Raw genomic sequence first — 72,089 nt, forward strand, 5'->3', positions numbered from 1 at the left:
ATAAAACGATGAATATTATATTAATTGAGCATAAAATGCTATTACAGAGGTTCGGGACGTGTAATAACGTTACAAGTACTGTAAGAAGGTAGAAGATAGGAATCAAGTGTCCCTTGTTAGGACAAAGGGAGGGGTTTTTATATGCTACAAACCTCTAACCGCTCCCCCTAAACTGGGGGAAGGTTGGATCTGGCGCTTTGACCGCGTCCTAGCTCAGGACCGGGTCCAAAGTGTGGCCCGGGGTACGCGGGAGGAGTCGCAACTGCCACCGCACGACTCGGACAACGCGGGCACCCCGTCCCGGCCGAGCCGACCCCAAAGGGTGGCCGACCGCGCGTATGCCGACCCGGGGTGCGCCGGCCAACCCCAGGTGCGTCGGCCGACCCCGTGGTGGCCGGGCCTACGTAGGCCGACCCCGGGGTGTCGAGCCCATGTTGGTCGACCCCGGGGTGGTTCGTCACTCCGTGTGCACAGTAGTCAGGGACCCTATGATAGTAGCCGGAGACCCCGTGATAGTAGCCGGGGACCCCGTGGTAATAGTTGAGAACCCCGGGGAGGTAGACCCCTCCATGGTCTGTCCGGCCGCGTGCGTAGTCCACTTGGTGTCGGGTGTGATCCGCTCCAGGTCCGCTTCGTAATTATTCCATCAATGAATATTCATGCTATTTCTGCATTCTCTTTGGTGTAATCGTTGATATATATCTAGTCAACAAAATGAACAAAATAAGTCAAAGCAAAATCCCTAAGCACATCCACCTTCCAAGTTCCAATTACTTCAAATCGCATCGTACACAACAATTTGATCAAAGCAAAAATATTTGTAGAGCTTCAAATTGCACAAAGTTATTCCAAGTAAATTTCAATGGATTCAAAGGTATTATATAGGTGGTGAGAGCAACGATAGGTCATATTACTTTTACTATGATGATATGTTAATATTTATTTACGGAATGTGCTCGATCTTTATTTGAATTTATAGTATGAGTTTAGACGGTGAAGTATGATAATATATAATTAAATCTAATTTGAAAAAATATATTGAAGTAATCTTTACTTATCATGTCTAATCTGTCATCTAATTGAATTTGAACATTGCTTTTGCATAAAAATATCTAAAAATATTATAATTATCGTCTTTCACAAGCCTGAATTATAACACAATTAAATTCAAACTATACATCAATTTGTAGCTCAAGTCAGAACATAAACAACAAGATGAACAAGTTGCATGTGTGAAGATGAGCAACTGTAGAAGGATCTTTTCCTCTATAAGGCATATTGCCAAATACACCTATTTATAGGTGTCTAAAGTTTTTTATTTTATTTTATTTTATTTTATTATATTTTTTGAGGGAATCTAAAGTGTTAGTTAAGATGTCAACCAACATGGATAAGTTACAAATTTGAATTTGAATTTCATTTAAGGATAAGTTTTACCCTTAATGTTCAATCGACATGGAGTTATCCTTTTGTCTAAAATCTGTGAAATTGTACATACTACAAGTTGTCAAATTTGGAGAAATTATTTGCTAATTCTGGATAGACTTAGAGCGTGTTTGTAATAAAATATTTGGTATGAAATAGGTTTTGGTGAAAATATTTTAAATATTTGGTAGTAGAGTGGAATTGGAATGATTACCAATATGATTGTTTAGTTATGTATGACCCTATAATTATAAATGTTTTAAAATACAAAACAAAAAAAAAACAAAAAAAAAACAAAAAAAAAAAAATCAAGACAATTGATCATAATATAATAACATCCAAAGCATAAATATGAAAAAAAAAAAAATCTAAAAGCACTAATCTTGTGTAGTGGCCAATGGGGAGGCGATGAAATGAGTAGAGATAAGGCACAATTAAATAAATGATACCTTATTTAAATTTTTTTGATTACAGAAAGAGGGTTAAAACCCAAGATACCTTATTTAAATTAGGTAATGAGTTTTGCATCTTTTTTTTTTTTTATAATTATAGAGGTAATCAAATCCTCACTCAAAATAATAATAATAATAATAAAAGTAATCAAATCCTATACATGTGTTTTAAAAAAATTTCCCACCAAACAATGTTTATGACTTTCATTATCATTTCTTGTGTCACCCCATGAACCAAATACACCTTAATTTCTAATTTCATGTCCAAATTAGACTAATCACGGACTAAATATTTGGTTAATCAAAGACTAATCACATGTACGTACATATGTTTATATATATACATTTTTTTAACCAGAAAATATAAACTTTAGTATTTCTTTACTCTAATATTTCGTCGGTAAAACATTTATCAATTTATTCAGCAAAATTAACTCACATGTAATTTTGTGAGTCCAAATGATAAACTAATTACCAAGTCTTGGATTAATAGATGAAAGTGAAAATATGTCTTTAACTTTGAAGAATACAGATACATTAAAAGAACATACTTAAAGTCTTGAAAAAATTATCAGGTTCATTTACAGTAAAATCTAACCAAAACAAATTAAAATACTTGTCCACGATCTACAAGACTCTAGAGCTATAACTTGGGAGCGTGGTTAAGTAGAAGAGACTTATTTATCTTTAACCAAAGGTTAAGGGTTCGAGCCTTGACTTTGGGTATGGAGAAGCCTTAAATCTCCAAACTAGATATGCCTACAATTCAGTCATACTTTTGATAATAATAAAAAAAATACTTTTACTTTAAAATATAAAAGTATTACACTTGTCGTATTATGTTTTCCCTTATAAGTAACACTAGTTCTTTTACGCGCTTTGTGCGAATGGAATAATGCCCAATGATTATTTTTAAATAAGTATTTCAAAGTATATCAATGCAATATTATATCGGAGATTATCATTCATAGGTAAATAAATATTTAATTTATTTATTTAAATTGGTAATTTAAAGTATATAAATGCAAGATAATATATGAGAGATTGATTATATTGTCACTAAAATAAATATTTACAACTTTGTAATAATGCTAGTCTAAATACTTAGTATAAAAACGGGTGGTCTAAATAAATACCACTTTTGGTTTAAATTTCTCTCATTCTTCTTAATTCTCTTTTGGGTAGCATTGTCATTGTCTTCATCTTCAGTACATGAACAATATAGTGAATATAATAATAAATTAATAAATTTGAAGGTAATGAATCTTTGAATTATAGAAAATAAAGACAATATAACTAATGAAATTATATCTCTATTTAAATTTTTTATAATGAATAATTTTTTAAATAAAGGCATTATAGACATCTAATTCTAAATTAATTAAATGCATATGTATTATTTTTTGTTGTACATACTAATTTATTTAATTTAATAAGAGTAATAAATTGGCGTACATACTTTTCATCAACAATAATGAAATCATTGATTTTTTTAAAAAATTTACATTCGTTGTTGAGACAAATTGTTTTGAGAGTTTGTCAATGACAATTGTTACAATTACTGTAAGTAGAGAATGATAATAAATATTTCAAAATATATAGTTACAATAGATATTGTTATAATGATTTAGTAAAAATTAACTTACAAATTTCTTTTCAAGTTTTTATGCTTTGATAAAATTCTGATGTGTAAACTTGTTCAATTGGAGCCCGTGGATGTCAACATTGTCAATTCTTTGGAAAATTGTCCTACCGTTTTAGAGTCCAGGTGTAATTATATTTATGATCAACAACTTAGTAGCTAGTTAGGTCGCACAAGTTTGACAATGATGTAAGAATAATTTTGTCTGATAAAAAAATAATAGTATAATATTTGTAACGTAATAACAACTGTAACATTATAAAAATACATACAAAAAATTTAATACTATAACGACCTAAATCATACTAATAATGCAAAAGTATAATTGAAAAATTAAGTTTTGTTCTGATCTAAATAATCAAAAGAAGATTAATTAAACGAAAAAAAAAAAAAAAAAAAAAAAAAAAAAAAAAACTTAAACCTAAAAATCAAATGCATAAAAATCAAATGATTTTTAAATTTCTTGATTTATACTCTTTGATGCTTAAGTTTGAATGTTATGTGTTTAGTCGGACTAAATATTTGACCAAAGTTTATGTTAAATTTTATATTATATATATTTTTAATACATTTCAACATATTTGTAGTATATGTTTAACAATTATTCCAACTCTAACTGTGATGGGGTTCGAACCTAAGACATTTCTTATAAAAGTTAATGAGTAAGTTAAAAATAATAAATAGTTAACGTAATAATCCGTTACTAAGGTTTATACTAATGGAATTTAGGTTATTTAAGGGAAGAAAATAATATAATAGAGGGTAGATAAGGAAAAATGATTAAAAAAAATGCTAAAATCAAAATAATATGAACCAATCATTTTAAGAAACAATAGTACCGACATTTTTTTGTTCCAGTTAAGGGCCTAACATTATTGGCTCTTATTAGAATTGTATGTATATGTATATATATATATATATATATATATATATATATATATATATATATATATATATGTGTGTGTGTGTGTGTGTGTGTGTGTGTGTGTGTGTGTGTGTGTGTGTGTGTGTGTGTGTGTGTGTGTGTGTGTGTGTGTGTGTGCGCGTGCAAATGTAATACTTATACTAACAAATGTAATACTAAATCAGGAATAAAATATTTGTTACTTATAAGAGAAAACATAATAGATACTCTAATATTTTGATGTAAAAGTATTATTTTTTTTATCAAAAGTATTATATTTTTTCCTTTTAAGTAATATTACACTTATAAAGGAAAATGTAATACTTTTACATCAAAATTTAAAAATATTACATTTTTCTATATAAGTAATAAATATTTTAATCCTTATTTAGTATAATAGATAATGATTTCTGAGACAGTCTCGCACAAATTTTTGCTTCAAGAGTCAATACAATAATAGAGGAGGTTGAATAGTAGATCAACCATGTGATAGGCTGCTATTAACTCTCATTTTCAAATAACGAAATTACGAATAAAAGTTAAGTTGATACCGTATGTACCATATATGGCACTTACGTTGTTTGCTTGCCTTCCTTTAATTTGTTGAATTTCGTTTTCTTTTTAAAGTTAATAATTCCAAAGAGCTATTGCATGCTTCAATCAATAACCAATAATGGACTAATGGTGATTTGAAGTAAATGGTCCACACTCGAAGAATTGGCAAATTATGTTGAAGCTACCCGTGATCAGCTTAATATGGCGTAATAAACAATAAAATAAAATATATAATTATAAAAATAATTAAAAATGATACATATAATAAGTCCACATATAATATATATTTTATAATAATTCGGGGGTATTTGGTTGAAGTTATACAATATAACCAAGGGAATGTGACATTTCTAAGTTTACATTTTCATTTTTGGTTCATGTTATCTTACTTTCCAAAGGGAATGTAACATCTCCAAAGGAATACAACATACCATCCACATAGGATTTTGAAGGGAATGTGATTCCCTTACATTTCTTAGATTATCCAAGATTACCATGTATATTTAAACATTTTGCCCTTTTAATTCTAATTATTATATTCCAAAAATCTAACTCCAATGTAGTTTCAATCTACCATATATTGTCCAAAACTCAACTATCAAGCTATGAGTTGCAAGCTAAAAAACAACGCATCCTTCTTTCCCACCTCATCAATAAGAGCTCCATTCAAAGTTGCCTTCCACCGATCACGGGTGGGCATTCACATTCACATTATATATAGGGAAATCACACTTTTGGTCCCTCAATTAGTGCCCCATATGCAATGTGATCCTCACTTTCCAATTTGAACTGAATTGCTCCCTCAATTATTTCATTGTTTGTCAATTTAGTCCTTCTGTGAGTTAATTCGTTTAACACCGTTCACAGAAGGGCTAAATTGACTAACGGTGGAATAATTGAGGGACCAATTATGTCAAATTGAAAAGTGAGGATCACATTACATATGGGGCACTAATTGAGGGACCAAAAATGCGTTTTCCCCCTTTTTATTATTATTATTATTATTATAAAGAAAGGGAGGAATACCTACATATACAAGTTATTACATTAGATGTCACCATAATCGCCTCCAATGGACCACAAGATCCTTGCTAGATCACTAGGATATTGACAACCACAAAAAGCCTAGCTATTCACTTTGTATTTTCCTAACAATTATTTCTCAACAGTTATCAGCCATGGCGAGTGACAGTACTACACTTGGCATCGTGATTAGCCTTCGAACACATTATTCCATACTTGGAGCTAGCTAAGCTCTTAATTAGCTCAGAGAGGCAACAAGATTTCCTTTGTGTCCACTCCCAGAAATCCAGCGCCTCCCCAAATTACACCCACACCTCGTTCGAATAAGAGAATAATCCCTGTGGTTCATGTTCAGTTGAGTTACCATGATTTACATCCTCCCAAATGTTCTGTCGGGTCGGAATGTGGGGGGCCCTTAGGATTGGGGTTCAACCTTTTGGAAGAATAAGAGAATAATCCATCAATACATCGCGTATTTCTTTTCGGTGTATTTATTCTATTTTAATCGAATGGTCTGAATAGAAATTGTTTGTTAGTGTAACTGACATATGTTTCGGTAAGATGTCGCAATATAATTAACGTGTAAAAAAAAAAAGTGGCACTCATACTTTTTCGTCTAAAAAGGAGGCAAATTATATATATCGTGCACCGCGGTGCATAATCGATTATGCACTAGCTTCAAAACGATATCGTTTTGTTTAATGAAAAGAAATGACACTCGTTTCGTGTCGTTCCGCAAAATACGTTAGGCATTGTCGGTGTAGATACACTGTAATGTCAATTTAGGTACACTGTAAGCTAATAATTACACAGATATTATTATACTTGACTAATAATTATTATGGTAATGAAGCTAATCATTACCATAATAATAGTACAATTAGAATTATATAATAATAAGTGTATAGCTAAAAGGAAATTTATATTATTATTATTATTACTAGTATTTGCCCCCGTGCGATGCACGGAATGAATTTGTTAAAATATTTTAAGAATATTTGAATCGATCTATAATTATATAAATTATTATATCGAATATTATATAATGTAATTGATAAATTGAGTTGGATCGATTGTATTTTCTAATGTTATAATTGCTTGAATTCGATCAAATAATTGGCCAAAATTAATAGTCAATGTGTAGATGTACGCATTAAGTGCTGAAACTTTAGATATTTTAAATATCAGTGTTCAGTGAATTATATATGGGGGTCATATTTAATTTTGAGTGAATTATTAATATTCATTACCTTTTCCAATTCGTCTAATTTGTTTTCCATCTTTAAGCAAAATCTTCCTTACACATTCTATACATAATTTTACATCTTTATATATGCGTATTGTAATGAGGTCCTGTAATTTTGAATAAAGATTTGCTACAAAATCAGTCATAATTAATTTCTTTTAAATCATTCATACGTATTGCAAGAACATTTCCATCTTTAACTACACAATTTTTCTTATAAATTGTGAATACTAAACGATTCTATTCAATTTTCCATTTGTAAATATATATATATATATATATATATATATATATATATATATATATATATATATATATCTTTACACAACTATATTTCCAGTAACATATATACAAACATTTTTTAATATTTCTACTAACTTTACATTTTATAAAATATATAATCGAGATTAATATTTTTTCATCTCGGCTAAACTTTTTGTTTTTTGACATACTCGGCTAAACCTTATAATTGCGCAATCCTTATATTCTTAGTATAAAATAACATTTTGTGTAAAAAATTTTAATTTTCATATCGATTAATATTCTTTCCATCTCGGCTAAACCTTATATTTCCATATCGTATTGCAAAACATTTTCCATCTTTAATTACAAAATTTCCTTACAAATTGTGAATACTGAATGATTCTATTTCATTTTCAATTTTTAAATATATATCTTTACATAACTTTATTTCAGTAACATATATATACATATTTTTTTATATATATTTCCAGTAACTTTATATTTTATAAAATATATAACCGAGATTAATATTCTTTCTATATACTAAGTCAGTTTGGAAGTATTTTTCATTTCCAGTCAATTATTAATAGTCATTTCCTATTTCAATTCGCATAAATTTTATGTCATTTTTATTCTCAATCAATTATTTTTTAATACATATTAATTAATTAGTTAATTATTAATAACATTGTTTTTATATTTTCACTAACTTTACATTTTATAAAATATATAATCGATATAAATATTTCTTTCCATCTCGGTTATACGTTGAGATGCAAACTTCATTTTACATTTTTATTAATGCATTTTATATCAGTAATTTTTATATTTTTAGTAATTTATTAATATTCATTTCCTTTTCCAATTGGCCTAGTTTCCATAAAAAAAAATTATATTTTCAGTAATTTATTAATATTCATTTCATTTTTATTTTTTAATCAATTATTAATATTCATTTCATTTTGTGCATTTGAGTCAATTTCAAAAAAAATTTACTTTTCAGTTAATTATTAATAGTCATTTTCTATTTCAATTGGCCTAAATTCTGTGCCGTTTTTATTGTCAGCTAATAATTATTTTTGTAATATTATTTTGTAATATTATTTTGTAATATGCTAAATACTATAATTATATTACCAATTATATTATAAAATACCATACATATTATTACTAATTATGCTATTTTGTTATTACTTAATTAATATTTTTTTGTACATAGTATTACCAATAGAATATTTAATTAATTAACTACAAAAGTTTGAGTGGAAAAAATAAAATAGGAAGATTTTGTTTATAATTAAGGTATAATATTATTAAATCAAAATTATTTAAAATATATATATCCACATTAAGAAAAAGGAGATATAATTTAAAAAATAAATTATTAATTAGATTACTTAATATAATTGTCCTACTAATTGATTCTATGCTACTATGTATAATTCATATATTTGAAGACTTTTTAAATCTAAATACCTATTAATTGTCTTAATAATAATTAAGATTATTTTTAGTCAATCAATATTTAATAGTACTAAAAATATTACTTTGAATTTTTATAAATAAGATATAATATTATTAAACCAAAATAATTAAAAATAATGTGTCCATTACAAAAGATTTTATAATGATAATTTTTATTGTCTAATCGAATTTGTCAATTATTAAACATTATTTATGGTAATTATGCTAAATTTACAACATCAAATAATATCTCAAAATCAACTTAGTACATAAAACTGAAATTACTATACAACATTTTCCTCAAAATAACAAATAATTAATCTTTATTCCTTCTCAACTTGAATTCATCCCGAATTCCTATCCATGTTCACCTGTATAAATAATTTTACACAAAAACAGAATGTAACACAAAAATTAGCATAAGCTAAGTAAGTTCCACTCCACCCCGTAAAATAATGGCTTGGATTTTTTATATTTTCAAAACTCATATAAATTCATACTTTTCCAAAATGCATGTGGAGTTATACATTTTCTTGTATGGAGAATTAATAGTTATTTATGGAGAAGTAACCAGACCTTTTGAAATCCACTTTGAAACTGGACTAAAATCTATGTACACACCCCCTAGAGGATTCGAAGCCAATGGGTAATATATGATCCATAGTCAGGTTATCCTACCTACTACCCTCAAACAATTTGAAAACTGAATCATAACTTATGTGATACTTTCAAAGCCTAATGAGTAGTAAATAGTCCAAGTAAACAGTACTCACTCTTACTGAACACCACACAATATATTATTTTCTCAAAATTTCATTATTTCTCCACAAATAAATATTTTCTCCACAAAAATACAATTTTCTCCAGAACATATAATTTTCTTCAAATACAATTTTCAAAAAAAAAATTTACAATTTCAATTTCTCCAAAATACAATTTTCTCCACATGATTTGTCCAAAATATAATTATAGTCCATAATCCAGTATTAATACAATTTCACAATACTACTATGTATACAACACCAAAAATTTCAAGCCAAGTATTTACATAACGCATGAGTTCGACAAATCGAAACTCATTCTCAATATTTCAAGAACCACCACTCACAATATTACCATTTATCGATAAATGTACCTGTGTTCACATGAATAACATATAGCATATAATATCACATATAATATCAATACATACAATACTCGGAGAAAATAATAATTTTGGTGAACATAAAATCTTACCCTCGAAGGCAAACTTTCTATCAACCTTAATAGCATCCTAACCACCTTGATAAAAAATCTGTGAATCAAATAAATCCAATAATAATAATAACCGAAGCATATTATTCACCATCAATCTCAACAAACTTAGTTTAAACAAAAGAATTTGGAGAGTAGAAACCATTACCTGAAGTAGAGATTAAGTGAATGAGTTTTGCTAGAATTGAAGAAGACGTAGGAATATATTGAAAATCATGAAGAATCGGTAGTGTGAGGGAAGATGAATGAATGCCAAAGTCTATACATTTTTATTTATAGGTGGAAAATAGTAATTCAAAAGGAAAGTATAATAATTTATTTGGCTAGGAGGATTTTATATTTTTATATATATATAGATATAGATTTTTTTTTGAACAATCTTTCATTTTCCTTTTTCATTTTCATTGAATTAAGTATCCTTTTTTATTTTCCAATTTTATTAAATAAACTTCAAAAATATGCATATAAATTTACCTCAAAATATGCATATAAATTTACCTCTTACCATATACATTTACCTCTTACCATTGAATACCCTGTACGAAATATGCATATATAAATATGCAATCTATATTATCTATATTATATATATAATAAATTCGTATATGGTAAATATGCCATCTATATTATCTATCTATATTATATATATAAATTGGATGATGTTACAAAAATGCCCCTAAGTTTTGGGGGGAAAACTTGATTAGGAGGATTTTATTTTTATATATATATATAGATTATTATTATTATTATTATTATTATTATTATTATTATTATTATTATTATTATTATTATTATTATATATTATATAATGTAATAATAAAATAAAAATACAATAATAATGATATTAATAATTAATAATATAATAATAATCAAAATAAAACAATATACAAATAAATTATATTTTAAATATTGAAATATTGTCAATTAAATTGGTAATTTAAAGTATATAAATGTAAGATAATATATGAGAGATTGATTATATTGTCACTAAAATAAATATTTACAACTCTGTAATAATGCTAGTCTAAATACTTAGTCTAAAAACGGGTGGTCTAAATAAATACCACTTTTGGTTTAAATATCTCTCATTCTTCTTAATTCTCTTTTCGGTAGCATTGTCATTGTCTTCATCTTCAGTACATGAACAATATAGTGAATATAATAATAAATTAATAAATTTGAAGGTAATGAATCTTTGAATTATAGAAAATAAAGATAATATTACTAATGAAATTATATCTCTATTTAATTTTTTTATAATGAATAATTTTTTAAATAAAGGCATTATAGACATCTAATTCTAAATTAATTAAATGCATATGTATTATTTTTTGTTGTAGCTACTAATTTATTTCTACTATACTAACAAGAGGCCAAGAGAGTTAGGCCTATAATGGGTAGAAAAAATGGCGGTCAAGTTTTTTAATCAAATGAATGGCTCAGATTGATCAGATTTTAATTTTTTCTTAAGATTTACTAATTTATCCTTAATGAATATGATTATCCGTTAACTTTTCCGTTAAATATTATTTTTTCTGTTAATTTCTGTTAGTTCACCGTTAACTTATTCATTGATTTCAATAAGAAAGGTATTAAGTTTGAAGTTCGAACCTCATCTCAATCAAAGTTGACATATTTAGTACTCTATTTTAGTTTTATTAAATAAAATAATAATAATTTAGTAGTTACAACAAAATATAATACATATGCATTTCGATCTTTAATTTAGAATTATGTATCTACAATGTTTTTATTCAAAAAAAATTATTCATTATCAATAAATTAAATAAGAGAAATAATTTCATTAGTTATATTGTCTTTATTTTTCTCCAATATAAAAATTCTTTACATTCAAATTCATCAATTGATTATATTCGCTACATTGTCCCTACAATGTCTTTATTAAAAAAATATATATATTCATTATCAATAAATTAATTAAGAGAAATAATTTTATTATATTATATTGTCTTTATTTTTCGCCAATGTAAAAATTCTTTACATTCAAATCCATCAATTGATTATATTTACTACATTGTCTATTATCTTTTTTGTGCACTATTTTTTTAATTAAATATCAAAGTTATAATACAAAATAATGTTATATATTTATTTACCAAGTATTTTATTAATACCATGAAAAAATTAAAAAAAAAATATAATTAATAAAGCCAATCATATTAGCTACTTGAGGAATTTGTTGACAAAGAGAGTATTCAAATCACACAACAAATTGAAGTGAGAACTATCTCGTAATGTTCTTGTTTGACAATCAGTAGTTAGCGGTTAGCGTTAGCGGATTATATTAGCTGATTTGACCAGCGAATTATATCAACGGTTGGTAAAAAGATATTTGAAAAAATTAGCTTTTTAGATTAACATGTAAAATGACCTAAGGGTATACATATATTTAATAATAATAATAATAATAATAATAATAATAATAATAATAATAATAATAATAATAATAATAATAATAATAATAATAATAATAATTGTTTTAAAAAATAAAAAAAATTAAAAAATATAATTAAGCCAATCATATTAACTACTTGTGGGATTTATTTACAAAAAGAGTATTCAAATTACACAACAAATTGAAGTGGAAAACTACCTCGCAATGTCCTTGTTTAACAATCAACAATTAGTTCTTCAATATTAGTATATATTTAAAATTTTATGCCGTAATTTTTATTTGCTCTCCCTTTATGTCCCGTATTTGGTTTCAATTATTTATGCATGAACAATTCTAATATAATCCTGCCTTGATATACTTTAAAGTACTTATTAAAAAAAAACATCGGGCATTATCTCAATCGCGCAATGCGCGTAAAAAACTAGTAATTTAATAAGAGTAATAAATTGGCGTACATACTTTTCATCAACAATAATGAAATCATTGATTTTTTTTTTTAAAATTTACATTTGTTGTTGAGACAAATTGTTTTGAGAGTTTGTCAATGACAATTGTTACAATTACTGTTAGTAGAGGATGATAATAAATATTTTAAAATATATAATTACAATAGATATTGTTATAATGATTTAGTAAAAATTAACTTACAAATTTCTTTTCAAGTTTTTATGCTTTGATAAAATTCTGATGTGTAAACTTGTTCAATTGGAGCTCGTGGATGTCAACATTGTCAATTCTTTGGAAAATGGTCCTACCGTTTTAGAGTCCAGGTGTAATTGTATTTATGATCAACAACTTAGTAGCTAGTTAGGTCGCACAAGTTTGACAATGATGTAAGAATAATTTTGTCTGATAAAAAAAATAATAGTATAATATTTGTAACGTAATAACAACTGTACCATTATAAAAATACATACAAAAAATATTAATATCATAACGACCTAAATCATACTAATAATGCAAAAGTATAATTGAAAAATTAAGTTTTGTTCTGATCTAAATAATCAAAAGAAGATTAATTAAACGAAGATAAAAAAAAAAAAAAAAAAAAAACTTAAACCTAAAAATCAAATGCATAAAAATCAAATGATTTTTAAATTTCTTGATTTATACTCTTTGATGCTTAACTTTGAATGTTATGTGTTTAGTCGGACTAACTATTTGACCAAAGTTTATGTTAAATTTTATATTATATATATTTTTAATACATTTTAACATATTTGTAGTATATGTTTAACAATTATTCCAACTCTAACTATTATGGGGTTCGAACCTAAGACCTTTCTTATAAAAATTAATGAGTAAGTTAAAAATAATAAATAGTTAACGGAATATTCCGTTATTAAGGTTTATACTAATGGAATTTAGGTTATTTAAGGGAAGAAAATAATATAATAGAGGGTAGATAAGGAAAAATCATTAAAAAAATGCTAAAATCAAAATAATATGAACCAATCATTTTAAGAAACAATAGTACCGACATTTTTTTGTTCCAGTTAAGGGCCTAACATTATTGGCTCTTATTAAAATTGTATGTATGTATATATATATATATATATATATATATATATATATATATATATATATATATATATATATATATATGTGTGTGTGTGTGTGTGTGTGTGTGTGTGTGTGTGTGTGTGTGTGTGTGTGTGTGTGTGTGTGTGTGTGTGTGTGTGTGTGTGTGTGTGTGTGTGTGTGTGTGTGTGTGTGTGTGTGTGCAAATGTAATACTTATAGTAACAAATGTAATACTAAATTAGGAATAAAATATTTGTTACTTATAAGAGAAAACATAATAGATACTCTAATATTTTGATGTAAAAGTATTATTTTTTTTTATCAAAAGTATTATATTTTTTCCTTATAAGTAATATTACACTTATAAAGGAAAATGTAATACTTTTACATCAAAACTTAAAAATATTACATTTTTCTATATATATAAGTAATAAACATTTTAATCCTAATTTAGTATAACAGATAATGATTTCTGAGACAGTCTCGCACAAATTTTTGCTTCAAGAGTCAACACAAATAAAGGAGGTTGAATAGTAGATCAACCATGTGATAGGCTGCTATTAACTCTCATTTTCAAATAACGAAATTACGAATAAAAGTTAAGTTGACACCGTATGTACCATGGCACTTTCGTTGTTTGCTTGCCTTCCTTTAATTTGTTGAATTTCGTTTTCTTTTTAAAGTTAATAATTCCAAAGAGCTATTGCATGCTTCAATCAATAACCAATAATGGACTAATGGTGATTTGAAGTAAATGGTCCATTGGTCCACAGTACACTCGAAGAATTGGCATATTATTTTGAAGCTACCCGTGATCAGCTTAATATGGCGTAATAAACAATAAAATAAAATATATAATTATAAAAATAATTAAAAATGATACATATAATAAGTCCACATAAAATATATATTTTATAATAATTAGGGGGTATTTGGTTGAAGTTATACAATATAACCAAGGAAATGTGACATTTCTAAGTTTACATTTTTATTTTTGGTTCATGTTATCTTACTTTCCCAAGGGAATGTAACATCTCCAAAGGAATACAACATACCATCCACATAGGATTTTGAAGGGAATGTGATTCCCTTACATTTCTTAGATTATCCAAGATTACCATGTATATTTAAACATTTTGCCCTTTTAATTCTAATTATTATATTCCAAAAATCTAACTCCAATGTAGTTTCAATCTACCATATATTGTCCAAAACTCAACTATCAAGCTATGAGTTGCAAGCTAAAAAACAACGCATCCTTCTTTCCCACCTCATCAATAAGAGCTCCATTCAAAGTTGCCTTCCACCGATCACGGGTGGGCATTCACATTCACATTATATATAGGGAAATCACACTTTTGGTCCCTCAATTAGTGCCCCATATGCAATGTGATCCTCACTTTCCAATTTGAACTGAATTGCTCCCTCAATTATTTCATTGTTTGTCAATTTAGTCCTTCTGTGAGTTAATTCGTTTAACACCGTTCACAGAAGGGCTAAATTGACTAACGGTGGAATAAATGAGGGACCAATTATGTCAAATTGAAAAGTGAGGATCACATTACATATGGGGCACTAATTGAGGGACCAAAAATGCGTTTTCCCCCCTTTTTTTATTATTATTATTATAAAGAAAGGGAGAAATACCTACATATACAAGTTATTACATTAGATGTCACCATAATCGCCTCCAATGGACCATAAGATCCTTGGTAGATCACTAGGATATTGACAAACACAAAAAGCCTAGCTATTCACTTTATATTTTCCTAACAATTATTTCTCAACAGTTATCAGCCATGGCGAGTGACAGTACTACACTTGGCATCGTGATTAGCCTTCGAACACATTATTCCATACTTGGAGCTAGCTAAGCTCTTAATTAGCTCAGAGAGGCAACAAGATTTCCTTTGTGTCCACTCCCAGAAATCCAGCGCCTCCCCAAATTACACCCACACCTCGTTCGAATAAGAGAATAATCCTTGTGGTTCATGTTCAGTTGAGTTACCATGATTTACATCCTCCCAAATGCTCTGTCGGGTCGGAGTGTGGGGGGCCTTTAGGATTGGGGTTCAACCTTTTGGAAGAATAAGAGAATAATCCGTCAATACATCGCGTGTTTCTTTTCGGTGTATTTATTCTATTTTAATCGAATGGTCTGAATGGAAATTGTTTGTTAGTGTAACTGACATATGTTTCGGTAAGATGTCGCAATATAATTAACGTGTAAAAAAACAAAGTGGCACTCATACTTTTTCGTCTAAAAAGGAGGCAAATTATATATATCGTGCACCGCGGTGCATAATCGATTATGCACTAGCTTCAAAACAATATCGTTTTGTTTAATGAAAAGAAATGACATCCGTTTCGCGTCGTTCCGCAAAATACGTTAGGTATTGTTGGTGTAGATACACTGTAATGTCAATTTAGGTACACTGTAAGCTAATAATTACACAGATAATATTATACTTGACTAATAATTATTATGGTAATGAAGCTAATCATTACCATAATAATAGTACAATTACAATTATATAATAATAAGTGTATAGCTAACTTTCAAAAAAAAAAAAAAAGTGTATAGCTAAAAGGAAATTTATATTATTATTATTATTATTATTATTATTATTATTATTATTATTATTATATAATGTAATAATAAAATAAAAATACAATAATAATGATATTAATAATTAATAATATAATAATAATCAAAATAAAACAATATACAAAATAAATTATTTTTAAATATTTTTTAATTTTTCCGTTAATTTAACGGTCGGAGACCAAATGTACCACTTCGTTCATAACTGAGGAACTAAAAATGAATACAGTCATAACTCAAGGACTGAATCAAAACTTGAATATAACTTAGAGACCAAAGATGCAATTTTTTCTCTTAATTCAAATAAGTGAATAATCTGTCAATCGCGTGTTTCTATAATTAACTTTTATTCAATGCATAAGAATAAGTATGTATTTAAGCAAATTTCTAAATATTTATGAATAAACATTTGGTTAATTTTATAATTTCATTTTCTTCATTATTTTCCATATTATCAATTTTAATTAAGGGACTTGTATTTACAAATTAAAAGAATTTAATTTTTAAATTATGACAGATTAAAACCATGCACTTGAAAGTTAAAAATGTGCACTTAAAGGCGAACAAAAATTACATTCAAAGGCAAATTCAATTGATGTAATTTATGGTACCAAAAAGGGGGTTTATTCAACTTAAGTGTTATTAAACCAATCACTCATACAAATCATTTGTAAATCTCACAAATTTCATTAGAAATTTAGTTATATGTTATTGAAAAAAATGCACAATATATAACAAATGCAGCCCAGAAGTTGTGCACTTGAAGGCAAAAGAACATGCACTTGAAGACATAAAATTGTGCACTTGAAGGCAAAAAAAATCTGCACCGAAAGATTAAAAAAAAAAAAAAAGATTCACTTGAATGTTAATTTTTTTTTTTTTTAAATTACACAATAGTAAAACACACATACACTAGCTTGTAGGCATTAAATTGAGCATTTGAAAGTAAAAAAATTGAACAAACTTGAAATAAGAGGCTAAAAATTAGTGAAAAATAATATTATGAAAGTAATTTTGATATGAGAAGGAAAATAAAATGTGAATTTCCTACTTTTACCTCTCAAATTTTAAATAGAGTTATAATAACCAATATGCTGCAAAGCACCAAACGAAGCCAACCTGTCAGCCACCGCCCACCGTGTTTTGTTGCCGATATATAGCCCGGATAGATGTCTTCCAATCTCTGTCCAACCACCATCTTGCCTGCTCAATAATCTGGCATATAGGTCCTCTGCGCATTCCTTCTTCCATAATCCACTGGACCACCATCCTGGAACCCACGTCTCGGAACCCTTTCAGCCACGCCCACTCCAAAGCCTTGACAAGAGCTCTTGCTTCAACAATGGTGGGATCCTCGTTTTTCTCGAGCCATTCACCACTCTAGTTTTTCTCGAGCCATTCCTTATAGTTCCAGGTACTCCATCTGTTGATCCTATGGCTGCCTGCGCTGCAACGTGTCTCCACAACTTCCATATATAGATCCTGAGCAGAAGATGCATGCTTCGTCGCTGATGATACCCCTCCTCGCCATTTCGGCTTTCCCCATGACTCTGTCGTGAAGGGCCGTCCGGAGGAATGCCTTCATTTATAATCCATAATCTCCGCGCACCGGTGGATGTTGACAAAAGAGTGATACTATACACGGTTGGTTTTCTATTATCACCCATTAATGTCTAACTACATAAGCTTGTGCAACAGTACTGTCTAAACTCTTGAATTGGTTAAATTTATCCAAGAGTACAGAATGTCGCGGCTGATCGCCTAGCTTCCATTGGGGCTTATCAAGAGACCAGTTGGAAGAATCATGTTGATCCTCCCCCGGACTGGAAGAAGCTATCTTTGAGGATAGGATGGGTACGGTGTGACCTGCATCCGCAGGGTGACTAGCTTGAGTGGGTGAACACCACTCTGTCTTTCCAGGTAACCCTTTAATCTTTAATGAATGGTTCGTAAGTGTTTCTCATCCTGCAGTTTATGTTCAAAGTTGAATTGTTTGCTTTTGATTTTATAATGTCGTCAACGTGATAACAAGACACGAGCTTCCATTGGGAGGAAGGAGAAAGCTAGTAGAATTACAATTTTATCCCTATTTTTGACAGTCAACGAACAGTCAAATTAACAGATGATTAAATTGTGTAAAAACTGCATAAATGAAGATTTAATTGGATAAGAATGGTAGTCGGGGATCAAAATGGTAATTACACCATAATCGAGAGACATTTTGGTTATTAACTCTTTTAAATATTTATAAAAAATTGAATTTTTGTATATATATTAAAATTGAATATTCAATATACTAAAAATGAACATTTAATTTATTCATTGTCCATTGAAAACAATGTAATTTGATTGAATTTTGAGCAAATTTAGTTGAACCAACACTTTAGGTATCAATACGTGATAACGGGACAAATTATTTTGAGTCATTTAAGCTATGTTTTATATATTGTGCTTTAAATTATCACCACACTTATTTTTGTGAATATTAAGAAGGTTTGAGCTGTAATTTGGCCTTTTGGAAGTGCGATTAATGTCAGCCCACCCATGGTTTTCTCCCTTTCTATTACTGCTGGAATTCTTGCCCTTCACCCTTGCCAAACCACTGCCTTGCTGCTGCCTTCAATTGTATTGGGCAAATACAATTTCCGAGTTAATTTTATTTTTACACAAATTTATAGATCATAGTTCATTTTTAGTCTTTCTTTTAAGAATATTTTCTTTGATCATAATTTTATTGTGGTATAATTATTTTTTATCATTCATTAATAAAATTGTCGAAATATCGTTAAATACAATAATATTTTGATCTTTTTATATAAAGTAGCTGACACGCTATACTTTTATTATTATTATTTTTTTTAAAAAAAATCATAATTAAAGACCTAAATGTATTTGTTTTTTTTTTTTTTGATAGAGTATCAAAAATGATTATGCTACAATAGTACTAAGACCAAAAGTAAATATTAAAAAAAAAGTGGAATAAATACCTATAAATCTAAGACAAAAAAATAAAATTAATTTTTTATTATGTATCAATAAAATCTCTTTTAACCCACTTCTTCTGGTTGCCAAAGGAGTGGACCGTTGGAGCATGCACTATATATATCCGTCCCTCTCATTCCATAAAGAACACGCCGAAATCGACACCCTCCACCAACTTTTCTCTTTTCTCTTTTCTATATAAATTCGTTATTTCATTCTACCCCTCTAACATACAATATCCTTTGAGGAATAAGTATCCAATAGCCTTCTTTCCTTAACCCCTCCTCCAACTTCGTTCTCTCTTTTCTATCATCGTCAACGTAACCATGAACACAGAGCTGAACCATCTCGTCCGGATGGACTTCGAAAACGCCGTCGATGTTCCCGATTCCCACACCTGGGTCTACTCCCCTTGCTTCAACTCTTCTTCCAGCGACGAATCTTTTGTTCCCTTTACCGAACTTGAGGACCCGCAAGTCGTGGAGAAAATATAAACGGCTTGTGAAAATTGGGGTGTCTTTCAGGTTAGCAACCACAGCGTTTCACTGACGCTTCTTGGCGAAATTGAGCATCAAGCTCGCCGGTTCTTCGCATTGCCGAGGGAGCAGAAGATCCTCACTCTGTGCTCGCCGGGAATCCCCGCCCGCCCCGGCTACGGCATCATCCCCACCTCTTGCGTTTATAAGAGTCTGATGTGGATGGAAGGATTCACCGTTTCCGAAACGCCGGTGGAGCAGGCACGCCTGGTTTAGCCTGAAGATTACTCTCCTTTCTGGTATTCATACACCTCTTTTTTTTTTTGAAATACAATAATTCTTTGTAAGATAAGCAAGTTGCAAAAATGGCATCTCGGAGGCGGCTGAGGTTTCACTGGGTTTATGCATGTGCAGAGAGAAGTTAGAGATGTATTAATGGGTTAATGAGTTAATGTAGAGAGAAGTTAGAGATGGAGTTGAAGGGTTGGGTTTATGTGAGAGAAGGCTTGGGGAATTGGGGAGGATGGTAACAGGCTAACAGTGGGCTACTTTGTCTCTTTGAGAACTGGAATTGGGTGGGAATAGTGAGGCGGCATGGGGAAGACAAAGTATTGCATGCATGCTTATTAAATTAAAATAATAATAGTAATAAATCAGCGCTAGGCGTTTTTTCAACCTTGAAGATAAGTTAAATGTTACATACGGAGTATTTGAATTGAATTATATGTTTATCTTTATATGTATTATGAGTATATATACATACTCAACAAGATGCCACGTAATCATTTTTTTATTTTATATTTGTTGAAACGATGATATATACATTATTGCTGCTTTGTTTGTTTCAGCACTGATGTTGACCATTACCAAGAACAACTGATGGGCTTGGCCATAAAGATAACTTCTTTTATATTCAAAGCATTGGGCCTTTCTGAGGAAGATGTGGACTGACTGAAGTCCAAAAGCACAAGTGCGTTCCTCCATTTCAACTCATACCCAAAATGTCCAGACCCAACCCGGGCACTGGGCATGGTTCCACACACTGACTCCTCGCTTATCACGTTGCTATACCAAAGCAACACCAACAGAGGTCTACAAGTCTTTGGGCCCATTCAAAAATGGATTGATGTCAAGCCCATCCCCGATGCACTTGTCGTAAATGTCAGCGACATGATGCAAATATTTTCTAATGGACAATTCAAAAGTGTAAAGCATCGGGTGATAGCCTGATGTTTTACACTTTTGAATTGTCCATTAGAAAATATTTGCATCATGTCGCTGACATTTACGACAAGTGCATCGGGAATGGGCTTGACATCAACCCATTTTTTATTGGGCCTAAAGACTTGTAGACCACTGTTGGTGTTGCTTTGGTATAGCAACGTGATAAGCGAGGAGTCAGTGTGTGGAACCATGCCCAGTGCCTGGGTTGGGTCTGGGCATTTTGGGTATGAGTTGAAATGGAGGAACGCACTTGTGTTTTTGGACTTCAGCCAGTCCACATCTTCCTCAGGAAGACCCAATGCTTTGAATATCAAAGAATTTATCTTTATGGCCAAGCCCATCAATTGTTCTTGGTAATGGTCAACAGCAGTGCTGAAACAAACAAAGCAGCAATAATGTATATATCATCGTTTCAACAAATATAAAATAAAAAAAAAATGATTATGCGGGAGCTTGTTGAGTATGTATATATACTCATAATACATATAAAGATAAACATATAATCCAATTCAAATACTCCGTATGTAACATTTAACTTATCTTCAAGGTTGAAAAAACGCCTAGCGCCGATTTATTATTATTTTTCTTTTAATTTAATAAGCATGCATGCAATACTTTGCCTTCCCCATGCCGCCTCACCATTCCCACCCAATTCCAGTTCTCAAAGAGACAAAGTAGCTCACTGTTAGCCTATTATCATCCTCCCCAATTCCCCAAGCCTTCTCTCACATAAACCCAACCCTTCAACTCCATCTCTAACTTCTCTCTACATTAACTCATTAACCCATTAATACATCTCTAACTTCTCTCTGCACATGCATAAACACAGTGAAAACTCAACTGCCTCCGAGATGCCATTTTTGCAACCTGCTTATCTTACAAAGAATTATTGTATTTCAAAAAAAAAGAAAAAAAAAAAAAAAGAAAAAAGAGGTGTATGAATACTAGAAAGGGGAGTGATCTTCAGGCCAAACCAGGCGTGCCTGCTCCACCGGCGTTTCGAAAACAGTGAATCCTTCCATCCACATCAGATTCTTATAAACGCAAGAGGCGAGGATGATGCCGTAGCTGGGGCGGGCGGGGATTCCCGGCGAACGCAGAGTGAGGATCTTCTGCTCCCTCGGCAATGCGAAGAACCGGTGAGCTTGATGCTCAATTTCGCCAAGAAGCTCCAGTGGAACGCCGTGGTTGCTAACCTGAAACACACCCCAATTTTCACAAGCCGTTTTTATTTTCTCCACGGCTTGCGGGTCATCAAGATCGATAAAGGGAACAACAGATTTGTCGCTGGAAGAAGAGTTGAAGCAGGGGGGGTCGACCCAGGTGTGGGAATCGGGAACATCGACGGCGTTTTCGAAGTCCATCGGGACAAGATGGTTCAGCTCTGTGTTCATGGTTGAAATAATGCCGTGAACCTTAAACTAACCAAACCTGAAACTTCTACTTGATTTTTATACTCATATTAAATTTTGATCGATTAATTTTTTGTTATTTAGTGATAGTGAATAACAAAAAATAAAAGCAGTAATTAAATCAAGTAAATAGAGATTTGTTACGCAGTTCGGAGCACTTCTCCTACGTCTGCGGGGCAACCCACGTCTGCCCAATCCACTATAGATGTTCACCGAGGAGTTTTACAATAGAACAGTACATTAGACTCTCATAGTCTTAGCTACCATACTACAAACAACCTTCCTAACATCCAACCTGGACCGTGACGTGCATGCCTTGATAACCTTCGAACAGTACTTCAACTGAATCAGGCGCAGACCGTAGCTCAGCAGATATCGACTGACTCAGGCGCGGACCGTAGCTCAGCAGAATAATATATTTAATTCAATTTGTTAGCAGTATAATATTCACTTCTCAAAATAATATTAAATCTCAAATTGGCAACTTCCACAATGATCTTCCTTTCCTTTTATAGTGATGAAGCTTCCAATTTCTCAAGGCACATGGTAGGGAATACCCCGACCACATGCCACGTGTTTTAGTCTTGTTTATGCAGGTTACAGGTCGGATATTCTTAGAAGAACCCGGTCGTACCCGACCGGAGAGGCACCCAACCGGCGTCTTCAGTACCCAATTGATAGCCCTTAGGCGAGAGAGTCGAGAAGAGGCACGTGGCAGTGCTAGGCGTTGACAGGCAGGGCTTGCGAGGAGAAGACACATCATCGCTACGTGGGTTACATGCCGGCAGACCGGAATTGTGTCTCCGGCCTAGCGGCTATAAATACCCGCGGTAGCAACAATGTGAGGGACTTTTGGGACGATCGATAGGCTATTCTCAGAGCATCCTGACCGTAGTCAGTCGGCCCTCGAAATAGCCATTGTAGATTGTATTTAGGTCCTTAATCTTGATCAATATGAGAGCTTTACTTGCTTTAGTTGGTCTTGTGTTATTTTATTTACCGCTTACGTGGGAATTAACACTATCATTTTGGAATTTTCAAAAAAAAAAAAAAAAAAAAAAAACACTATCATTTTGGCACCGTCTGTGGGGAACCGTGCAAGTAAGCTATCGTCTGACGAGCACTGGTTCTACTTCTTATCATGTATCCATTCGCATACAACCTCTTCGGCGATGATCAAGCGGATGCGGCAAGCTCATCCGATCATCAGCCAACCCAATATCAAGGTCATACCGTTGACCTCAATCTCAACCTCTCAATACCGCACCCAGCAGTTCAATACCCGGCCGCTCAGCAGCCGATCAACTATATTCAACCGGGATATCCACCATCCGGTCAGCCGCTCCAATACCCCGTGCAATATCCTTACCCGGTCCCGCCTCCCCAATATGGATATTGGCCCGGTCAACTGATGTTTTATACACCACCGGTCGGTTATCCCCCCTATACACCTGCGTACACGGCTCCAGCCGCCGCCCCTCCGACTTACCTGACTACTCAAGTAGAGCCGGAGCATCAGCCCACTTCCCGGGCTCGACGCTCGGCTCGTTCGCGGTTGGGGTCGCAGGGTGCCGAGGCCATGGAGGTACCACGGCAGGCTCAACAGGTACAACCGGAGGTTCAAGCCCAAGCGGAGGACCCCGAAGAAGCTAACCGGGCAGTAGCATTTGAGCGCCTCCGACCAGCAATGCGGCAGCGATTGGGACCGCAGGACCCGAGCCGGCGCTCAATAGATGTACCGATGCAGGAGGCCAGCCAGGAGGCTTCATCCGAGCATAGTGGGTCGAGATCGCATCGTCGACGACGCGCCCGGGAAATGACCCAGGCCCAGACGATCGAGCTTAACGAGACCCGAGGACTGCTCCATGACCTCCAGGCAGAATTCTCTCGGTTTCGAAACGAGCAAGCAGTGAGGCCCCCGGTCGATCAATCAGCCTCGCTATTGAGGACACCCTTCACGGTGGAGATTTTGGCCCAGCTATACCCGCTCGATCTACAAGTCCCGGAGAACAAAGGTTATGATGGCCGTACGGACCCTGAGGTCCATGTCAACGATTACTACGGCAACATGATGATGATGGGCGTGTCAGACGCCTTGATGTGTAGGGCTTTCTACTCCACGCTTTCCGGTCGGGCGACGGAGTGGTTCCAAACGTTGCAGCCGGGTTCTATCGCTGACTTTCCTACCCTGGCAATGAAGTTTGTGCGGAAGTTTATCACTTCCAAGATAGTGAGGAAGCCCTACATGTATTTGGAAAAGGCCAAGCAGCTGGAAGGGGAGAGCTTGTCCGATTTCCTGGTCAAGTGGAAAACCGTGGTCGGGGAAGTTGAACCGATGGATGATGCAACCGCCACTCATATGCTTCATATCTCACTGCGGACCGGTTACCTCTATCAGGATTTCATCCTCCATCCCCCGACCACTTATGAAGAGGCCCTTCGAAGGGTGACGGATTACGCTAATGCCGGAGAAGCGAATGCCGTCAAAAGATCGCAGGAGGTCGGGACTTCATCCCGTAAGCCAGCCGGCCAGCCGGAACATCGGTCGGGTGAGGACCATCCCCGACCCCGCACCAGGCCTGGCGAGTTTACGGCCTTGAACCGATCAGCGGCGGAAGCTATGCAGTACGCTGTACGCCCAGTCTTGCAATCTCATCCGACTCCCTCATCCCGGACAAGACGGACCAGACAAATCTAAGCATTGCGCTTACCACTAGTGTGCTGGGCATGACACAGAAGAGTGCACGCACTTACGGCAGCTATTGGAAGATTTGCTCAGTATTGGGAAGTTGGATAAGTGCGTGGGGAAGAGAGAAGAAACAAAGAAAGTCACTGATCGGAGAGATCACAAACGATCTCATCACCGCTCTGATCGCTCCGATCGTGCTGAACATTCAGATCGGTCGGGTCAGGACCACAGAGATGACCGCCGAGATGACCGCCGGGACCCTGACCCTCCATCCAGCAGCCGACCGGCAGGCAAGCCGACCATCCACGTGATATTTGGTGGATTGGATGATGCTTCCCGACCGAGGGAGAACTGCCCGGTCGCGATCGTAGATTCCCGTGATACCGGGAAAAGACAGAAGATGGAGCCCATAACCTTCTCTTTGGAGGACCAGCCCAACAGCGGTGACCACGGCATGGAAGTCCTCGTGGTCACTATTGACGTCAATGGCACCGATGTTAAGAGGGTTATGGTGGACACCGGGAGCAGTGTCAACGTTCTTTACTTGGACGTGTTTGAGAATTTAAATCTGGACAAGAGTGAGTTGATTCCGGTCGGTGTACCATTGTCTGGATTCACCGAGGCCCTTGTTCGCCCCGAAGGAAAGGTCATGCTCCCGGTCGAGATAGGCACGCCGAAATCAATCAAGACCGAGATGGAATTTGTTGTGGTGAACTTGCATTGCGTCCACAACATCATCTTGGGCCGACCAGCAATAATGAGATGTTTAATCCGCGCGGAAGTGTTATACACGGGCCGTTAATAAACATGATACTGGCACGTCTTCCCGGGTGAACACGATTGTCAAAGAGGCCACCAATGACCGGAAGGAGCAACCCGAACCTTCCGAGGAAATTGAGGAAGTTCCCCTGTCCGATGACCGACCGGACAGGAAGATCAAGATTGGTCGGGCCCTTACCCCCGAGCTACGATCAGAAGTGCTAGTGATTCTTCGCGAATTTGCTGATATCTTCGCGTGGGGGCCCGAGGACATGCCCGGGATCGACCGTATGGTCATATGTCACAAGCTTGCCGTCGATCCCGCAGTCAAGCCGTTCGTTCAGAAGACCCGGCATTTATCCTTCGATCGCCGCGAGTTCGTTAGAGAAGAGGTCAAGAAGATAGCTGCGATCGAGCACATCCGACCGGTGATTTATCCCGAGTGGGTGGCAAATATTGTTCTTGTTCCTAAGCCCCCAGCTTGGAGGATGTGCATAGACTTCACCGACCTCAATAAGGCATGTCCGCTCGACCCATACCCGCTCCCCAGCATCCATCAAATGGTCGACGAGACGGCCGGAGCCGAGTTAATGAGCTTTATGGATGCTTTCAAGGGATATCACCAAATAATGATGCACCATGAAGACGAGAGCAAGACAGCCTTCGTGACCCCGGACGGGCTGTATTGCTACCGAGTGATGCCGTTCGGCCTCCGCAACGCGGGAGCGACCTATAAGAGAATGGTCAATATGCTTTTCGCTGATCTGTTAGGCTGAACGATGGAAGCGTATATTGATGATATGCTGGTCAAGAGTCGGGACCGATCCGACCACACTCGGGACCTCCAGGAATGCTTTCAGATGAGGAGGTACCAGCTGAGATTGAACCCGACCAAGTGTACATTTGCGGTTCAAACCGGGAAGTTCCTCGGCTATATGATGACCAGGAGGGGGATCGAGCCCAACCCGGCCAAGGTCAAAGCAATTCTAGGCATGCAGCCACCTACTATCGTTCGGGAGGTCCAGCAGTTTACCGGTCGGTTGTCCACTTTAAGCCGTTTCCTCTCCAAGTTAGCCGAACGCGCTCTACCATTCTTCAAGGTATTGCGCAAGGTGAACGGATTCGTTTGGGATGACGAGTGCCGAGCGGCTTTCGACGAGCTGAAAGAATATCTTATGTCACCAATTGTGCTGTCGAAGCCAGAGCTCGGAGAAGAGCTAGACGTGTACCTCGCCGTATCCGATCGAGCAGTAAGCGTAGTATTGTGCCGAACTGATCCGGAAGGGGTCCAGCGACCGGTGTACTATTTAAGCCACGCGCTACATGGTCCCGAGCTCCGGTACTCCCGGCTAGAGAAGGTCGTCTACGCCTTGTATATCGCCGCGAAGAAGCTAGCTCCCTACTTTGAAGGTAGAGTCATTCGTGTGCTGACCAATCAGCCGATTGGCCCGGTCCTCCGCACTGCCTCATCGTCCGGTCGCCTAGTCAAGTGGGCGTTAATGCTAACCCAATATGCGATCGAATATCGACCAAGACCGCCATCAAAGGTCAAGCCCTTGCAGATTTCTTGGTCGAGTGCACCGCTCGAGACACCCGACCTCCGGAGGTCGAGGACCCCGAGGCGGAGTGATGGTCGCTGGCAACAGATGGGTCTAGCAGTAAGAAAGGGGCAGGAGGAGGAGTGGTGGTTACAAGCCCGGAGGGATTCAAGGTCTACTTCGCTTTAGTGTATCGGTTCCACCCGACCAATAACGAAGCCGAGTATGATGCCTTTGTCAATGGCTTACAGTGTGCTCGGGACTTGGGGGCTGAGTACATCCGGGCTCAAACAGATTCTGCGCTCGTGGTCGGACAGGTCCTGGGAGATTATGAAGTGAATGGCGAGCAATTACAGGCTTACCGGGACCTCTCAATGGAAAAACTCGCCTTGTTCCGGGGATACACAGTTTGACATGTACCCCGACTGGATAATGCCGATGCGGACATTCTGTCCAAGTTGGCTTAAGACGCGCCGGAACACATGTCAAAGATCGCTCGGATTTTGGTGATCCCGAGGTATAACATCCATCGATTGTCGGTCGTACCTATCCAACCGGTGGAAGACAATTGGATCACCGATCTGATGGAATTCCTCGAGCACGGTCGGCTTCCAGACGACCCTCAGCGTGCTCGGAAGGCTAAGCTCAGAGCTCCCAGGTTTCAAGTCCAAGACGGTCGTCTTTATAGACGGTCGTATGGAGGCCCGCTCATGCGTTGCTTGACCGCATTAGAGGCCGATTTAGTGATGAAGGAATTGCACTCGGGCATCTGCTCGTCGCATCAAGGAGGCCGATCGTTAGCTCGTCGAATCATGTTGATCGGGTATTATTGGCCGTCTCTCCAATTAGATTGTGAGAAGCTTGCGCGGGATTGTGAGACGTGTCAGTTGTTTGCTTGGATGCCCGGACGACCGGCTACCTTTTATCAGCCGGTCACGACTGCAATTCCTTTTGCAAGGTGGGGGGTGGATATTTTGGGACCATTCCCGCAACTGGCCGGTCGGAGAAAGTTTGTCATCGTCGCCATCGATTATTTCTCCAAGTGGATCGAGGCCGAGCCGTTAGCCACAATCACCTCCCAACAATGCGCCCGGTTCCTATGGCGCAATGTCATTTCCCGATTTGGTGTGCCCGTGCATCTCATCAGCGACAACGGCCGCCAATTCGTAAGTCAATATTTCCAGAACTTTCTTGCCACAATCGGAACAACCCACATCCGATCGTCGGTGGCTTATCCACAGGGAAATGGACAAGTAGAAAACGCTAATCGGACAATCTTGGAAGGTCTGAAAAAGAAGTTACACTCGGCTGGTCGTAGTTGGGCTGATGAGTTACCTTATGTCCTGTGGACTTATCGGACGACCCCGAGGGAAGCAACTTTGGAGACACCGTTCGCCCTAGTCTACGGGGCTGAAGCCCAACTCCCGACCGAGGCATGGATCCCGACCGCCAGAGAGCGAACTTACAACGCCGAAGAGAACGAACACTCGATGGTCGTGGATCTCGACGGTGTCGAAGAAAAGAGAGAGCTAGCTGCTCGGCGTATGGCCGAGTACCAGAAGCGGGTAAAGAGTTCGATGGATGTCCGGGTCAACCCTCGGTATTTTCAGGTCGGGGACTACGTCCTCCGCAGACGGGAAGCCAGTCAGCCCTTGGAAGGAGGAAAACTGGCTCAGAACTGGGAAGGGCCGTACGTCATCACCGCTGTTATACGGCCGGGAACCTACCGACTAGAGACGACGACCGGTAGGCAGATCGAGGGCACTTGGAATTCCGAGCACCTCGCTTTGTTTAGGCACTAGCTAGTTTATTGTGATAATTGACGAAGTGGGGGCTCGACTTGCGAGTGGGCCCCGTTCGTCGTATTGTGCTTGTAAATTATTTGCTGTAAATATTTCAAACCGTCTGCAAATGGGAATTCTCAATTAAATACGATCGGTGATTGCTCGACCGTTTACATACGGCGGCCCGATCGGTTTTTTAATTGTCTTACCATGAAGTAGGTTATTCTAAATCTGCTACATCAACCAGTCGCGCTCGGAATCTACCCGATCGAGACTCGACATCAGCAATCGAAGACGGGCATTCCGCCCCACACACCTCTCCCTCGGTTCCGACCGATAGGGGTGTACAGCTAACTGGCTCTAATAGCCATATACCTAAATGGCTCTAATAGCCGTCTATACTTTGGCTCTAATAGCTTTTTACAACACGGTCGGGCGAAATTATTGACCGGCTAATACGCTCATCTTCGGCGGACACTCAAGTCACGCTACCGATTGGGAAAGCCAGAGCTACAACAAAATTTTCCCGATCTGTCCAACTTCTTTCCATTGTCGCACTCACTCATGCCTCATGCGCACGACAATGTGGGGACTGGAATAAAGGAAGTACAGACAAGGCCAAGCGATCGGAAATACCCCGAGCAAAAGGCCAAAATATTTTTCGAATTTTTAACAAGGCCGAACGGTCGGGAGAACCCCGAACGGGTAGGCCAAAAAAGTTCGACATTGCGAACGGCCAAAACGCCACTCTGTCGAGATATACTCGACCAGGCCATCAGGCCAAAGGGTCGGGCAAAAGACAACCGGCATACCAACAACCAAAAAATAAGCAGATAAAAACAATCGAGCGAGATAAGTTTGAAGAACTACTTAAACTTTTATAAATTGGGAAAGTGCCCGGTACAGATCGGGACCGGGCTCCCGATGGAGTTCGATTACACCAAAAACGAAGAAGAAATCCTATATACTTCTTCGTAGCAGCATCGCTCGGCTCGGCCACCTCCTCCTCGGGACCAAACGGTCGGCGGGCCGGGGTCGGCGACCTCGTCCGGGAGAGTTGTCAGGACCAACTCAAGATCCTCGCCCTCGAGGGCCTCTTGCATATAGGCCTGAGTTTTTTCGCGCATCTTCCGCTGGCAGGACTTAAATCCCCAGCGGCCGAACGCCCAGATCAATGCCTCCCCGACCTTAGTTTTCCGGACCTCCCGGAGGAACTTTGTCCCGGACGCATCATCTCGAAAGAGGAACTGCGCGAAATCCCCGAGGTTGGCTAGTCGGGCCTTCAGCGTCATCGATTCCCCGAGAACCTCCTTGGCGGCCTTCTCGGCCACTTCCTGGGCTCCCTTCGCAGCTCGGGCAGCTTTCTCGGCCGCATCCCGGTCCTCCTTGGCCTTCTTCAGCTCGGTCCGGCGACCTTCTTCAGAGCATCAGCCTCGTTGGCCAGCAATGCTCGGACGATCAATGATATTCCCTAAACTCCGGTGGGTATCAAAACGAACCCGACCCGCAAGTATGGCGGAAATCCTCGATGCTTCTCCTTTCGTCAATAGGCTCTCTTGCCGCTCGACGGTTTCACTGTTGAGAAACACGAACTCCCCGTTGTTAGCTAGTGCGGGCGGGGCAGCCGGGTCTTCCTCGACGGCTCTGGTGTGGCTTCCCGATCGCCAGTTGGAGGTGCTGGTTGAGGGTAATCCCCAATTACCCGAGTCGGCGTTTCCCGAGCACCTTCGGTCGAGGAGCGCCGTGCGCTCGTTGAAGTCTCGCCGCTCCTATCGCTCGAGCTGCCTGATCCGCTCGAGCTCGACGTCCCTTCTGAGCTTGATGACTTTCTTTGCTCGGGGGTCTCCTGTGGTCGTTGAACGACCTCTAGGGAATAGGACATGATGTCCACTTCTTCGCTTATCTGCTCGACCGCATCGTCGTAATCCGCGACTGAAGCATTCTCACTATCCGTATCCGACATTAAGTCTACCTAAAGGCTGGTCGGGATGGTGTTAGGGCTTGGGATACTTGGGTCGTGGTCAGCTAAGGCCTATAGTCGGCTATGAAGGGAAATGTAAAGCAAGAAACTAAAGAGCTAAGGAGTAGAGAACTTACCGACTGATAATACTTGGGAGGAAAAGCTGAATGTTGATTGCTCCGACCGCTGTTCTAAATAGCTCGCTCGGGATGCTCTAGATGCTCCGATCGACTCAGGATGGTTGGTAAAAGTTCAAATGAACCTCGTGAAGGCCTATTTATAGGAGAGCATTTGGGCGGGAAACGGCCCACTTGCCTGACGCTACCGCTCCTGATTCCGAGGTGACCGTTGCGATCGCAGAGGTGTGCAGAGGTCGACACGTGGCACGGAGGAATGACAGCTGGCCGGTCGGTTTGGCGGCGGACGGTTGGGCTTCTTCATCCCGTCCCGTTTTTTCCCGGGCGGTCAAAAAGGCCTGAGCTGGGGGGCTCTTGGTAGGGAATACCCCGACCAACATGCCACGTGTTTTATTCTTGTTTATGCAGGTTACATGTTGGATATTCTTAGAAGAACGCGGTCGTACCCGACAGGAGAGGCACCCGACCGGCGTCTTCAGTACCCGATTGATAGCCCTTAGGCGAGAGAGTCGAGAAGAGGCACGTGGCAGTGCTAGGCGTTGACAAGCAGGGCTTGCGGGGAGAAGACACGTCATCGCTACGTGGGTTACATGCCGGCCGGCCGGAATTGTGTCTCCGGCCTAGCGGCTATAAATACCCGCGGTAGCAACAGTGTGAGGGACTTTTGGGACAATCGATAGGCTATTCTCAGAGCATCCCGACCGCAGTCAGTCGGCCCTCGAAATAGCCATTGTAGATTGTATTTAGGTCCTTCATCTTGATCAATAAGAGAGCTTTACTTGCTTTAGTTGGTCTCGTGTTATTTTATTTACCACTTACGTGGGAATTAACACTATCAGCACAAAAGTAGCTTTCCAACATAGTAACTCATTCTTAGCCATTCGTTTAAACACCACACATTTTGCTTGAACCATAAACTGTTAGTTGATTTCCCCTTCATATCACTAATAAACAAGAGCCACTCAAACATTTACCATATGATTAATAAAAATGGTCCAAGAGCTTTGACTAACCTAAGTCTATTATTTATAAAAATAAATTAGCCAACATAGGTTTAATATGTACAAAAATATGTACACTTGCAATGGTTACGTTGACGATGATAGAAAAGAGAGAACGAAGTTGGAGGAGGGGTTAAGGAAAGAGGGCTATTGGATACTTATTCCTCAAAGGATATTGTATGTTAGAGGGGTAGAATGAAATAACGAATTTATATAGAAAAGAGAAAAGAGAAAAGTTGGAGGAGGGTGTTGATTTCGACGTGTTCTTTCTGGAATGAGAGGGACGGATATATATAGTGCGTGCTACAACGGTCAACTCCTTTGGCAACCAGAAGAAAGGTTACAAAGAAGGAGAATAAGTGGGTTAAAAGAGATTTTATTGAAACATAATAAAAAATTAATTTTATTTTTTTGTCTTAGATTTATAGGAATTTATTCCACTTTTTTTTTTTGAATATTTACTTTTGGTCTTAGTACTATTGTAGCATAATCATTTTTGATACTCTATCAAAAAAAAAAAACAAATACATTTAGGTCTTTAATTATGATTTTTTTTTAAAAAAAAAAATAATAAAAGTATAGCGTGTCAGCTACTTTGTATAAAAAGAGCGAAATATTATTGTATTTAACGATATTTCGACAATTTTATTAATGAATGATAAAAAATAATTATACCACAATAAAATTATGATCAAAGAAAATATTCTTAAAAGAAAAACTAAAAATGAACTATCATCTATAAATTTATGTAAAAATAAAATTAACTCGGAAATTGTATTTTCCCAATACAATCGAAGGCAGCAGCAAGGCATTGGTTTGGCAAGGGTGAAGGGCAAGAATTCCACAGTAATAGAAAGGGAGAAAACCATGGGTGGGGTGACACTAATCGCACTCCCAAATGGCCAAATTATAGCTCAAACCTTCTTAATATTCACAAAAATTAAAAGTGTGGTGATAATTTAAAGCACAATATAAAACATAGCTTAAATGACTCAAAATAATTTGTCTCGTTATCACGTATTGATACCTAAAGTGTTGGTTCAACTAGATTTGCTCAAAATTCAATCAAATTACATTGTTTTCAATGGACAATGAATAAATTAAATGTTCATTTTTAGTATATTGAATATTCAATTTTAATATACAAAAATTTAATTTTTTTATAAATATTTAAAATAGTTAATAACCAAAATGGTCCCTCGACTATGCTGTAATTACTAATTTGATCCCTGACTATCATTCTTATCCAATTAAGTCCTCATCAAGTTTGTATTATTAACTGATGTCATGAATGGGATTTTGCTTTGACTTATTTTAATTTGAGAGAATGTAGAAATAGCATGAATATTCATAATTACTCTCAAGTTCAATTGCTTTTTGACGAAAAACTAACGTAAGTATTTTTTTTTTTTTTGTTTTTTAACTATATACAATCTAACGCTATCTATAATATCTGTTCAATATGATTATGCCAACTTCCTTGATTGGGATATGACTCAAACTTGTAACCTTTCATTTGGAATGGGTAACAGTGTACTTGGCATCACTTAAGAATCTAAATTGAGTTAATTTTAAGAATAGTCTTCGACTATTGACTTTTACTAATTTTTATCCTCGACTTTTAATTTAACCAAATTTTGTCCTCTGACTATTGATTTTGTTTCAATTTTGGTCCTTATGTTAAATGTTAGTTAGATAGACGTTAAATTTGAGGGCAAGAATGTAAAATCAAATATGATCTTTTGCCCTTTTCTTCTTCATTCTTCTCAATCACCATTTCTTATCGGATCTAATAAGGAATTCCTTAACCAAATTCTAGAACCCTAATGTTAGATTACTGGGAATGTTAGATTACTAGGAATGTTAGATTCATGTGTTTGGTTAAAATTGAGGTATGTAATATAAACCTGTTTGGGGCAATTTATATCGTGCACCTGGGCATGCATTTCATTGTGCGCCCTGGTGCAAAACGACGTCGTTTAGGATTATTTATTTATTATTATTATTTTTTTTGGGAATTTTGTTTTTTTGTGTCGACTTTTAATTTTCTTTAAAAAAAAAACTTATATTTTGAAAATGTACATAATTGTATACTAGAATGTACATAATTGTATAATAGAATGTAAATAATTTTATAACAAAATACACACACTTTTTTGAAAAGATAATACACATAATCTAACATAATACATAATACATAATACATAATACACATAAACTCTTAACATAATACACATAAATTCCCTGTTTCGAATGTACATGATTGTATTAAAAAAATGTACATGATTGTATAAAAAAATGTACATGATTGTATAAAAAAATGTACATACTTTTATAAAAAAATGTACATAATTGTATACCATAATGTACATAATTGCATCAACTTCCTACACAACTTAACAAAACGACGTCATTTTCGGAGGTGGGGGCGCACAGTGCTATGTGCGCCATGGTGCGTGGTATAACGATTGCCTGTTTGGTTTAGGGTTTATCTTTTATGTTATAATTATAATTTTTACTTTAATACCCTTAATATATTTTCATGTATTTCAATAAATTTTTAAATTAAAATAAATAAATAAGATAATGGTATCATATATAATTACATGATTTAAAAATAATTAACTAACATAACTTGTGAAAAAAAAATTATTTTATAAGTTAATATGGCATAATAAAAAATAAAATAAAATATATAATTACAAAAACAATTAAAAATGATACATATAATAAGTCCACATAAAATATATATTTTATAACAATTAGAATTAAAAGGGGAAAATGTTTAAATATACATGGTAGTCTTGGATAACCTAAGAAATGTAAGGGAATCACATTCCCTTCAAAATCCTATGTGGATGGTATGTTGTATTCCTTTGGGGATGTTACATTCCCTTAGGAAAGTAAGATAACATGAACCAAAAATGAAAATGTAAACTTAGAAATGTCACATTCCCTTGGTTATATTGTATAACTTGAACCAAACACCTCCTAATTATTATAAAATATATATTTTATGTGGACTTATTATATGCATCATTTTTAATTATTTTTATAGTTATATATTTTATTTTATTGTTTATTACGCCATATTAAAAATAATTAAAAATGATACATATAAAATATATATTTTATGTGGACTTATTATATGTATCATTTTAAATTATTTTTATAATTATATATTTTATTTTATTGTTTATTACGCCATATTAAGCTGATCACGGGTAGCTTCAACATAATTTGCTAATTCTTCGAGTGTGGACCATTTACTTCAAATTACCATTAGCCCATTATTGATTATTGATTGAAGCATGCAATAGCTCTTTGGAATTATTAACTTTAAAAACAAAACGAAATTCAACAAATTAAAGGAAGGCAAGCAAACAACGTAAGTGCCATGGTATGTACGGTGTCAACTTTAACTTTTATTAGTAATTTCGTTATTTGAAAATGAGAGTTAATAGAAGCCTATCACATGGTTGATCTACTATTCAACCTCCTTTATTATTGTGTTGACTCTTGAGGCAAAAATTTGTCCGAGACTGTTTCAAAGATCATTGTCTGTTATACTAAATTAGGATTAAAATATTTATTACTTATATGGAAAAATGTAATATTTTTAAATTTTGATATAAAAGTATTACATTTTCCTTTATAAGTGTAACATTACTTATAAGGAAAAAATATAATACTTTTGATGAAAAAAATAATACTTTTACATCAAAATATTAGAGTAATATATTTGTCTATTATGTTTTATCTTATAATAAGTAACAAATATTTTATTCCTAATTTAGTATTACATTTGTTAGTATAAGTATTACATTCGCGCGCGCACACACACACACACACAAATATATATATATATATATATATATATATATATATATATATATATATATATATATATATATATATATATATCTACATACAATTCTAATAAGAGCCGAAAATTTTAGGCCCTTAACTGGAACAAAAATATGTCGGTACTATTGTTTCTTAAAATGATTGGTTCATATTATTTTGATTTTAGCATTTTTTTTTTAATGATTTTCCTTATCTACCCTCTATTATATTATTTTCTTCACTTATATAACCTAAATTCCGTTAGTATAAACTTTTGTACCTGAATATTCCGTTAACTATTTATTATTTTTAATTTTTAACTTACTCATTAATTTTTATAAGAAAGGTCTTAGGTTCGAACCCCATCATAGATAGAGTTGGAATAATTGTTAGACATATACTACGAATATGTTAAAATGTATTAAAATATATATAATATAAAATTTAACATAAACTTTGGTCAAATAACTAGGCCGACTAAATACATAACATTCAAAGTTAAGCATCAAAGAGTACAAATCAAGAAATTTAAAAATCATTTGATTTTTATGCATTTGAATTTTAGGTTAAGTTTTTTTTTTTTTTTTTTTTTTTTTTCGTTTAATTAATCTTCTCTTGATTATTTAGATCAGAACAAAACTTAATATTTCCATTATATTTTTGCATTATTGGTATGATTTAGGTTGTTATGGGATTAATATTTTTTTATGTATTTTTATAATGGTACAATTGTATATTACGTTACAAATATTATACTATTATTTTTTTTATCAGACAAAATTATTCTTACATCATTGTCAAACTTGTGCAACCTAACTACAAAGTTGTTGATCATAAATACAATTACACCTGGACTCTAAAACGGTAGGACCATTTCCCAAAGAATTGACAATGTTGACATCCACGGGCTCCAATTGAACAAGTTTACACATTAGAATTTTATCAAGGCATAAAAACTTGAAAAGAAATTTGTAAGTTAATTTTTACTAAATCATTATAACAATATCTATTGTAACTATATATTTTGAATTATTTATTATCATCCTCCACTGGCAATAATTGTAAAAATTGTCATTGACAAACTCTCAAAACAATCAACAACGAATGTAAATTAAAAAAAAAAATCAAGAGTAAAAGACAGTTTTTGTCCTAGACTTATAGTGGCACGGACAATTTTGGTCCTCAATAAAATTTTTTGCCATTTTATGTATAGACTTATTGTGACGAGGACATTTTTGATCCTCAGTCTGTAATTCTATTAAATGGCCATCTAAGAGGAGGACAATTACGTCAATTCATCCTATCTCCTTCTATATATTATATCTATGTGTATTTTGTTTTCTTCTTGATCAGAATTCGAAGGACCAAGTCGTTGGAGAGTCCAAGTCCCAGTTGTTCGATGAAATTGTTGAAGAGTCGAAGTCGCCAAACAAGTTACTAATAAACAAAATTATATTATAAATTTGAGATCCCAAATTAATCTCTCTGGTTATCTGATTTCTCTCATCGTCTCCATTTTCTCATTTTTCCGACTATGAGTGAAATACTTCATCTCTAGTTTCTCTGCTGCGAACCATTGACCAACTAGCTATTGTGAATCGGCTGCTGCGATGGTGCAACCGTCGACCAAGTTGTGACCACCGTCCATCACTCCATCAAAGGTAATCTTATTGCCAGCATCCATCGTCATTGCTCCCTTTGTAATGTATAGGGTTTGCTTCAAATTGGGTTTCAATTGAATCTGTTTAATTTTCTTCTCTCCGAATTAGGTCTTTGAATGGTTGGATTTGCTTCGCATTTGGTCTTCCACTTGTAGGATTAGAGTCCAATTTCGATTATTTGTTTTTGCCACCCCTTTGTGGGAATTGGGTTGCTGTCGAAATTGAGTTTCGGGTTGAACTTATGCTTTAACGTGGGTTTCTTTGTCTCTATATGTGCAATCAAATTGCAGTATTTTTTTGTTTTGTTTTGTTCTTTTTTTAATTACTTCATGGTGTCATTGTGCTTAGGGAGATGATATGATCTTTTAGCTTGTAGTGTGTTTTCACGGTTTGATTTGTTATTTCTGCCGATTTTATAGAGGAAAGAAGCATACTTTCAATTGATTAGGTCATGATCCCTTGAATATCATATTTACTTCATTTGCAGTATATGGTAAAGACTTGATAATGATTAATAGACACTTGATCTGTTAAGGAGATGCAATTACAATATTTTTCATTCATCTGTTAAGGATCCATTCTAACTTTCCATGCATGAATCCGACTCCTTTTCTTTTTTGGAATTTGTTCCAATTTCAACTATTGGATTTGAATGAACATTTGCAGGCTCTATTCTTTAAGTTGTGTTGAGTCTGTGAAAGTTGATATGATTTTGAATGGTTTGGTGTAGGTTGGACAAAGCATTTTGTAGTGCAAATAAACGAGGTTCAGAGTAAAGGCATCAAATGCATGGCTGGGGGACCAAAATCGTCCATCTCACAATAAAGAGATAGCCTAAATTGACGTAATTGTCCCTCTCTCAACCGGTCATCTAACAGAAATATAGACGGAGGACAAAAAAATGTCCTCGCCACAATAAGTCTGTCCATAAAATGGCAAATTTTTTTATAAAGGACTAAAATTGTCCAAGCCACTATAAGTATAGGACCAAAAATGTATTTTACTAAGAAATCAATGATTTCATTATTGTTGATGAAAAGTATGTACGCCAATTTATTACTCTTATTAAATTAAATAAATTAGTAGCTACAACAAAAAATAATACATATGCATTTAATTAATTTAGAATTAGATGTCTATAATGCTTTTCTTTAAAAAATTATTCATTATAAAAAATTTAAATAGAGATATAATTTCATTAGTTATATTATCTTTATTTTCTATAATTCAAAGATTCATTACCTTCAAATTTATTATTATATTCACTATATTGTTCATGTACTGAAGATGAAGACAATGACAATGCTACCCAAAAGAGAATTAAGAAGAATGAGAGAAATTTAAACCAAAAGTAGTATTTATTTAGACTACCCGTTTTTAGACTAGCATTATTACAAAGTTGCAAATATTTATTTTAGTGACAATATAATCAATCTCTCATATATTATCTTGCATTTATATACTTTAAATTACCGATTTAAATAAACAAATTCAATATTTATTTACCTATGCACGAACATCTCCGATATAATATTGCATTGATATACTTTGAAATACTTATTTAAAATAATCATTGGGCATTATTCCATTCGCGCGTAAAAGAACTAATGTTACTTATAAGGGAAACATAATACGACAAATGTAATACTTTTATATTTTGAAGTAAAAGTATTACTTTTTTTTTATTATTTATTATTATCAAAAGTATGACTAAATTGTAGGCACATCCAGCTTGGAGATTTAAGACTTCTCCATACCCAAATTCAAAGATCGAACCCTTAACCTTTGGTTAAGGATAAATAAGTCTCTTCTACTTAAACACACCCCCAAGTTATAGCTCTAGAGTCTTGTAGATCGTGGACAAGTATTTTAATTTGTTTTGGTTAGATTTTACACTGTAAATGAAGCTGATAATTTTTTCAAGACTTTAAGTATATTCTTTTAATGTATTTGTATTCTTCAAAGTTAAAAGACATATTTTCACTTTCATCTATTAATCCAAGACTTGGTAATTAGTTTATCACGATTTGGACTCACAAAATTACAAGTGAGTTAATTTTGCTGAATAAATTGATAAATGTTTTACTGACGAAATATTAGAGTAAAGAAATACTAAAGTTTATATTTTTTAGTCAAAAAAATGTGTGTGTGTGTGTGTGTATATATATATATATATATATATATATATATATATATATATATATAAACATATGTACGTACATGTGATTAGTCTTTGATTAATCAAATATTTAGTTCGTGATTAGTCTAATTTGGACATGAAATTAGACATTAACAGGGTGTTTGGTTGAAGAGAATTTAAATTTCTCTTCCCACTTAATTCCCACCTAATTTCAAACGCCACAAAATTTTCTTGTTTGGTTGAAAGAAATTGCAATTCCATGGAATTGCAATTCCCCCATTTTCATGGAATTAAAAATCCCATGTCCCCCTCGGGATTTTAATTCCTGGGATTTTAGGAAGAAAAAAAAGATACCGATGAGTCAAAATTACACATCCATTTTTTAACCTAAAATTAATGCTTGACAACAACAATTGACATTTTGGATTTTATACTACTTATTCCCTTTCAATTCTCATGTATACCAAACATTGTAATTGAAATTTCCATTAATTATATTCCTGTAAACCAAACACTAGAATTTAAATTCCCACTTTATTCCCAGTAATTCATCTCCCATGGAATTGCAATTTCTTTCCCATGTAATTCTCCCTCTCCAACCAAACGCCATGTAAGGTGTATTTGGTTCATGGGGTGACACAAGAAATGATAATGAAAGTCATAAACATTGTTTGGTGGACAATTTTTTTAAAACACATGTATAGGATTTGATTACCTTTATTATTATTATTATTATTTTTTGTGAGGATTTGATTACCTCTATAATTTGAAAAAAAAAAAAAAAAAGAAGCAAAACTCATTACCTAATTTAAATAAGGTATCATTTCTTTAATTGAGCCTTATCTCTACTCATTTCATCGCTTCCTCATTTCGTCGCCTCCCCACTGGCCACTACACAAGATTAGTGCTTTTAGATTTTTTTTTTAGATTTTTTTTTTCATATTGGTTATTATGATCAATTGTCTTGATTTTTTGTTTTGTTTTTGTTTTTTTGTATTTTAAAATATTTATTTCAATTATAAGGTCATACATAACTAAACAATCATATTGGTAATCATTCCAATTTCACTTTACTACCAAACATGTAAAATATTTTCACCAAAACTTATTTCATACCAAATATTTGATTACAAACACGCTCTAAATTAGACACATTCTAAGCAAATAATTTCTCCAAATTTGACAACTTGTAGTATGTACAAATTCACAGATTTTGGACAAAAGGATAACTCCATGTCGATTGAACATTAAGGGTAAAACTTATCCTTAATTGAAATTCAAATTCGAATTTGTAACTTGTCCATGTTGGTTGACATCTTAACTAACACTTTAGATTCCCTCAAAAAAATATAATAAAATAAAAAACTTTAGACACCTATAAATAGGTGTATTTGGTAATATGCCTTATAGAGGAAAGGATCCTTCTACAGTTGCTCATCTTCACACATGCAACTTCATCATCTTGTTGTTTATGCTCTTACTTGAGCTACAAATTGATGTATAGTTTGAATTTAATTGTGTTATAATTCAGGCTTGTGAAAGACGATAATTATAATATTTTTAGATATTTTTATGCAAAAGCAATCGGGTGGTCAAGTTGGACATCAACAACATGGTGGAACACCGGGCGCTCGTGGACACAGACAGCTCGGTGAACGTCATGTACTATGACACGTTCACCCAGCTGGGACTCTCAAGAAAATAGTTGGAGCAGGTGAGGACCCCTCATCTGGGTTTACGGGAGACTCAATTGACACGGAGGGGTCAATCAATTTGGAGGTGGAGATAGGCGCCCCACCCCCCACCAAGAGGTGGGAGGTCGAATTCGTGGTCGTCAGATTCAGCGGTGCCCACAACATGATACTCGGCCGACCCACCCTCGAAGACCTCAGGTGAGTGATTTCCATGGAGCACCTGTGCCTTAAGTTCCTGACACCAACCGGGTCGGGGTCGCCCGGGGAGACCAAAAGGTGAGCCGCAGTTGCTACTTAAAGGCATGTCGCCAAATTGGTCAAAAAGATCTCCAAGTCCACACCATAGCCAAAAAGAAGTTACGAGAGGAAGCAGGTCGACCTCACGCTGAGCCTGTGATCGAGACAGAAGAGGTCGTGCTAGACCTCAACCGACCCGACCGAGTTGTAAAGGTGGGAGTCGGCCTCCCGGCCGAGCTCCGGACACGGATAATTGACACCATCAGGAGCTACAAGGACGTCTTTGCATGGGGTCCCTAGGATATGCCGGGCCTCAGCCGAGACGTAATCACGCATAAATTGGCTATAGACCCCGCGATGGCATAGTCCCGCAGGACTTAGCTTAGGAGGCTAACACAAGGCCTTTTGTCAATAAATAAATAAATAAATAAATAAATAAAATGGCTTTATTTTAGCACCTTGCCGCTGCCGAGGTGCGTCGCTCAACACCTCGGCAAGACCGAGGTGCCTCGTGGTGGCACCTCGGTACATTGCCGAGGTGCGTCGCTCAAGCATTCAAGTCGGGGGGGGGGGGGGGGTGGGGGGGTGGGAGCAGCCGCATTATGAGCGTTCACCTCCGTGGCATACTCGGCCAGGCTCTCGGGAAACTGCAGATTCTCTAAAGTGGGGGAGGCAGGGCCAGGAGAAAGGTGGTTCTCCGCAACATAACTGTCAAGGGAGGCTAGGTCCACGGGCTCCTCTCGTGTGTAGTTCCCCTCCGATGGCGCAGGTGAGTCAAGGGCGGCCAGGTCAGGGTTGGGCTCCATCTCCGGTAAGCCTCTACTCACGGGGTCAAAAGAGTTGTCCTGCTCACGAAGAATGGTGTAAATCTTGTTTTGCATCCGGTACAAGCCTGTCTCGTAGGCCGCCAACCCCTCGCCGGCCACCCGGCGACGGCCCTCGTCCAAGGCAAGCCACTCCTCCACCAGCTCCACCTTGTGATCACGAGCGTAGGACATTGCCTTGGTCTTGAGGAAAGTGGGGACGACGCGGGAGAGCTCCCCACGCATTTTCTCTAGCTCGAGGCGGTGGGATCCTGTGTATATATATCCTGTGTAAAAAAAAAAAAAAACTGGCACATAGAAACACATCACAAAATATTAGAGTATAATTACAAATTATTAAAGGGTCAAAACAAAGTAAATAAAAATACAAATATTTGCTTACATTAAATAGAATTAAAATTACAAATTATTATAAATTTATTTGTAAACAACATTTTGAGTAGTATTTAAAAATTATATATATACACATATGGGCTGCAAGAAATTAGTAGAACATGAAGCCCAAAATATTATACAGCTCAACAAAAATATATGGAGAGCCCAAATCCTTAAAGTCCATGTATAAATATCCAAAAATTCATCTCCGCGTATTCATTATACCCTGCACCACGGCGCACACAGCATTGTGCGTCCTGCGCCTCCCAAAACGACGTCGTTTTGGTAAGTTATGTAGGGAGTTAACGTGATTATGTACATTATGGTATACAATTATGTGTATTTGTTTATACAATTATGTACATTTTTTTTATACAATTGTGTACATCTAAAACAGGAAATTTTATTATGTTAAGAGTTTATGTGTATTATGTTAAAAGTTTATGTGTATTATGCATTACTAGTATTTTCACTCGTGCGATGCACGGAATTGATTTGTTGTAATATATTAAGTATATTTGAATCGATATATAATTATTTAAATTAGAACATCAAATATTATATAGTGCAATTAAAGATATGGTTTGGATCGTTTATGTATTTTGATGTTATCATTGCTTGAATTTGTGCAAATAATTGCTCAAATTAATAGCTAATGTCTAGATGTACGCATGCGGTGCTATAATTTTGAATATTTTATTTATCATTGTTTATTATTTTTATAAGTTAGACAAGTTAGATAAGTTATAGGAATGAATTGCTATCCTAATTCATTTGTACGGAAGATATATTTTTTGTCTAGATATATAGCAATTTTTTCATTAAAAAAAAAAACATAATATCATGCACCGATTATATTTACACATTATTGAAACCTCTTTGTAGACGACATTGGTATTGGCAACACAATCTTGTTCATCCTCGTCCAAAGCTAACACCTTCAGTTCATCAGGACAGGTTACTCGGATAAAAATATATAATGGTAGAATATCACTCAATTAGTGATCCTTTTATATTTTCAGTCAATTGGTAATATCATATTCATTTTCAGCCAATTATTATTATTATTATTATTATTATTATTATTATTATTATTATTATTATTATTATTATTATTATTATTGTTGTTGTTGTTGTTGTTGTTATTATTGTTATTGTTATTGTTGTTGTTGTTGTTGTTGTTATTGTTATTGTTGTTATTGTTGTTATTGTTATTGTTATTGTTGTTGTTATTATTATTGTTATTGTTATTGTTATTGTTATTGTTATTGTTATTATTATTGTTATTCTTATTGTTATTATTATTGTTATTATTATTATTATTATTATTATTATTATTATTATTATTATTATTATTATTATTATTATTATTATTATTATTATTATTATTATTATTATTATTATTACTGTTATTGTTATTGTTATTGTTATTGTTATTGTTATTGTTATTGTTATTGTTATTGTTATTGTTATTGTTATTATTATTATTATTATTATTATTATTATTATTATTATTATTATTATTATTATTATTATTATTAGGGAAAATCAACAATTTGGTCCCTCAATTGTTAGCGAAATATCAATGTAGTCCCTTAATCGCGTAATCATCGATTTAGTCCCTAGAAATAACTGTTTTTAGTTGATTTAGCCCCTCCGGTCGTAGCCCATCCAAAATCAGGCGATAGCTCCGATTTGCCATGGGTAATTTAGTCATTTTTCTTTTTAGTCTTCTTCCATTGTTCTCTTTTGTTTCTTTAGTCTTCTTCTTCTTCAACTAAACTCCTCAAGCACTCGGATTCAGAGGGCTTTCGTTTTCTTTGCTGAATTCATCGTCTGTTTCTTTCTAGGCATCAACACTTTTAGTAGAGCATGGAGAGCAGCCTGCCCTTATACTTGAATGGGCCAGTGAAATTCTTTGAGCCTTCAATGGAGTTTCGGTTTCTCTGCTGAATTCATCATCTGTTTCTTTCCAGATATCAGCACTTCTGTAAGAGCAGGGAGAGTAGCCTGAGGCTCTACTACTTGACTTGGCCAATGAAATCCTCAAAGACTTTTGTGCAGGACTTCCATTTTCAGTGTCAAAATCGCATTCGTTTCCTTTGTTTGACTTCACTAGAGAAATTCTCTTTAACTTTGAAGAGGGACTAGTGCTAATACAATCAAATTCAAACACATTTTCTTTTAAATCAACATCTTTTGGTCCCGGTTGACATGATTGCATCACCATATCTATGGCTTCCTGGTTCTCAACCTACATCAACAAAATACTAAAAAGTTCAAAGGATTACTGCTACCTGTAATAGTGTGATATCATAATTTTTATTTTATTTTTGAAAAAAAAAAGATTGGCTTGTTAATTCTACCAACCTTGTCCCAAAGTCCATCTGAAGCTAAAACAAGATATTGCATATCTGTAGTAAGGCACATTATCTTTGTGTCAGGCTCGGCCACTACCCAGTCCTTCAAATGAGCATCTCCAATGCTTCTGGAAACCGAGAGTACACCATGAACTCTCCAAGCTCCTCGGTGAATCTCAACGTAGCCTCCCTATACCAGAAGCTCAAAGAAGTTGTGATCAGCAAACACTGCTCTCCTTCATGTTATTAGTTCAAAGAACAGTTTTGATGCAAGAAAAGAGGTACCTTATCCTTGATCCTTCTCCTCTCATCCTCTTGTCTAGCTCTATGATCTCTCGTAAGGACTTCAGCTACTCCACTCCTACAAAGAACTGCTCTGCAGTCCCCTAAATTGGAAACTATGATCTCCGATCCTCTCCTTCAATCAAACCAGCGACGCAGCAGGCACCCAGACTAAAGAAACTAAAGAGAACAATGTAAGAAGAAGACTAAAAAGAGAAATGACTAAATTACCCATGGAAAATCGGAGCTATCGCCGGATTTTGGACGGGCTACGGCCGGAGGGGCTAAATCAACTAAAAACAGTTATTTCTAGGGACTAAATCAATTATTACGCGATTAAGGGACTACATTGATATTTCGCTAACAATTGAGGGACCAAATCGTTGATTTTCCCTTATTATTATTATTATTGTTATTGTTATTATTGTTATTGTTATTGTTATTGTTATTGTTATTGTTATTGTTATTATTATTATTATTATTATTATTATTATTATTATTATTATTATTATTATTATTATTATTATTATTATTATTATTATTAATTTTTTTTTTTGCGAGGTAAAGTGTTCAAAGTTCGGGAAGGCATAACTTTTGACTCGGTTGTCCATTTTGGACATTTTTTTTTTCAAATCGCATATTTTTTTCGAGATCTATACACCCCAAAGAGCCAAAGGCGGTATGACCCTCTAATTTCTCCAAAAAAAATGCTTCTTTTGCTCTTAATTTTAATTTTTTATGTGTTTAGATGGTTTCAACAATATTCAAAATGATTTTACAACCACTTACGTAAATAATTTGTATGAAAAAACTAGAAGAACCTTATGTTTTTACTATTGAATTTTAAAATTTTTAGTTTAATTTTTTTTAATTTTTTAAAAAATAAAAATAAAAATAAATAAATAAATAAATCGGCGCCTAGGGGGCGCCTAACGTTTTTTGCAACCTTGCCCAATACCTACATATACAAGCTACTACATTAGATGTCCCAATAATCGCCTCTAATGGACCACAAGGTCGTTGGTAGGTCACCATGATATTGACAACCACAAGAAGCCTAGCTATTCACTTTGCATTTTCCTAACAATTATTTCTCAACAGTTTTCAGCCATGGCGAGTGACAATACTACACTTCGCATCGTGATGCTTCCATACAGGGCCTGCTTTTAGATTTTTGTGGTCCTGTTCTGGTAAATAAATGAGGTCCTACCAAAATGACAATTTTAAAAGTAATACCGTCTTCTTTTCTAATAATAAGGTGATAAAATGTTGTCGTGCTCAAAGAAAAAACAAAAAACAAAAAACATATTATGGAATAAATTACAACAACAACAACAACAACAATAATAATAATAATAATAATAATAATAATAGTGTGCGCAAACTTGCAATGCAAACGGATTAAAAAAGGAAGAAGAAAAAACATATTATGGAATAAATTACAATAATAATAATAGTGTACGCAACTCACAATGCAAAATGATTAAAAAAAGGGAAATGTTCAAAGTTGAAGAACCTCTGACCTCTAAATCTTAACTATAATAAAGCTATATGGTTTGAGAAGTAATTAATGTTATAATTAATGTCACAACATCCTTTATTATAAAAAAAAAAAAAAACAAAAAAAAAGCACAACATTTGAAAAATAAAATAGCTATATATTATATAATCATATAAAAAATGTACTTTTGAAAACTAAAATAGCTATATATTATATAATCATATAAAAAATGTGTTCAATTAGAGTTTAAATTTACTCATACAAAATTTGAAAATTGCTTTCCAAATGTAACTATTTTAGTTATTATTCGTATTGTGAAAATTATAATATAGATGAAATACAATTAAGAATAAATCAATATAATTATGTAAATTCTCTCTATAAGTTTATTTGAATATGCACATAATTAGAGATTATATTAACCATACAAAATTTTAATTTTAATTGTACTTTTGTATTCTATAAAAATAATAAATACTTGACCAATGGAAGCTCAAAAATATTATTATATTAAACAATTTAAAATATTTTAGTTTTTCTATTTTTTATTTATATTTATAATAACATAATTTTTTCCCGTGCATCGCGCGGGTGAATTACTAGTTAAAATACAATAAGAATATGTACCTACTGAATCAATGAGTTAAGTACGTGCAAACATAATTTATTTTTTCTTGTGTACACGGATGAGCAGCCATTATTTAGTTTAAAAAGATAATTATTTTTTATAATATATTTTAAGAATTTAACAGCGGTACATTTACAACGTATTACATATTTTACCATTGAATATTCATGCATGAGACTTCACAAAAGTTTGAGTGATTAGGAAAATTTAGAGCTACTGCTTGAAGAATTGCACTAGGCCGGTAAACTCTACTCAACAATTTTAGCCAACAAAGAAAAATCTTGTCGTGTGACTATAGTTGACAATTGACCAAAATGACATAAATTATCCATAATTGACTAGTCCAAATCAAGAATAATTGGCAAATTATACCGTGCACCAGGGCGCACAATGACCCAAAACAACGTCGTTTTGTACCTTGTTCATGTGTTTGTTGTTAACCCCTTTAAAAAATTCTCATGTTTTGAATGTACAGAATTATATAATAGAAAATACATAATTTTATACTTGAAAACACATAATTTTATACCTGAAAACACATAATTTTATAACTGAAAATTCCCATGTTTCGAATGTACATAATTATATAATAGAAAACACATAATTTTATACCTGAAAATACAGAATTTTATACCTGAAAACACATAATCTTTTTTAAAAGAATAAAAATCTCCTCTTTCGAATGCACATAATTTTATACCTGAAAACACATAATTTTATAACAGAATACAAAACGACGTAATTTTGGGAGGCACGGGGCACACATTGCTATGTGCGCCCTGGTAGGGACGGAGCCAGAAATTCGATTGAGGGGGGGGGGGGGGGTGGGGGGGGGGGAGTAGGACGGATTCAGAAATTTTTTTCAGTAAAAGCGAAACATTAAAACAAAAGATATAATTTAAAAAAATAAATAAATTACCTAAGAATTTTTTTTTTTTATAACCATTACTTAAGAAATATAATTGTAATTTAATAAAATAATTTGAATAGAAAACACATTATAAATTATACATATCACTATTAATATAAAAGAATGTTATATATATATATATATATATATATATATATATATATATAAAGCCATAGGGGAATGACAAAATGTGCTAATACATGGTTTTGAACCCAAAACCTTTCCTATTACTATAAATATGCTCTACCAACTAATCTAACTCTTTACTTGTTAACATTTACTAGTTTTTTTTTATACTAATACTAAAACATATACTATATATATGTTTTAGTATAAGTGATATTCCTACGGGAGTGTAGGAAGGGAGGAAAGTAGCACGAAGCTGTGAAATCCTGGATTGTCACACGGAGCAGTGAGATCTGAAGCAGCAGTGTCGGAGGGACTGGGCGTGATTAGTGCGGGCTTTGTGATCAAAGCACTAGATCACGGGATACGTTTCTACCGGAGTGTGGAAGACGGGGGGAAAGTAACGTGGAGTCGTGAAAACATGGGATAGTAGCGCGGTGACGTGAAACCCGAAGCAGCAGTGTGGTGTCACTGGGCGTGATTAGTGCGGACTTGGTGATCAAAGCACTAGATCACGGAATTCATTGTATCTTGGAACCAAGAAGTGGTGGATATAGTGAATTGCTCTTGGAGATAAGAGCAAGTGGAGTAGGAGGATTACACCACCTCCGAACCACTATAATTGTCTTGTGTTCTTTACTGCTTTCTTTACTTACTGCTCTTTACTTGCTTCACACAAGATATACTTGTCACAATCTCACACACACTTTATCTTTATTTATTTCCGCTGCGTACCATACTCTAACAATCTAGTTAAGAGTTTTGGTTTCTTTGTGTCTTAGCAATTGTTGTGCTGTGCGAAAAAGTTTGAAAGTCTATTCACCCCGCCCCCCCCCCCCCCCCCCCCCCCTCTCTAGACTTTAACCTTACCTCTTTTGGGACCAACAATTGGTATCAGAGCAGGCTATCTATTTAGGCCAATTTGCTATATAAGCACGTTGCCTAATTGGGTCAACCTTTTCTGACTGCTAGACAGATCCATTCTACAAAGTGTGTGATTAGATTAACCTTTCATATCTCTCGTGATGATGATGAAGAAAGATTTAGCTCAAAATCTATTATTCTCACTTGATAATTTGATGATTGGAAAGTTCGTATGCAGGTACACTTATCGGCTTTACACGTGAAATGTGGGAAGTTATTTCCACTGGTCCTATCGAAATATTAAAAGTCAATACGGCATTTGTCTTATCTCCGGATGCTCCACAGTACGTACAAAAGCCTAAACCGGAATGGACATCGGATGATAGAACACGGAATAATCTTGACAATATTGCCAAGGATATTCTATTCAAAGCCGTGGATGATACAATATTTCCGAAGATCGAAAGTGTGCTACTGCTAAAGAAATATGGTAAACTCTCATCAAGATTGGCGAAGGAGATGAACAAGAGAAAGACAATAAGCTCACAATCGCCATGAAGAAGTTTGATGATTTCAAAATGCTCTCAAATGAAAGTGTTGCAGACATGGAAGCTTGAATGATCAAAGTTCTTGAAGAGATTAATGATCTTGGCAAAAATATTAGCCAAAAAGAAATTAATCTCAAAATCCTACGACGCTTACCATCTGCATGGGATATGAAGGTTACGGCTATGCGCGATCACCAAGATCTAAGAATGTTGTCAACAGACAAATTATTTTGTGATCTAAAAGCATACGAGTTTGAAATGAAAGCCAAAGATGATGATGTTCATGAAGATCGAAATTCTACTTTAATGGCCGAACAACCGTCAACCTCCAGGTCAGTAGATAATATTGATTATATGACTGACGAACAGTTTGCTCTTTTTGTTAAAAGATTTAAAAGGTTTATGCGAAAAGGAGACAACAAAAATTCTGCTGGTGGAAAATTCGTCTCTCGCACGCCACAAGAATAAAAGGTCGAAGAAAACAACAATTTATGCTACAATTGCCGCAAACCCGGACATTTTTAAATAAATTGTCTATATCCGATCGTTAGCAAGTACCAAGGCAAAAATGTTGAATCTACGCTGAACAAATCCGAAAGCAAAAGGTTCAAGCGCGATAAAAGAAAAGCTCTCGTTAGCAACGAACCAAATGAAAATGATGAATCGGAGGAATCATCATCAAGCGATGAAAGCTCGTGTTCGGATGATGATACGGCGCTAGTGTGTAAGTCAATTGAGTTGAGTTCAAGCGAAGATTGCTTTATGGCTCTTGGACCAGAGGAAGAAGAGGTAACATCTAATTCTTTCAATTATGTTAATTCCTCTTTTTCTCGTGAATCTATTGGCAGTCTAATGTGAGATTGTCAGGAGATTATGCTCACTCATTCTCAACTCAAGGAGCGCAATAATATTCTAATTCTTGAAAAAGATGATAAGAATAAAAAATTGCAAGATGTTTTACTTGAAATGAGTAAGTTGAAGAGTGAAAATATTCACCTTCAAGAAGAGTGTAAAGCAAGAGAGGTTAGAGAACATAACCTTCGGGCAACTATTGCTATGTTCACTAACTCGTCCAAAATAATGGATAAGATGGTGAGCATGCAAAAGCCATCAGAAGATAGAACCGGAATCGGTTATGACTCCACATGTTCTCAAACCCCTCCAAATCTGACTAATTCTACTGCTACTTTAAATAATAAAGTTCAAGTGGTAAAATTTGTTAAAAGTCAGAATAGCACGATGAGACAAGGACTTGGCTATCATGAGAAAGCAAAGTTGAATGTTGAAAGGCCGAAACAAATCTACACTACGGCAAAGCAACAAAAATTCTTCAAGCAAAGATATGCCAAAGAGTCAAGTGCAAAAAGATTTCATAGAAAAGAGGGAAGCTTTTCTAGAAATAGAGTTGGGAGATTTTATGTCACTCAAAAGGATTGGTTGTGTAATAGATGTAATACTTTTTTATAAACCAAAGCAACAATCCTCTTCCCAGTGTTAAAATATAAAAATAATTTTCAAAATCCGGCGCCAAAAATGTTTTCAAAAGTGAATTATGATTATCGTGTCTCAAATGGTTACAAATCGCCTTATCTTAATTCAATAAGATCTAGGTGGGTTTGGTTACCTAAAATCACTAACAGTAAAGGACCCAAGCAAGTATGGGTACCTAAAGTTAATTAATCTTTTTTGCAGGATGTTTGGTACAACGATAATGGTTGCTCACGCCACATGACTAGAAATAAATCATATCTAGTGAATTTCAAAGAAATCGATGGAACAAAAGTTATATTCGGAGGAAATCAAAATTATGGAATTACAAAAGGAGTTGGCACGATCAAGAAAAATGGATTAAAAATTGAAGATGTTTCATTCGTTGAAGGCTTGAAATTCAATTTGTTGAGCACTAGTCAATTTTGTGATAAATGCTATCTTGTAGAATTTTCTAAAGATAATTGCCTAATAAAAAATGAGCTCACAAATGAAGTAGTACTCTCTGGAAAAAGACGAAAGAACATGTATGTTGTTGACTGGAGTACAAGCAAAGATTCAGTGTGCTTAATGGTCAGAAATTCGAATGAAGCTAATTGGGAATGACATAGAAAGCTCAACCACTTAAACTTCAAGACTATGAATCAACTTGCGAAGAAGAATCTAGTTGAAGGCTTGCCAGATATTATCTTCAAAAAGGACCAAGTGTGTGATGCATGCCAACGCGGAAAGCAAATCAAATCATCATTCAAATCAAAGACACACGAGTCAACGTCAAGACAGCTAAGCTTACTACATATGGACTTATTTGGACCAGTTGATCCAATAAGTGTAAGTGGTAAGAAATATACACTCGTTGTTGTTGATGATTTTTCTAGGTACACTTGGACTGTGTTTCTTAAGAAGAAAAATGAAGTTGAGCAAGTTCTACCGAAGCTGTTGAAGCAACTACAAAATGCGAAAGAATTGCAAATATAAAAAATACGAATGGATCGTGGAACCGAGTTCGTGAATGGAGTTATACAAGTTTTTTGAAATTCACATGGAATTTCTCATCAATTATCTGCTGCAAGAACACCGCAACAAAACGGTGTTGCCGAAAGAAGAAATCGGACGCTCAAAGAAGCCGCACGAGTGATGATTAGTGTAGCCGGTCTCCCGAAATGATATTGGGCGGAAGCTATCAACACTGCTTGCTACACGAAAAATCAAAGCATGATCCATAAGCAGTACAAGAAGACGCCATATGAGCTTTATAAAGGGAGAAAACCAAATATTGGTTATTTTCATATTTTTGGATGCAAATGCTTTATTCATATTAATGATAAATTGCATCTAAAAGCTTTTGATGAGCGTGCAGATGAAGGAATTTTTCTAGGATATTCAGCTACCAGCAAGGCGTTCAGAGTTTTGAATAAAAGAACAATGGTGGTTGAAGAATCCATACACGTTGTATTCGACGAAAAATCACAGATCAATAATGGCGCTCTGGGCGAAGAAATTGCACAAAATGGTAACAAGTGTCATATTGATTTTTGTGATACTAATGATACGTGTATAGATGATGTTTTGTAGGGAATGGATGAGTTGGAAATTAATTCTCTAGAAAATCCCATCCCTCATCCAGAAGAAGTTGGAAATTTCTTTAATAATAATTTTGGAGGTGAAGCTACACGTGAGAATCGAGATGCAGTACGGGTTGAAGTTGGTGATCCAGTTAGTGATCAAATTACAGGCGAAGTTGGTGATCAATTTCAAGGTGAATTAATTAAGGAAATTCGAACCAACACAGCCAGTACACAACAAATGGATCCACCCAGTACCATGCACCCATTTGAACCAGATTTAAGATGGCTCAAAAATCACCCTCCAGAATTAATTATTGGGAATGTACATGAAGGCGTGAAAACAAGATCATCTACTATGGAAGCATTGTTCATGTGTTTCTATCTCAAATTGAACCAAAAGAAGTAGACGAAGCTCTTAATGATCCGAATTGGATAGATGTTATGCAAGAAGAGTTCGATCAATTCAAAAGAAATGGTGTTTGGGAACTTGTTCCAAGACCGACGAACCACAATGTTGTAGGAACCAAATAGTTCTTCCGGAACAAAGCAAACGAAGAAGGCGTGATTGTTAGGAATAAAGCAAGGCTCGTTGCAAAAGGATACTCTCAAGAAGGAGGAATAGATTTTGACGAAACTTTTGCACCGGTAGCCAGACTTGAAGCAATCAGAATTTTCCTAGCCTACGCCGCACACAAAGATTTCACCGTTTATCAAATGGACGTGAAAAGCGCATTCTTGAATGGTCTACTTGAAGAAGAAGTTTATGTCGAACAACCCCCAGGTTTTGAGGTAAAAGGCGAAGGTGATAAAGTCTACAAACTTAAAAAAGGCATTGTATGGGTTGAAACAAGCATCTAGAGCTTGGTATGATACTTTGTCAATGTTCTTGATAAGCAGTGGATTCACCAAAGGCCTTGTTGATAAAACTCCATTTAGAATTCAAGATGGTGATCATATTTTATTAGTGCAAATCTATATTGATGATATTATTTTTGGAAGCACTAACAATTCTTTGTGTGAGAAATTTCCAAAGCTTATGTAGAACAAGTTTGAAATGAGCATGATGGGTGAATTGAATTACTTCTTGGGTTTACAAGTCAAACAACTGAAAGAATGAATATTCATCAATCAAGCAAAGTACACTCGCGACTTGATAAAGAAGTTTGGCCTTGATTGAAAATCATCGATCAAGATTCCAATGAGCACATCATTAAGGCTAGACAAAGATGAAGATGGAAAGGATGTCGATCAAACAAAATATAGAGGAATGATTGGTTCTCTTGAATATCTTACTGCAAGCAGGCCGAACATTTCTTATGCTGTGGGAGTGTGTGCAAGATTCCAAGCAAATCCAAAAGAAAGCCACCTCACTGCAACAAAGAAGATCATACGATATCTGAAAGACACAATCAATGTTGGATTGTGGTATCCAAAAGGTACAGATTTTACTCTAACGGGTTTTTCAGATGCGGATTTTGCAGGTTGCAAAATAGACAGAAAAAACACTTCCGGGACATGCCAGTTCTTTGGGGGAAGGCTTGTTTCTTTGTTTAGCAAAAAGCAAAATTCCATCGCAACTAGTACCGCCGAGGCCGAATATATTGCTGCAGGAAGTTGTTGTGTGCAAATTTTGTGGATGAAGCAACAATTGAAGGATTACGGAGTTAATTGTGATGACGTTAGTATTTATTGTGATAATACTAGTACAATCGCTATCACTCACAATCCGGTGCTTCACTCAATAACCAAACATATCGACATTCGACATAATTTCATTAGGGATCACGTTGAAAAGAAAAATCTCAAGATCGAATATATCCCTACGGAAAACCAAGTTGCTGATATTCTCATGAAGCCTTTATGCGAAACGAGATTTTCTACCTTAAGGCACGAGTTGAGAATGATCGAAATGAGCTAAGTATCACTGGACTTAATCTCTCAATTTAATTGATACCTGTGCTCAAAATAAATTGTTTTACGTGATTATATGCATATATTTATTCGAAATTTTTGTGTGATAAAATTGCAATATGTGTTAAAAATTTATTTGTGTATTTGCATGTGTTATTTAACGTGAAATCATATGCCATGCAAATTAATTTGATAAAATGTGCAATTCGTGATTATTTGACAATTTGTTTAAAATTGTATGATTCAATGTGTTATTTAGTGTGCGAATATTTGTTCATGTGTGTATAAATTGATTAATCTGTTTGCATGAACAATTTGCCTAAAAATCTAATTTAATGTGTAATATATGTGTTTCGTGCATATGTGATTTATGTGATATAATTTGCTATAAAAATGTTTTAGAAATATGTGCTGAAAGTTAATTTTTTTTTTTTGTTAGTTTCTAAAATGTTTAGAATCTGATTTGTGTGCAAATTATATGAAGATGTTTCTAAACATTTATTTGGAAAATGTGTGATAATTTTGTTAATTTCTAAAATGTGCTTATTTTGATTGGAAATTACCGTATGTATGATTAATATATTTAATATATGTGTGATTGTTTATTTATGGATGATTTTTGCTACTAATGAGATGTTTCAGGAGGAAAGGAGGAAAATCAGAGTTTAATTGGGAATCAAACTTCCACCCATAAACTCCTACCCATAATAAACATCCACCCAACCTAAACCTCCCCACATAATCCTCTCCTAGAGCCTGTCAGCAAAATCCACCTCTCAATCGATCCCCATAAACAAATCTCAAGGAAATCAGAACCCAAATCCTTTCTTAATCTCTACTGGTATGTTTGGTTCATGGAATAGGTCAGGAATGGAATAACATTCCTTGGAATAGACCTATTCCATCGTTATCATTTTGTCATGCGAATAACATGCCTAGAAATGAGCTATTACCTTCGCAAGGGGAATAGCCATTCCTAGGGTGGGCCTTGGTATTAGCTATTCCCGTGCCCTTGGGAATAGCTTTTATATCACAAATACCAAAAATACCCTTTGCACATTAAATAATATTTATATTTATTTAATAAATATAATGTATTATATAAATGTATATATTTAATTAAATTATAATTTTTATCTATCAATAAATATATATATTTAAATAAATTATTTGTGTGTGTGTGTGTGTGTGTATATATATATATATATATATATATATATATATATATATATATATATATATATATATATATATATATATAGACGCGCACACAGACACACACACACACACACACACACACACACATATATATATTTCCAAAATGCCAATTGCAAACGCTGCAAAATGTGTGTGTGTGTGTGTGTGTGTGTGTATATATATATATATATATATATATATATATATATATATATATATATATATATATATATATATATATATATATATATATATATATATATGGAAGGGATCAGGTACATTTGTTGCTTCCCGTGCGGTTGTGCGGTGGATTAATGTGCGTGAGGTTTATACTTAATGTGCGTGAGTGTTATGCTCAGTATGCTAGAGATTTGTACTTAATGTGCGTCATGTTAATATGCGTGAGTTTTGTACTTAATGTGTCAGAGTATTGTGCTTAATATGCGTGAGATTTGTGCTTAATGTGCGTGAGTAATAAGAGAATTTCAACAATCTGGAATTGAAGCAAACAACAGAAGTTCCAGATTCTCGCACCAAGATTGGTCTGCATAGACCATTGATAAGGATAGGATTTATGTATTTACTTTGGGAAGCTTTTATTTCATTGTAAACATCAGTAAAGCAGAGCAACACACTATTATATGTCGTTATTGAAACTTGAAGATTCAAATCTTTCATCTTGGATAGAACAAAAAGAGCATCAGCAACCATCTCAGATGTCGAATAAGCACATGCCAGGATATTCTATACCACATTATGAGCAACCCAATAATCGAAGTTATTCTAAAGCAACTCACAGAGTGCAGGTACTGGGGATGGGGAAGAAGAAGCTGATATCCATATTTTCTGCTGCATTTTACACATTCACGCACATTAAGTACAAATCTCAGGCACATTAGACACAACACTCACGCACATTGAGTACAAATCTCACGCACATTAATAACCGCACAACCGCACGGGAAACATTCAACCGCACGGGAACCTTTCACTATATATATATATATATATATATATATATATATATATATATATATATATATATATATATATATATATATATATATATATATATACTATCTACTATACTAATAAGAGCCCAAGAGAGTTAGGCCTATAATTGGTAGAAAAAATGGCGGTCAAATTTTTTAATCAAATGAATGGTTCAGATTGATCAGATTTTAATTTTTCGTTGAGATTTCCTAATTTATCCTTAATGAATATGATTATCCGTTAACTTTTCCGTTAAATATTATCTTTTTCGTTAATTTTTGTTAGTTCACCGTTAACTTACTCATTGATTTCATTAAGAAAGGTCTTAGGTTCGAACCTCATTACAATCAAAGTTGGCATAATTAGTACTCTATTTTACTCTTATTAAATTAAATAATAATTTAGTAGCTACAACAAAAAATAATGCATATGCATTTCTTTAATTTAGAATTATGTGTCTACAATACCTTTATTCAAATAAACTATTCATTATCAATAAGTTAAATAAGAGAAATAATTTCATTACTTATATTGTCTTTATTTTTCTCCAATATAAAAATTCTTTACATTCAAAATTCAAATTCATCAATTGATTATATTCGCTACATTGTCCCTACAATGTCTTTATTAAAAAAAAAATTTATTCATTATCAATAAATTAATTAAGAGAAATAATTTCATTAGTATATTGTCTTTATTTTTCTCCAATGTAAAAATTCTTTACATTCAAATTTATCAGTTGATTATATTCACTACATTGTCTATTATCTTTTTTTGTGCACTATTTTTTAATTAAATATCAAAGTTATAATACAAAATAATGCTATATATTTATTTACCAAGTATTTTATTAATACCATGAAAAAATTTAAATTAATAAAGTCAATCATATTAACTACTTGACGGATTTGTTGACAAAGAGAGTATTCAAATCACACAATAAATTGAAGTGAGAAACTACCTCGCAATGTCCTTGTTTGACAATCAGCAGTTAGCGGTTAGCGTTAGCGGATTTGACCAGCGAATTATATCAACGGTTGGTAAAAAGATATTTGAAAAAATTAGCTATTCAAATTAACATTTAAAATGACCTAAGGGTATAATAATAATAATAATAATAATAATAATAATAATAATAATAATAATAATAATAATAATAATAATAATAATAATAATAATAATAATTGTTTTAATAATAATTTTTTAAACAATATAGATGTGTTTTGGGGAAATCATTCTCAAAAACGCTAAGTGAAAATATTGTAAATTGTAATATTTGTATTTTCAGTGATTTGGAACAAATTATTGCTTCAAACTATTGAATAACCAAAACACTTTCTTTAGCATTTTGATCTTTGGATTACATTATATTTATCAATAGTCAAATATCTTTGGGTTACATTATAATTAAAAGGGAAAATGACACTTTTTCCCCCTGAGTTATATATCTATAGCATTTTTTCCCCTTAAATTATTGAAGTGACTGTTTTTTCCCCCTGAAATGTTAAATGGACATATTTACCCTTAAACTAAATATTTAATTTATTTTTTTTCCAACAAATTATGACCATAATTTGGTTCAAACTAAACAAATACTATAGCAACCAAACCGAAATATTTCAATTACAATTTAGAATCGAAATTCGATATTTAGAGTTTATTAAAATCGTGAACCGGAACAGACGGTTCATGTTCCGAATGAACTGAAAAAATAAAATACATTTATTGTTGAATTTAGACTATTTTAAAATAAAAAATATAATTTTAAAATAAAGACGGTTCAAAATCGCGAATCAAATCCGGAACCGCCGGTTCACGGTTCAAGATTCAATTTTTTTGATACATAATTTTAATAAATTGACATTTAAATATTGGGTTCTAGATCTGAATTATAACCGTAAACTATTAATTCGATTGCTTTAGTATCCGGTTCAATTCAAACCGAACCGTGGTCATCCCTACTTATACGCAATAATTAGTTGGAGTAATAAAATAAATAAAATGTTTACTTTAAGGGTATAAATGTCAATTTAATATATTAGGGGGAAAATGCACCACTTTTAGAATAATTGAGGGGGCTAATGTGCTTACCTAAATAATTGAGGGCGAAAAAGTGCTATAAGTATATAACTCAGGGGTAAAAAGTGCCATTTTCCCTAATTAAAAATTTTAAATTTTTACTACGCATCTAAATTCCTTAAATTAGGAACTTCTTTATCCATAATAATTTATTCAACAATAATGGTTGAACTAAATGAACACTAAGCAAAACACCTAAAGGAATAGTACCGTTGAGTCATTCATTGATCTTGTATATATGCGCATTCATTAAATATATATATATTAGAACCATTTGCAACAAAAATACTTGGTTCCTATTTAAAAAAGGTTTAGTAATAATTATAATGAATCTCCTATATTACATTGTATTCATATACTATGAATTACATATTTAAATAAACAAATTAGACATTAAATTACTTATGTTGAACTTCTCATATATAATCTTACATTGATATAATTTCAAATATTTATTTAATTATAAACATTGGGTAGAAAAAATGACCGTCAAATTATTAAATCAAATACCAAGGACCTTGTGGTCCACTGGTATCCGGTTGCTCCCCTATGTGGGAGGTCTAGGGTCCAAGCATCAGTGTAGGCATAGATAGTATATATGGGCATCCCATTTCTTTGTAATAAAAAAAATTATTAAATCAAATGAATTGTTCATATTTTTATTTTTACTTGAGATTTCTTAATTTATCCTTAATTATATGATTATTCGATCCGTTAACTTTTCCATTAAGTTCTGTTAATTCACCGTTAGTCTAATTCTAATATTAAAGTCTAATTTAGAATTATAACTACAACATTAATCTAATTATAATATTAAAGTCTTAATAAAACTCTAACCACAAATCCGGCAAATTATGGCGTGAGCACGTGCCCACCTTGCAAGGTGGGCACGGTTCCATATCCATAATTTCTATACTATAGATTCATAATTTCTATACTGTAGATCCATAATTTCTATACTGTAGATTCATAAAATTTATACTTTATATTCCAATTATTGAACTCTGTTTTCACAAATCAGAGAACTATATGTTCATAATTGATAACTATACAGTTTAGAAATTATGAATTTACAGTACATAAATTATGAATCTACGGTTTAGAAATTATGAATCTAAAGTATAGAAATTATGGATCTACAGTATAAAAATTATGAATCTACAGTATAGAAATTATGGATATGGAACCGTGTCCACCTTGCAAGGTGGGCACGTGCTCACAGCATAACGCTCCTACTGCCGGAATCTCCTCAAACAATATTAGTATATATTTAATATTTTATTCTTTAATTTTTATTTGCTCTCCCTTATATCCCGTATTTAGTTTCAATCATACCCATACAATTATTTTATTGACAATTATAATCCATCTCGACTATATTATCTTACATTTGTAAACTTAGAATTACCAATTTAAATACGCAAATTCAACATTCAATTATCTATGCATGAATAATTCTAATATAATCTTGTTTTGATATATTTTAAAATACTTATTTAAGAAAAACATTGGGCATTATCCCAATCGCGCAATGCGCGTAAAAAACTAGTATATATATATATATATATATATATATATATATATATATATATATATATATATATATATATATATATATATATAGATTTTGGTTCCTATGAGATCATTGGGCATTATCCCAATCGCGCAATGCGCGTAAAAAACTAGTATATATATATATATATATATATATATATATATATATATATATATATATATATATATAGATTTTGGTTCCTATGAGATCAGGTCTTCCCGTGCGGTCAGTGCGGCATACACCATTAGGTATGCATAAATGCACCATACAGTGTTCGAAAATACACCAGAATGAAATGCCAAAAAATACACCACAAAAAAAATACACCACACATAATGGTGTATTTATGAACACTGTGTGGTGCATTTATGCATACATAATGGTGTATGCCGCACTGACTGCACGAGAAGACCTGACCTCACAGGAACCTGACCCTATATATATATATATATATATATATATATATATATATATATATATATATATATATATATATATGTATATGTAAATAAAAAAAAAATTAACTGTATAAGACTCCTTAATTATGGAGTCTTGGCTCCTAAATTAAGTAGCCTACTTATCGGCATGCCTAGCGAATGGGCATTGCAAGCTTGCCTAGCGGATGAGCATTGCAATTGAAATTATAGAGCCTTTAGGCTCCTATCTCCATTCCTTACTTCTCCAACCGATGTGGGATAAGTGGGAAAATAAATATAAATATAAATATGTATTTCTATTATAATAATAATAATAATAATAATAATAATAATAATAATAATAATAATAATAATAATAATAATTATTATTATTATTATTATTATTATTATTATTATTATTATTATTGTTGTTGTTATTCTCTCTCTCTCTCTCTCTCTCACACACACACATATACATGTATATAAATATAAATATAAATAAATAAATAAATAAATAAACAAATATATATATATATATATATATATATATATATATATATATATAACATTCAGTATTTCATAATCATATTCATTATTATTATTATTATTATTATTATTGTTGTTGTTATTGTTATTATTATTATTATTACTATTATTATTATTATTATTATTGTTGTTGTTGTTGTTGTTGTTGTTATTATTGTTGTTGTTATTATTTTGTATAAGAGTATTTATGTCTTTAAAACTTATTCCATTTCTATTCCTTTAACCAACCAAACACTGGAATACAATTACTAAAGTCTATTCCTTCAGCCAATTAAACAACATAATACAATTCCTATTCTATTCCTTACATATTCCATTCCCTGTGGAATAGCATTCCTATTCCCTCCAAATTCATTCCGTGAACCAAACGTCCTGTAAGTGTCTCCTCAAATCTCCACCCTCTACACCTTACGTGCATAGGGTATTCCTAAATAGGTGTGAGCATTAAATGCTCTTGTCTGCTAATGATGATATCTTCTCTTTCCTCGTAACACCATTTATCAGATGACTCATCTAGCCTAAACTCACCCATTCGACACACCTCAACTAAAGGGTACAATTGAGAAGTCTCGTCTCTCTATCTTAAATTCGAAAAACCCTTTCGAATCACCCTCCTCATATAAACCCCTCACTTATCTCTCAGAAAAATCTTTCAGACATCCAAAATATCATAAAACTCTCTCTCTCAAAATTACATCGTCCCTCTTCTATCAACCGATCTGATCATCATGGCTCAATCTAGAAGAAAGCAAATCGATCATATTCTATCCCTCTCGCAACAAGTAACTAATGGAATGGTACTCAACCCTGAGTTTTTCAAACTGGGTTCTACCAACAAGGATACGACCGAGAAAATTCTTCAAGCACTGAAGGACTGCGGACTGTTTAATTTCTTCACCTATAACTACTTTGGAACCTTTGAAGAAGATGTAGCCGAGTTCTATCTACATACAGTCGTTGAAAAGGATTCGATCAAATCTCAAGTTGGAGGATCAAACGTTTCAATAACTGAGAATGATATACACAAGTGTTTCAGTTTTACTGAATCTCAAACCATGCCAGAATCTCACAACTATGTCGTTCAAAATTTTTGGAACGAGATTCGTGGCTCTACGGCTCCAATCTTTGCTGATGTATCGGGTCATAAGAATGTGTTGAAGATTGAATACGAGATGTTGGTGGACATGATCTACAAGATTTTTGAACACAAACTGGGAAGTACTGAAGATTTGACTGCATCAACCGTATGCTTGATGGACGGCATTATGGAAGGAATAAAATGCAACTGGGCAAGATTTATTTACAAGAAGATGGTTGTATTTGTGCAAGCTGCCAAACCAACGAACAAACCTGCTGTGGTGGATTGTTTTCATCAAAATGTTGGTTATGGTCTCATAATTGGAGAACTCCTAAGAAAGAAGACAATTCCAATGAGAAAGCACAAGAATATTGGAATTTACAGAGTACTTTTCAGAAAGTTCAGCCCGAATTTTGGAAAAAGATCAAGCCAGAGAAAAGGAAAGAAGGTAGCAGTTCCACAAGCTCAAAAACGCCTCAAAGTTCGAGATTGAGAAGTAGCAAAGCAATCTCAGCCTCAAGTAATCAAATGGGATCAAGCAATCGGCCAGGAAGAGATCAAGAAGCCATCAGCACGGCTATGACCGTTGTTCCACTCAAGTATGCTGAAACGGACATGTTGGCCGAAGGTGTTGACGATACAACAAGAATGGAATTTGCAGGAGTTGATGTGCAAGTTTCTAATGATCTACAACAAAGGCTTTCAAGTCAATCTGCAGCCGAAGGGAGTGCAGGACCTATAGTTTTTGACTCAGCTCTCACTCAAGATGACCCGGAACTATTGAGAGAATTAATACAAGTGCAAACTTGGAGAGAATGGAAACTTGAAAGATATCACTCTTTCATGACAAAAATCACCCTAGATTTGATATAGAGTGAAGATTTTTCCTTGGAATGGTGCAGTACTAACGTGATGCTAGATGCAGTCAACATGGATTTGAATCACGTCTATCACATGAAGCTACACGAAAAGGCAATCAGACAAAAGGGAAAAACACCAATCAAAGAAGGAAATACGGCTCAAGATCATCTAGCCGAACAGGAAAGACATAATGAAATATCTCTTCAGTTAGCTCTACAAAGGTCAGTCTATGACACACATCATTATCCATGTAACACATCTCTTGTGGATAATGAACTTTTTTATGAAAGAACTGAAGGGACGACACTCATTGATGTACCAATCATGACCACTGATAGTCATATGGACATACCTGTGAAAGTTCATGATGCCTCTTTATTAATATCTGATTTGACCCCCACAATAATTAATGTGAATCTTGGGTGCAATGAAAGACTTGTGGGATCTGATGAAGTCCAAGTGTCAGTACGAGAAGAATTAAGAGGAGAAGTGTCAGAAGAAATAAGGGGTGAACTACCAGTTGAAGTGGCAGTATAAGTTGCTACTGAGAGTAGATAACAAATCAGAGAAGATTTATCTAGTGTATTGGCAGTACATAATACCGAGTCTACCATGCCTATCATGGACCCTGTTCTAGAAGATGAGAATTTATTTGCAGACACCTATACCAGAACAGAAATTTTAGAATAAGAGATTGGTGATCTAAATCAAGAAATTGAATCACCTGAAGAAGAAGAAGAGATGCAACTTGTAGACACACCCGTTCTCACTGATCTGAGAGAAACTCCATTCGGATCTCCTCAAAATGTTGTGCAGACAAGTGATCAAGAAGATGGCATTTTTACATCCTTATTTGCCAAAGTTGCCGAATCCAGTGATGTTGTTTGTCAAACCATTGGAGAGAAGTTAGTTGAACAAAATAAGATGATGGAACAACAACACACGGATACCCGAGTCAATATGAAGGAACTAATGGAGTACCAAAACAGTTTGAAGACTCAGATTGACAAAGCAGAAAGAGTCTTGAAAGGAGAAGTGACAAAACGATTACTTGAAGTGATCCAACTCATGAAGAAGGAACGTGAAGCAGCTGAAAAGATTCACAATGAACGTCACTTGAGACAAATCAAGGCGATCCAAGATCAAGAAAGCTGAATCAACAAACTTGAAGTTGAACTCACAGTTACAACGAATAAGCTGGACAACGTTCAAGCTGTTTCCATTGAAACAGACAATTGTGTTGAAACTATGAAAGCAAACCAAGTCCGAGATTGTAAGACCCTTGCACTTTTGGTTGATAACGCCAAAAGGGGGGGAAGAAATTCTCAGTCACTTGGCTTTGCAACGATAAGAATTTATTCTTGGAAGTCAACAACAGCCAGTAACACCGACCCAAGGTCGAGGCCGAAGCCGCGGACAATCCTTACAAGGACCATCTCAGATTGGTTTTGCTCAGTTCGTGAGTCCATGTCTTGGTACGAGTACATCGAATCGTAGCTGGTTTGAATGCTCAAAAGGTCCCACCACTCAGACAACGATATGGACCAAGGAAAATCTACCAAGCATGATCATGAAATGGCCTGTAGCCGATCAAATCCAATGGATCTCGGACAAGAATAAAGAAGAAGAAGGCAAAAGGAAAAGAACCGAGATGTGGTATGAACTAAGAGATTTCACTGGAAACATGGGCATGAATCTTGGAGAAGAAAGAAGCTTCAAAGAATGTGTTGTATGGTGGGAAGCTGGAGTTCTTCCGGGCAACAATATTAAGGAAGCTTTTGGTTATTATATGGCTGGGCAAGTTATAAAGAGATTTCAGAATGCAAAGTTCAAAGATGATTTCTTCAAGCTCAGAGAACATGTCAAGGAAATCTTGAAGAAAGACATGGGTGTGAAGAAACCCAGAAGGTAATATGGAAAATCTCTTAAACTGATGTTTTCGCTATTTTCGAACCTCTGTTGCGTTTTTCTCTAAATAATTCGAAATATCTCAATAATAATTTCCCATGGTCTATTTTGAGTTTAGAGTTTTATTTGTCTTTTGTAATTAGACCTTCGTGAATTAAAAAGACAAGAAATGTCAAACGCACATCAAAATTAAAAAAAATGATGATCAAAAATGAAAATAATTCAAGATGCGTTTAGGAGCTTGTCTAAAAATTAATTCACAAGTTGATTTTGATTGTGTCTAGAAAACCATTTGTTAAACTCATCTTGGCTTTGTCAAATAAAATTGAGCAAAATAATTATTTTTCAAAGACTTAAAAGCCAATGACTGAGTATAGGTTTTGGCATTATCAAAAGGGGGGAAAATGTTAGGAATAAAGTGCAATGGTTTTGATATGCCAAATATGTATTTGTAGAACCCCCAATTTTATTTGTATAGGTCTAGTAGAGTCTTAGACCATGATCGGGAAATTATTTAATTAGCAAAAGAGAAAAACAGAGGAAGATGCATGAAAATAGAAGAAGAAGATATAAAGCCTAAAATCAAGAATTTGTCTGGTGAAAATGACAAATTGAAGAAGAAGATGAATGATATGATTTTCACGTCGCTACTACTCAAAAAGAATTCCCAGAAGAATTTTCGTGAAAGAAAATTAAGTTGGAAGATTGCATGAATTTGACTTGGAGATCAAGCATCTATGGAAAGAAAGGAGTACATCAAAGAAGATTGGAGATATAACCAATAGATCGTACGGACGAGTTGGAAGATGTCTGATGTATTATGTGAAATGGCTCAAGTTTGAATCTCACCATCATCAGGAGTTGGGCGCTAGTTTGGCTTTGGGCGTCAATTACAAGTGGAAATCAATTGTGGAGCAATTTCCTTTGGGCGTCAATTACAAGTGGAAATTGGGGAGAAATTTCACTTTGGAGCCAATTCAAAGGAATTGGGAGCTAGTTTCACATGAGAATCAATTCAAATTGGGAGCCAATGCAAAATTGAATTGGCTAGTTTCACATGGGAATCAATTCAAATTGAAATTGGGAGCCAATTCAAGTTGTAGTATGGGATGCACTGCAATTTCAAATTGGGGACTGATTCAAAGAAGTATGGGATATGGGATGCACTGCAATTTCAAATTGGGGACTGATTCAAAGAAGTATGGGATGCAATGCAATTTCAAATTGGGGACTGATTGAAATGAAATTCAAAACCAAGAGAAGTCTGGGAGCCAATTTTGAAGTCAAGGAATTGGGTGACAATTACAATAGAGAAATTCAAATTGGGAGGAAGTTCAAAGCCAGTTTGAAGTCTGAGAACACCCAGACGTGAGAATGAAGAAGATGAATAAAAACTTACAGTGAAAATATTCTCAGAAGGAAAAATACTAGTCTAACTAGTATGAGATTAAATTAAAGAATATTTTTGAAGCATTTAAATCCCAAAGAAACAAGAACCACTTCAGAGCTGATCAAAGAAGCCGTTCTATATAAATTTGAGACCCAAATATTCCCAAGAATCGTGAGAACACCAGAGGAATATCAGATGAAGTTTGGGAACTCATTTGCATGAAGTTGAAGCTCTACAAACGGCTAGCTTATCTTTTCTGACACTTTGCCAAAAGATAAGATAAGATCTCTAACAAAAACATACAAGAATTCAAAAATGAAATCGTCTCTTTCTAATAGGCAGATTCTCATTACCAGCTATAAAAGGATGAAGATATGAAGACTTGAAAAACACGAACACAACGAACAAAGAGCTAAAAAAGAGCAAGAACACAAAGAGCAAAAGTTTCAATTGGTACAGAGCATACCAAAAGAAATCTTCAAGTGAGAAAAGAAAAAGAACTCAGAGAGCTTCAAAGAGAAATATTCTGAGAGTTCTAAAAGCAGAGCTAAACAGAGCATAAAAATCAAGTTCTTTACTTGATACATTCAAAGAGAGAAAAACACTCAGAGATACAGAGCTATCACGAGAAAATCACTCAAGAGTGTTTAATCTTCATCAACAAGAGACTTGCATCACATTGAAGATCATCTACAGATCTCAGAAGTTGGAAGCAAGAAGAAAACTTGTCCCTGAACAAGTGATATTCTTACGAGAGTATAGAAAGGGATGAAAGTAGCATGGAGCTATGAAATCCTGGATTGTCACACGGAGCCATGAGATCCGAAGCAGCAGTGTCGGAGGCACTGGGCGTGATCAGTTCGGGCTTTGTGATCAAAGAACTAGATCACGGGATACGTTTCTACCGGAGTGTGGAAGACGGGGGGAAAGTAACGCGGAGTCGTGAAATCCTGGGATAGTAGCGCGGCGTCGTGAAACCCGAAGCAGCAGTGCGGTGTCACTGGGCGTGATTAGTGCGGGCTTGGTGATCAAAGCACTAGATCACGGAATTCATTGTATCTTGGAACCAAGAAGTGGTGGATATAGTGAATTGCTCTTTGAGATAAGAGCAAGTGGAGTAGGAGGATTACACCACCTCCGAACCACTATAATTGTCTTGTGTTCTTTACTGCTTTATTTACTTACTGCTCTTTACTTGCTTCACACAAAATATACTTGTCACAATCTCACACACATTTTATCTTTATTTATTTCCGCTGCGTACCATACTCTAACAATCAACTCTAACAATCAAGTTAAGAGTTTTGGTTTCTCTGTGTCTTAACAATTGTTGTGCTATGAGAAAAAGTTTGAAAATCTATTCACCCCCCCCTCTAGACTTTCACCTTACCTCTTTTGGGACCAACATTTTAACATTTTTAATAAATTTTTATTTAAATTCAAATAATATAATTTCTTCGGTGCAAAGACTCACTAGAATATAGTATGACCAATCATTATTGCATGGATCATGGTCTACACAATTGTGTGGACCATAAATAAAAAGTACATTTTTAATATACTAAGGGTACATTATTTATGTACGTAAGATAAATTTTTGAAAGTACACTTTTAATAATGTACCTTCAATACCAAAATAATGTACTTTTAATATATTAAAAGTGTACATGATATTCATGGTCCACTGTTGGTCCCAAAAGAGGTAAGGTGAAAGTCTAGGGGGGGGGAGGGTGAATAGACTTTCAAACTTTTTCGCACAGCACAACAGTTGCTAAGCCAGAGATAAACCAAAACTCTTAACTAGATTGTTAGAGTATGGTGCACAGCGGAATTAAATAAACATAAAGTGTGTGTGAGATTGTGTGAGCAGTATATCTCGTGTAGAGCGAATATGTAAAGAGCAGTAAGTAAAGAAAGCAGTAAAGAACACAAGACAATTATAGTGGTTCGCGAGGTGGTGTAATCCTCCTACTCCACTTGCTCTTATCTCCAAGAGCAATTCACTATATCTACCACTCCTTGGTTCCAAGATGCAATGAATTTCCGTGATCTAGTGCTTTGATCACAAAGCCCGCACTAATCACGCCCAGTGACACCACACTGCTGCTTCGGGTTTCACGTCGCCGCGCTACTATCCCAGGATTTCACGACTCCGCGTTACTTTCCCCCCGTCTTCCACACTCCGGTAGAAACGTATCCCGTGATCTAGTGCTTTGATCACAAAGCCCGCACTAATCACGCCCAGTGCCTCCGAGACTGCTGCTTCGGATCTCACAGCTCCGTGTGACAATCCAGGATTTCACAGCTCCGTGATACTTTCATCCCTTCTCTTGTTTTGATCCAAAACAAGTGTTGTCTTGCTTCCAACTTCTGAGACTCTGTAGTTGATCTTCAATGATGCGCAGGTCTCTTTGATGAAGATAAACACTCTGGAATGATTTCTCTTGAATGCTCTGAGTGTTTTCTCTCTTTGAGTTTATCAAGTAAAGCACTTGATTTTTATGCTCTGCTTTGCTCTGTTTTAAGAACTCTCAGAATATTATTCTCTTGAAGCTCTATGAGTTCTTTTTCTTTTCTCACTTCTCACTTGAAGATTTTTGGTATGCTCTGTACCAAATGAGATTTAAGCTCTATGCTCTTTTAAGCTTAATTGCTCTATTCGATCTCCTTGATGAGTTCATATTTTCTGCTCTCTTGTTCTTCACAAGTTTGTTTTCTTCAAGTCTTCATATCTTCATCATTTTATAGCTGGTAAAGAGAATCTGTCCGTTGGAAAGAGACGATCTCATTTTTGAAATCTTGTATCTTTTTGTCAGAGATCTTATCTTATCTTCTGCAAAGATGTCAGAAAGGATAAGCTAGCCGTTTGAGAGCTTGAACTTCATGCGAATGGTTTCTCAAACTTCATATGATATTTCCTCTGGTTTTACGTTGAGTGGAAATATCTGGGTGTAGAACGGCTTCTCTGATTAGCTCTGAAGTGGTCCTTGTATCTTTGGGATTTAAAAATATTCTTCAATTTAATCTCATACTAGTTAAACTAGTATTTGTCCTTGTGAGAATATTTTTACTGTAAATTCATCTTCATCTTCTTCATTCTCACGTCTGGGTGTTCTCAGACTTCAAACTGGCTTTGAACTTCCTCCCAATTTGAATTTCTCCATTGTAATTGACACCCAATTTCAATTGACTTGTAATTGGCACTTCAAACTGGCTTTGAACTTCCTCCCAATTTGAATTTCTCCATTGTAATTGACACCCAATTTCAATTGACTTGTAATTGGCACCCAATTTGAATTTCTCCATTGTAATTGGCTCCCAATTGATTTTGACTTACAATTGGCTCCCAAACTTCTCTCTCCATTGTAATTGGCTCCCAATTGATTTTGACTTACAATTGGCTCCCAAACTTCTCCTGGTGCTTTCAAGCTTTAACTTCTCCTGGTGCTTTCAAGCTTTCTCCTGGTGCTTTCAAGCTTTCAATTGCTCCTGGTGCTTTCAAGCTTTCAATTGCTTCCTAATTTGAATTCTCCTGGTGCTTTCAAGCTTTAACTTCTCCTGGTGCTTTCAAGCTTTCAATTGCTTCCTAATTTGAAGACTTCTCCTGATATTGAATTTTCTCTCAATTCAATTTGATCTCCATGTCTTCTTCGAATTGGTCCCCAATTTGAATTTGCATCCCATACTACAATTTCAATTGAGCTTTTGAATTGATTCCCATTCTCCATGTCTTCTTCGAATTGGTCCCCAATTTGATTCCCATTCTCCATGTCTTCTTCGAATTGGTCCCCAATTTGAATTTGCATCCCGTACTACAATTTCAATTGAGCTTTTGAATTGATTCCCATGTGAAACTTGCTCCCAATTTCAATTATGCTTTGAACTGGCTCCCAATTTCAATTGCTATGAAATCGGCTCCCAATTTCAATTGCTTCTTAATTGCCACCCAAATTCCACTTGTAATTGGCGCCCAACTCCATCAGATTTAATTAGATTTGGCTTCTCAAATTTTACCTTGTAAAATTGTTGATAATGAGATTCAAACTTGAGCCATTTCGCATAACATATCAAGCTTCATCCACTTCATCCGTACAACTATTGATTAAATCTCCAATCACATTTGATGTACTCCTTTCTTTCCGTAGATGCTTGATCTCCAAGTCAAATTCATGCAATCTTCCAATCTTAATTTTCTTCACGAAAATTTTTCTGGGATATCTTCTTTGAGTAGCATTGACGTGATTTCATATCATTCATCTTTTTCTTCAATTTGTCATTTTCTCCAGACAAATTCTTGATTTTAGGCTTTATATCTTCTTCTTCTATTTTCATGCATCTTCCTCTGTTTTTCTCTTTTCTAACTTAAATAATTTCCCGATCATGGTCTAA

The 72,089-nt window shown here is 34.5% G+C and overlaps 3 protein-coding genes and 1 pseudogene across 3 annotated transcripts; 2 read left to right on the forward strand and 2 right to left on the reverse strand.

Annotated features, from left to right (window-relative positions):
- Positions 1 to 19,750: 19,750 nt before the first annotated feature.
- Positions 19,751 to 21,422, forward strand: LOC109147014 (annotated as a pseudogene).
- Positions 21,423 to 21,433: 11 nt separating this feature from the next.
- On the reverse strand, positions 21,434 to 22,828 carry LOC109147031 (gibberellin 3-beta-dioxygenase 3-like; the record flags this gene model as incomplete). The annotated part of the gene is made up of 2 exons (XM_019294670.1): positions 22,380 to 22,828; positions 21,434 to 21,806 (listed from the first exon to the last, which is right to left on the reverse strand). Coding segments are annotated over exons 1-2 (822 nt in total), but the record flags the coding sequence as incomplete, so codon positions are not given.
- Positions 22,829 to 24,425: 1,597 nt separating this feature from the next.
- On the forward strand, positions 24,426 to 25,544 carry LOC109147032. The gene has a single exon (XM_019294671.1). It carries the CDS (start codon positions 24,426 to 24,428, stop codon positions 25,542 to 25,544), a length of 1,119 nt encoding a protein of 372 aa, XP_019150216.1.
- A 19,793-nt stretch (positions 25,545 to 45,337) lies between these two features.
- On the reverse strand, positions 45,338 to 57,585 carry LOC109147033 (probable protein phosphatase 2C 14). Its single transcript, XM_019294672.1, has 4 exons — positions 57,365 to 57,585; positions 46,137 to 46,269; positions 45,862 to 46,041; positions 45,338 to 45,745 (listed from the first exon to the last, which is right to left on the reverse strand). The coding sequence occupies exons 1-4, from the start codon at positions 57,583 to 57,585 to the stop codon at positions 45,338 to 45,340; spliced, it is 942 nt and encodes a 313-aa protein (XP_019150217.1).
- Positions 57,586 to 72,089: the final 14,504 nt, after the last annotated feature.

The sequence above is a fragment of the Ipomoea nil genome, unplaced genomic scaffold, assembly GCF_001879475.1.
Source record: "Ipomoea nil cultivar Tokyo-kokei standard unplaced genomic scaffold, Asagao_1.1 scaffold1971, whole genome shotgun sequence".
Classification (NCBI taxonomy): Eukaryota; Viridiplantae; Streptophyta; class Magnoliopsida; order Solanales; family Convolvulaceae; genus Ipomoea; species Ipomoea nil.

Excerpts from the sequence above, each read along its gene's own strand:
- LOC109147032 (XM_019294671.1), top strand. The coding sequence starts at position 24,426 with ATGGAGGTACCACGGCAGGCTCAACAGGTACAACCGGAGGTTCAAGCC.
- LOC109147033 (XM_019294672.1), bottom strand. The coding sequence starts at position 57,585 with ATGGTTGCTGATGCTCTTTTTGTTCTATCCAAGATGAAAGATTTGAAT. Across the intron at positions 46,270-57,364 it reads GTTTGCTTCAATTCCAGATT|GAGAGGATCGGAGATCATAG; the intron begins GTTGAAATTCTC and ends GTTTGATTGAAG. Across the intron at positions 45,746-45,861 it reads CAGATGGACTTTGGGACAAG|GTTGAGAACCAGGAAGCCAT; the intron begins GTTGGTAGAATT and ends TTGTTGATGTAG.